Source organism: Wolffia australiana, chromosome 10 (assembly GCF_029677425.1).
Source record: "Wolffia australiana isolate 7733 chromosome 10, ASM2967742v1".
NCBI lineage: Eukaryota > Viridiplantae > Streptophyta > Magnoliopsida > Alismatales > Araceae > Wolffia > Wolffia australiana.
In genome coordinates, this window is record NC_135844.1 from 5,398,781 (window position 1) to 5,470,504 (window position 71,724).

The 71,724-nt window shown below is 39.4% G+C and overlaps 5 protein-coding genes and 1 long non-coding RNA gene across 8 annotated transcripts; 3 read left to right on the forward strand and 3 right to left on the reverse strand.

Moving 5' to 3' along the window:
• Window positions 1–11,095: 11,095 nt before the first annotated feature.
• Window positions 11,096–40,507, forward strand: LOC144708365 (DNA topoisomerase, type IA, core). Of its 2 annotated transcripts, none has more exons than XM_078581628.1 (22): window positions 11,096–11,330; window positions 11,395–11,520; window positions 11,819–12,786; window positions 13,699–14,332; window positions 16,091–16,177; window positions 20,516–20,562; window positions 20,964–21,073; window positions 21,537–21,637; window positions 31,043–31,135; window positions 32,439–32,522; window positions 32,713–32,796; window positions 32,867–32,935; window positions 33,865–33,924; window positions 34,910–34,981; window positions 35,960–36,067; window positions 36,151–36,227; window positions 37,164–37,247; window positions 37,789–37,900; window positions 37,983–38,069; window positions 38,950–39,015; window positions 39,085–39,180; window positions 40,252–40,507. In XM_078581628.1, the coding sequence occupies exons 2-22, from the start codon at window positions 11,434–11,436 to the stop codon at window positions 40,375–40,377; spliced, it is 3,252 nt and encodes a 1,083-aa protein (XP_078437754.1). In that variant the 5' UTR covers window positions 11,096–11,330; window positions 11,395–11,433; the 3' UTR covers window positions 40,378–40,507. The 2 variants fall into 2 exon arrangements, with proteins under 2 accessions (XP_078437754.1, XP_078437753.1); XM_078581627.1 differs by having other exon boundaries at window positions 11,096–11,279.
• A 5,475-nt stretch (window positions 40,508–45,982) lies between these two features.
• Window positions 45,983–48,448, reverse strand: ABCI1 (non-intrinsic ABC protein 10). The gene is made up of 2 exons (XM_078582429.1): window positions 48,315–48,448; window positions 45,983–46,914 (listed from the first exon to the last, which is right to left on the reverse strand). The coding sequence occupies exon 2, from the start codon at window positions 46,850–46,852 to the stop codon at window positions 46,178–46,180; it is 675 nt and encodes a 224-aa protein (XP_078438555.1). The 5' UTR covers window positions 46,853–46,914; window positions 48,315–48,448; the 3' UTR covers window positions 45,983–46,177.
• LOC144708966 (7-dehydrocholesterol reductase-like protein) lies at window positions 46,916–48,451 on the reverse strand. The gene is made up of 2 exons (XM_078582430.1): window positions 48,315–48,451; window positions 46,916–47,473 (listed from the first exon to the last, which is right to left on the reverse strand). The coding sequence occupies exon 2, from the start codon at window positions 47,415–47,417 to the stop codon at window positions 47,043–47,045; it is 375 nt and encodes a 124-aa protein (XP_078438556.1). The 5' UTR covers window positions 47,418–47,473; window positions 48,315–48,451; the 3' UTR covers window positions 46,916–47,042.
• A 69-nt stretch (window positions 48,452–48,520) lies between these two features.
• On the forward strand, window positions 48,521–52,034 carry LOC144708964 (pentatricopeptide repeat-containing protein At2g42920, chloroplastic-like). 2 transcript variants are annotated; one of them, XM_078582427.1, is made up of 2 exons: window positions 48,521–48,741; window positions 49,183–52,034. In XM_078582427.1, exon 2 carries the CDS (start codon window positions 50,245–50,247, stop codon window positions 51,913–51,915), a length of 1,671 nt encoding a protein of 556 aa, XP_078438553.1. In that variant the 5' UTR covers window positions 48,521–48,741; window positions 49,183–50,244; the 3' UTR covers window positions 51,916–52,034. The 2 variants fall into 2 exon arrangements, with proteins under 2 accessions (XP_078438553.1, XP_078438554.1); XM_078582428.1 differs by having other exon boundaries at window positions 50,073–52,034.
• A 7,154-nt stretch (window positions 52,035–59,188) lies between these two features.
• LOC144708901 (uncharacterized) lies at window positions 59,189–60,891 on the reverse strand. Its single transcript, XR_013582885.1, has 3 exons — window positions 60,825–60,891; window positions 60,207–60,295; window positions 59,189–59,690 (listed from the first exon to the last, which is right to left on the reverse strand). It is a non-coding gene; the product is annotated as an uncharacterized LOC144708901 (long non-coding RNA).
• A 3,371-nt stretch (window positions 60,892–64,262) lies between these two features.
• On the forward strand, window positions 64,263–65,470 carry LOC144708487 (uncharacterized). The gene has a single exon (XM_078581850.1). It carries the CDS (start codon window positions 64,291–64,293, stop codon window positions 65,197–65,199), a length of 909 nt encoding a protein of 302 aa, XP_078437976.1. The 5' UTR covers window positions 64,263–64,290; the 3' UTR covers window positions 65,200–65,470.
• Window positions 65,471–71,724: the final 6,254 nt, after the last annotated feature.

Consider the following 71,724-nt stretch of genomic DNA (forward strand, 5'->3'; position numbering starts at 1 on the left):
TTTCACCAAGAATGTGTTCATGGGATCAAGGAGCATAGGGATTGGTTTCCATAAATTTATTTTAACGGAGATTTTCATTAGGATAACAGAGGGAAGTCTTAAATATTAAAGTTCAAGAGATATGAAACACAATGTTTTCAGCAAATTATTAATTACTACATTAACCTAATTTTAGTTCAAAATGAAAAAAATCCATGAGGAGCTTGTAATAGATTTCAGCAGCTATTGTTATGCTATGGCTCAGTGTAAGGCCCCAAAGTATGCAACATTCCTGCAAAGAGGCCTGCATACTAACTGTGGTGACATGTCCATGTGATGGACTCACGGTTTTTAGACAAAGTCCTTAAGTGCAGTACTACAACACGCACTATGGGTGGTGATGCCTAATCGTGATCTTTTAGGCCATCGCCCTTATGGTGCGCGTGCCCGCCAACGCTTAAAATTTTTAACTACCTCTTGAATAGTTGGCTAAAAGCATTATGTGTTTCATATCTCATAGACCAAGCGCACCATTAATTATGGATGAAAACATTATAATCTTTTACGCCAAGCGCTACGCTTGTGTACAGGACACGCAGGTTGGGCAGCAGCGCCGCGGTTGTGTGCGGAGTCGTGCGGACGTACTTTGCAGAGAGTGTGTGCAGGGTGTAGGGCAGAAGACATTCCAAAATGAGACTAAGGCATTGGCGCACAGGACCACAGTGAGCGCTAAGACGGTGCCGATGGCGCCCGGGCATACGGTGTACGATAAGTATAAGCACGGGTGCTGGTGGCGCATGGAGCGTCAAGGCTGGGATGGGTGGCGGATGGCCGAGTGCCATGCCCACAGGTGTGCGGCGTCTGACTGGGGGTGTGTCTCTAGTGGCAAGGCCGGCGGGTGTGCGGAGCAGTGGGCCTCAAGGCAGAAGACTGACACTACCGAGGTGCTTGGTGCCTCATCTCGTTACTTCGGTATATTCCCTCATCTTCCCCATGTAATGTCCATGACTACAATGTAACCTAATTACAATATGAATGCAATGACACTAATCCTGTACGGGGTTGTGTCCCCACCTTCTCCTTAAACCCCTTCTATGCAATCTCAAGCTATTGTGAAGACTCCCGCTGCAAGAAAGCAAGGCAACTCAGTGTTATGCTTCCAGAACTGAGGCTGACACACGTTAGATTCGAGCATTGTTCTTAGCTCAGGATTTGACTGTGTGGCACTCAATGATAAGTCCAAATTTAGATTTTCTTTTTATCTGAACTTGGCCAAACATTTTATGTAATTTTATTTTAAATACTTTACATTAAATAAATGGGAATTCAGGTTTAGATCCACATGGAGGCAGTAGGCTTGTTGGACTAAAGACAAATGATGATTTCATGTGATTGAAATGTGACAGAACATACATATGTTCACTCATTGGTCCATGACATTTATCTTCATCCTAATCATCATCATCCGTTTATGTTTCATCATAGTCATGATTTCCTCATCAGTCTTGTTACATTATTCATCTGCGATAAAAAATGAACTGATGATGGGCATACGAATGATGAAAGGATTAAATAATGTAAGATCTCCCACCCGATGCCTTCTTAACACTCCCTTCCAAAGCCTTCCTCACCTCTTCAGGTTGTCACCATCATTATCCCTCACTGCCAGTTGTTTGCCTCATGCCGCCTCACCAAGCTCTTTGTCGGTGTCGTCCCTCACTGCATGCTGCAACCTTTTGAATGAGGTACTAATCTCTTCTTGAAATTCACTTCTAAACCTGGCTACATTCGTTGGCATGAAGTAGTTTGTCTTCAATTTACTTCTCTCTCTTTCTTCCAACTCATACCACCGTCTTTTAATGATTTTTAGATAGCTACATTCATATATATGTCAAACAAACATTATTTATGTATATAGAGGAGCTTTAACAATTACCTTCATCATTTGAGCATTGGATGACCAAAAGCTATAGATGTTCAATTCAAGTGAATGCATTGATTGAATGTAAAATATTCACTTCTAATCCTTTCTGCATATGATGTCATGAAGGAGTTTGCCTTCGATTATGTTCTCTTTTTCCTCTAACTCAACCCACATAAATTATCTGAAACTCATCATTGTCATTTTATTTTTTTGGTTTTGTTCTCGTTATGATTATTTTTTAGAGTCAATTTTACGTAATTTTTCCCTTCAGCCATTAGAGTTTCTATCCATGAAACTCTTGTTATGCATATATAGTCACATCCAACCTGTCATTATGTTTGACTTAAACCTAATCCTTCTTCATCGCATCTCCTTGTCATAGACTAGATAATTGTCCTCAATTGGATTATATTCCCTTCAATCTTAAATTCATTTCATTTTTTTTAAAATGCATACATGAGAAAATTCACTTTTTGAAATAGAGTAAATTTTATAGAATATGTTGGCCCATCATGATGATATGAGCAAATGCATCAGTTAGTTGATGTAGTAAATGATCATATTGCTACCTGTGAAGGGCATAATAAAAATAAAAGGACGCCACATAGACAAATATTTGAGTACTTCACACTAGTGGGCAATTCAGAGTACATATGTGGTATATGTTGTGGCATAAACTCTGCAAACAAATTGTTCTTTTAATGAACTAAAGATAGAGCACAAATGTTTTTTGGCCGTATCTGCATGAAATTCATCATAAGCTACACAATGAATTCAAAGACATAGTGAGTTTAAAATGAAATTTTGCAAACCTATTTGCCAACTTGATAGTGACAAGATATTAATACATTGGCTTCACTCTAGAGAGTGATAACGATGAGATTCTATGGCTTTTCATCTGTAATTTACTGCCGTGGTCATTCATTGACTCGAAGGGATTTGACAAGCTTAGCAATTCAGAGAGCAAGCATGTAATGTGGGCAATTAAATAGATTGGAAGAGAGAGTACACTCAATTAAAGGTTTCCCTAGTGAATAGATTCAAAGATGTATACGGTGTGTCCATCACGTCAAACACTTAAACTATGCAGAACGATTATGCCCTTTAGACGTAACCACCCATTAGATTGATGTTGATTGAAAGCTTAAAAAACAGTTCCTTGCCCTACGTCATCTTGAAGATAACAAAAAATGTGAATATAATGAGTCAGCTCATTACCAAGGTTGCAGAAGATTTCAAGCTTTAATCCAAGGTGTGATAAAATCTTATTATTAATATTAATAAATATTAAAACTATGAATATCTCAATTTCCGCTAACATGAAGGTCTCTATTATTACCTACAAAAATGTTGCAAACTAACATGCAAGTCCATGTTGGCAACTAGATTGGAGCTTGTAAATATGATACTTGCCGTTGAACAACATGTGCCTTATATCTTGAACTTGATTGCGCAATCAGACCTTACAAGCATCTGTGTGACTCAAATGGACAACGAGCAGTTCATGTTTGACAAAGAGAGAGACACCATTAACACCCATATTGAGTTCATGTACTTCTAAAAGGTATCACCACTTCACCATAGAAGAAGGCAATGTGCGCATAGATATCCAAGAATCTTACAATGTCAGACACCAACAAATTCAAGATGGAGTGACTGACTAGTTGGAACTTGATGTACACTATGTTGCATGGTGCCATAGAGAAGAGGGAGTTTCTTGACCAAATGGCACATGGAATCATATATATGAGTCCAAATAATTACACCATTGAGCTATAGGAGTAGGCCTTGTTGGAGAATGTTTGCAGCATATGACAACCATTTCTCAAGGCAACATATTATATAAGTATTTCAAATATTGTTGCTACCACCATGGTTATTGCCATAATCAATAGTATACTGACACAAGTTGATGATGTTTTGGACCAGTTCAACATGGACTGGTAACCATCATACTCCTTCAAGGACTCTAAGGATGATCAAGAAGGCCAAGGCAAGCATCAAACCCATATCGAAAGCATAATCCATTCATGAGCTTGAGGCAGATATCTCTTGGCCTTGTACTAGGGATTGAAGATTAGGCTTTAAGGGCATTTTAGTACAATGCTTTAATGTATGTTTTGATGAATGTTCAAAGTAATGCATGTCTCAATAAGGGTTGTGATCAAAGCACAATAGGTCCTCAGTCAAATACTTGTTCACCATATGGTTAAACTAAGTAGCCTTTTAATATAACTAAGAACAATCTTAGTTATATTAAAATGCTACTTAGTTTGACCATACGGTGAACAAGTCAAATCATGTATTTAGGACTTGTATTTTCTATGACATGAAGATAAACATATTTTCTAACACTGTTCAAATATTTGTCTAAATTTGACTCATTCGATTTGTCTAATAACTTATTTAAATTACTAATTACTACCTTAGAGTATTTAAGGCTCAATATACTGATGATTTAATGAAAATTAGTCACACAAAGATATTAGTATCAAATGTCGATATCGTGATTTTTTAAACATACCTAAAAGTTTCAGATTATTTTGAATCTGAAATCCTTGGCATAACTGCTAGTTTTTACTCTTAACACTTGAAAAATATTTTGAACTTATGGAAAAATAGTAAATATAAAAATTCAAAATTAAAATGATTATTGCGTTATATTGTGTAACCATAATTGATAAATATGATTGTTGGACTGTTCCAAATTACTATTAGGCCCTTATGGATTTCTTAGTCCATAAATACAATTTTGAGCCTTAATTTCAAACTCCCTTCTCCTTGCCCTTTGAAAATCGTAATCCAAAAGATAGAGAGATCTTTCAATCCCAGGAGCATTTTCAAGCAGATTTTTAGCATTCTTTGAAAAGATCATTTATTGTTAACATATATCCAAGTCCACAGAACTTAGAATCATGGTTTTTGGTGCAGTTCAAGGTTCAAAGGAAATAAGGCTGGCCTTCAAAATTCTCACATCCTCGACCTTGTGATAATTTTACAATATTTTAGCATAATATTTATAATGATTTTGAGTTTTGGTTCAACAATAGTTGCTAATATCCATATAAAACCAAAGAACTTACAATCACATCATTGGTTTGAGATTTGAAAGAATTTTACAAGGGTTTTTAGTTGGGCACAAAGGAACCGAGTGGTAAAATAAGAACGTGGGAAGTTTGATCTCTAGAGATTTATCTGAGTTGACAGTTGAGGAAAAATTGTGAAAAATTGGGTTAAAAATATTTCTAGGTAAAATCATCACATTTGTTGCAGGAATGAAAAAGATATTTGAGTTTAAGCACCAAAGGTCAAAATGTAAATCAAAGAACTTCGTCCAAAGAAAACATGGAGGAGAAGATGACTTGAAGAAAGAATGACCACAAATAGGGAGGTATTACTATAGGAAAGTCATAGTTACATTCATGAATTTTTATCTCTGAATTAATAAATTTCGGATCCAAAAATATTCATGTTGAAATGCATGAATTTGGTCCTTGTCTTGAATATTATTTAAGGAGTTTTCATACTAAGTGTTGCCGAGGAGAAGATATTGTTCATAAATATATTGTTCTTGCTAGATCTTTTTGGCCCGTCAGGTTAAGGCTTTGGGGGACAAGTTGAAGTAGATCAAGCAACGTCATCCCATGGAAGCCTTTGGATGTTTAGGATGACAAATTTTCATCTACTTTTTCTTTTTATTGGTATCTTTGTTCAGCCCTATTTCCAGGTATTTTACTTGGGGGCCATTCAGACAAACATAGTTAGGGCACATCATCGCCTCGGGACAGACACCCCTAAACAACATTACAGATTAGCCTAAGCTATCTAAAAATAATAATCGTATCTCCCATTTCCTCCATCTTATTTCTTAGGTAGAAAAATCCAAGGTTAATTAAAAATAAACAAATAATATAGATGGATAACCTAATTCAACCCCCGCTCGCTTTGGTTATCTCGTACTTAGTTAAACTAACAGGGGACATCAAGAACCCTTTGCAATGACGGATGGACAACAATGTGTGATCTTATCCACATCTAGCAAAGTTGGAAATGGAGTACCTCTTTGTGCCAACAACAAGTGCACAAATGGAATGGTTCTTCTCATTAGTCTATAACATTGTGCCATATAAAGCTATTGTGTACGTTCCACAATTGGATGTGATCCTCAACCTCATCTAGTGAGAAAATGATATTTATTTGTCCGAGAATATGGGCAAATTCTTCCAAAGCTATTGATCGTACTTATCTAATGTACGACATTATTTTAATTTTCATCTAACTCTACTTCTCTTGGTCTTATAACATCCTTTTATGAACAAGGTCTACGCATTGAGCTTCCATAAGCAGTCCTCCAATCAAGACATCCTTTCTAAGTCAACCTTGCGATTTCATTTTTTGGGTTTAAGATGTGTTTTCAGTTGTAACATTTTCATCACTTTATGAACAAAAATGGGTCATTTGAAGAGTCTAATTTTTAATGTCGACAACATTTATCCCGTGGCCCATGAGAGTCATCCTTGTCATTAACATTCATCATGTTCATTGATCGTTGTAATTGTTGGGGTCTTGCCATCGTCAATCCTTGTAATCCCTGTCATTTGCAGTCATCATCCCCATGATTGGCCGTCGTCTTCCATTGTCCCTATCATTGGTTGTCAGCATCCCTATCATACAAGGTAATCATCCTTGTCGTCGTTGGTTGTAATTCCAATTGTTGATGATCATCGCCCCTGTCATTGGCGTTCATCATCCCCATCATTGATGATCATCTTTTACATCATTGACAGTTATCATTCCACTATCAACAGTCATTGCCCCTATTGTTGGCCATTGTCGTCTCTATCATCATTAGTTGATTATCTCGTTGTCAACAATCATTGTTCCTTGTCATCATTAGCGCTCATTGTGCCTACCATCAATAGTCATCATCCCTGTTAGGAAATTTCATCCCCATCATTGGCGAATGTCATCCTTGTTGTCAGCATTCATTATCCCCATTGTCAGTGATCATTATCCTTATCATTGGCGACCATCATCCTTATTGGCAGAAATCATCGTTCACATTGTTGGTTGTTGTTGTCCTCATCATTGACAATTGTCATCCCAGTCATCAGCAATTGTTGTCCTTGTCGGTGGCGGTCGTTGTCCTCTTCGTCGATGATGGTTGTCCTTGTCATCATCTGTGTCATAGATGGTTGTCATCTCATCACTGATGATCCTTATCCTCATTGTGGATGGTCATTACCTGCACCATGGGTGACTGTTGGCCTTCTCCTTCATGGTTTTTAGCTATATCTTTGGTCATTGTCATCTGTTTCGTTGATAATCGTCATCCCCTTAAGCAATAGTAGTCAGCCATGGATGCCACATGCATCATTTATGGTCAGTGACATCCTTCGTCTCCATCATTGATGGTTGTCTTTTGGATCATTGACCATCATCATCCCCATTATCTCTATGTACGAAGGTACTTTTATATCTATTTATTTTCAAAATATTTATTCATCATTATAAACATCATGAGTCATCTCCATCATTCGTACCATCATTTTCTTCATTAGTCATTTGTGACAAATGATTGATGACCAAACTCAATTTGTTCAGTCATTGATCCATCGCTCTACATGATGGCAAATGGTGAATTTGAATGAAAGAGATGATGGTGTGTCATCCATTCAACAAGCCTAGGAGGCATAAATCAATCTCTCTATCTTAATTTAAGAGAAAGGGAGAGAGATGATGATATTTGAATGGAAGGAACATGGAAATGCAGAAATCACATTAGATTGACCTAGAAGTTGGAACTTATGTGGTTTTTCTACACATCCTATGGTAACAAAAGTAGATAGGAAATGATAGCTTAGGCACGACCTAGATACAAAAAATACAAAGATCCCAAAGATTGAGATGTGGATGCGTATAGGAGAAGACATAGAGGGCAAAAATAATTGAGGCGAGGTGAATATAAGACACCAAAGGGTACTATATAAAGATACATCTATTGATATTATTGTCATTTATCTCCTCTCTAGGTCCAAATTTTATGCCCATACCGGACATTCTACAACACAATGAGAAGATGGAACATAAAGAAAACACTTTATTGATAACATCAAGAGGTTCAGAAGCTTGGATCTTGGATAGCCTTATCCTAATGTAAAACCTCTCATAGGGCTCATCTAAGATGAGGAGAGATATTGGATTTTCATTCCTTAAATAGCTCCTCTCTTCTCCTTTGAATTATCTTTAAGGCAGTCCACACTTCCCTCTTGTCATGGCTCATGGATTGGAATTCTAATTTTCCTCCTTTTGGGTGGAATCTCAAAGGTCATAACCCGGGGATATTTCTTCATTTAACTCCTTCAATTGCTTATGGGTATCCCCATGTGTGCATTTGTCCACCCTTAGCCCAATAATATGCAAGATCTTGTCTCTAAGGCCCAATAAATGTCTCCAACCAAATGTTTCTTTATTTAAATTCCTGAATACTAAAAAATGCTCATCAATTAAAAATCTGCTAGAATTTTTAGAATCATGGTTAAGGTTAGACATGAAATCACTAGCAAGAAGATTACGTGGGAATTATCTTTGTAAGATACTTGGACTTATTAAGAATCAAATGACATGGGTATTTATCGTTTTCATAGTAATCGTCCATATTACTTAAAAATGATATTTTGTGAAAGTGCATTAATATTCAAGATTTATTGCTAATAGCTGATGAAATTAAATGCCTTGGAACCCAATAAAACTTCAAATGTTATGTTAAGTTCATTGAAATACGCAGTGTTCATCATTATTCATGCACGATGTTTACAATCGAATCCAAGAATCAATGCACTGATTAATTAGTTATCAGGAGATCATAATGCAGTGATTATTTGTCTTTAATAATTAACCTTAAATGTTTATATTTACAGGATAATTTAGAAGTTCATTTCAACATCTTTATAGAATATCACTATCTTTTCTCACTCATACGAAGGGTATGCTTTATCTCATAACCATTAGCATGGAGGTTCTATGGAGAGATAATGGATGTCATATAGAGAAAATTTTCACTGAATTGATAGGTATGAATCCCCAAATGCTTTTATACTTAAATGTGAATTAGTTTGACTGATTTCATGTTTGATTAATTGATCCTCAAACTTGAGACACAAAGACAGACACACTATGCACGGGTGGCTGTATTATGACTATGATCTATGAGCCCAAATTATTTGGATAACTAGTGGTTTTAGGTTATGTGCAGCAACAAATCGAATATGATACTTGAATGATAATGAAGGATCATTCGAAAGGATCATTCTACATCGATATGATTGGAGACAGACTTAAGATGATGCTATCCAACTCTTGGTTACTGTAGCATGCATACCAGAAATAGGGTTCTCTAATGATCTCCTAACGCATCAGTCTACCTAGGTTGACAGATTAGTGTTTGACAATTGTACATGCCCTAAGCCATCATTGGGGTGTCACCTAAATGAATAATTAATAATATTTAGTAATTAGTGATGGAAGGGTTCCATGAAAGGTTTAGTAGAGTCTTTTCCATATAATGTAGCACATGGTGTATGTAGCATGTAACCTCACATGTTGGCGAATCAACCCATTGATTGGGTTAAATATATAATCGATCAATTTAACAACATGTATATGTATATATATATATATTGTGTGTGAATCAATAGTTTTTTATTAGACTATGCGTAAGGTGACTATATCATCATTTGTTTTTTAGTTTTAAATATTTCATTTTGGTTTGTTTTATTCCGTGGCACCTTGTTTTGGATCGTCGATCATGGCCCAGTGATACTTAAAGGTGTTTACTCATGATGATTGAGCTACAACAATACACTTTATGAAGACATCTATGGCCGTATCTCCACCATGAGAGGGCCAAAAACGTATAAAAATATCATAGAATTTCTCTTACTTGTAAGCTGAGAGAAAGAGGTAGTTTTGAGATCCTGATAGTTTTTCAATGGTAGTCTTGAGTTGAGTAAAGGCTAGAGACAGAACATAGCTGGAGAACTTCATATTGAAGGAACATAACCCCTGATCCAGTCAGCATACAAGTATCCAAGAAAGAACTATAAATGTGATTTTTTGCCATCATTTCAACATTTTCTTAATTCAGATTTACTCATTTCACACATTTAAATCTTATTCGATAACATCATCTGTGCCCAATCCCCACTGTAATCCCTTCATCCATCTATTACATTGCGCCATACTCCACCAAATCCTTTTTAAGAAAAGTTCTAGATCCATAAATCTATTTCTCATACTCCATAACTGTATCCTTCGTATCTCTCTCTCTCTTACACTTATCTCTCTACCCTCTATTCCCTCATATTTCATATGAATTTTCATAGTCACATTTTTATCTCACATCAATCGATTCATTGTTCATTCTTATTAAGATCCATGATTGTATAATCGCATTATCCATGCCTAATCCCCTCTACAATTCCATTATCCACCAAACCCATTTAACATATAGTTCTACATCCATATATCTATCTCTACTATATAACTCTATCCTCCATCTCTATCTCTCTTACACTTATCTCTATACCCTCCATTCACTCATATTTCATACGAGTAATCATACATTCTTATCTCACATCTATTCCTTCAGTGTTCATTATTAATAAAGATCCATGATTGTGTTATCACATCATCCATGCCTAATCCCCACCATAATTCCATCATCCATCCATTACATAGTGCCATAATCCACCAAATCCATTTTAAATATAGTTCTACATCCATACATCCATTATAAATATAGTTCTATGATTCATCTCTCTCTTACATTTATCTCTCTACCCTCCATGTCATCATATTTCATATGAATATTCATACTCGTATCTCACATCCACTCATTCATTGTTCGTTATAAATAAAGATCCATGATTGTATTTATATTTAAAATTTAAATCAAATGTGTAGTTCTACATCCATACATATATTTTAAATATAGTTCTATCATTCATCTCTCTCTCTCTCTCTCTTACATTTATCTCTCTATCTTCCATGACATCATATTTCATATGAATATTCATACTTGTATCTCATATCCACTCATTCATTGTTCATTATAATTAAAGATCCATGATTGTATTTATATTTAAATTTTAAATCAAATGTGTGCGCTTCAGTATTTAACGAGCAGAGCTGGGGTTTTAAAATCCTTCAACCCTAACTGACAACTTCGTCTCTCCTTCTCCTCCAAATCCATGGCGATGGCGGGAATTTGAGCTTCTCTCTACGCAGGAATGGCCGTTCGACGTTCTTCCTCGTAAGCATGCTCGCCTGCTGCAAGAGATGCCGACGCTGGTGAAGAACAGTAGTTCTTCCGCAGGTAATTTTGATCACGGAAGTGTTCGGTAGTGATGACGAGATGGAGTTCTAGGTAAATGCCTCTTGGCGTTTTTTTGTTATTTACCTTGATTAATATTGTTTTTTTCTCAATCTAGGAGGCTGCGTGGTTTTGTGGCGAGTAGAAGCGCGTTCGCATGGCTGTGCAGCTGCGTAGGATTTTTGGGATAGGTCATTTGCAGGGAAGTGCACTGTTTGGACCTTCTCGGTTGCCTCCAGGGATGGTAATTCAGTGATTTCGTTCGCGTTTGTGAATTTCTTTGAGTTTTCGTGATTTCTTTGATTTTCAGTGATAAACGAATGATTAAATATTGTAGAAGCTGAACACGAAGATTGAACAAAAATTTAAATTTTAGAATGTTACATGTTAAATGTTCTTGCTGTCTGCACGTGAACATATCTTTGCATGAACTCGAAATTTGTATAGCGTGGAATGTGAAGTGCTTTCAGTCGTATAATCCTGCTTAACTCTCTTGATTTTCGAATTTGGTTTCTCTCTCTCACATTTAGAGATTTTGGCAGTTGCATTGCAGGTCATTTCAGAGCTTGACACGGAGCAGATTAAGATTAGTGAAATCGATTCAGCAAAAGACTTCAAAAAATATGGGTAGCATTTTTGCTAGAATGGATGCTGGCTTTCTTTCCATTCATCCCAATCTGAGCATCAGATTCATGAATATCACGCGGATCAGTCAAGAACATGCGCCAGGCATGAACAGCTGTCGATTTTTTTCATCCAAGATCACAGCAAAGTCTCAAGCTAGGGTTAGCCCGAAGGTTGGTAGGCCCCACAGAGAGGTTCCCTTAATCCGGAGTTCTCTAGTGCAGTTGTTTCAAGAGCGCCAGAAGCAGTCGAAGAAGCTCTCATCTCGCCATGGCGTGGCCGCTACCACTAAGGCTGCCGAGACGACAGAGGTCGTGGTTGATGCTCCTGCTGTAAAGAAAAGGGCCACCAGGGCAAAAAAATCAATCTCAGAAAAAAGTGAAACTCAAAATTCGGAAGAGCCAGCAAGCCAGCTCAAGAAGAAAAAACAAAAGGAAACAAAGAGCAGTGATGAAGTTGGAAAGGTGAAGTCTACTGTTGAGAAAGTTAAGAAGGTAAGCCGTAAAAAATTGCAAAAAACTCCTGCAGAAGTGGATTCCGAGGTGAAGAAGACTGTGAAGAGGAAAACCAAAGAGAGCGGGGATTCTACTCCGAAGGGTGTCAGGGAAGTGAAGAATGGGGGAAATTTTCAGATGGGGAAGAGGGAGATGAAACCTCTCTACCCACCCACCGGTAAATCAGTCGTGGTTGTAGAATCTGCTACCAAGGCAAAGGTTATACAGAATTATATTGGAGATATGTTTGAAGTGATTCCTAGTTATGGGCATGTTAGGGACCTTGCCGGAAGGTCGGGATCTGTACGGCCTGATGATGACTTCAGTATGGTCTGGGAAGTTCCGTCGGCTGCATGGACCCACCTGAAGAGTATTAAGGTCGCACTTGACGGGTATGGTGGAAATTACTATTTTTTTTTTCCTTTTTAGAGATTTTTTGTTAATTTTTTTTTGAAGAGATATAGCAGAGTTCACACAAAATCAGTAATCCTCCCGTTGTGATGTATAGATATGAATGCTTAGTATACAAATGGCCTACATGACTTCCCCGTGCCCTGGCAATGGGCAATGGGCCATTAAGTACATAAATATGAACGTTTTTGCTAGCTTATTGCAATTACATTAGTTTTGCCACTATCATAACTACGAATCCCATGGCATCCACTAATTTTATCTTGTTGTATTGAAATGACATTCTTTTAATGTTATATATGATCAGAGGATCTCGACAGACAATATATAACTTCGAAATCTAATTGAAAAAATTGAAGCCTTTAAATGATCAGTTTTACCTTTTAAGGCAGAACATTTTGTCGTCTTATCCTAGGAGAAGCCTGTAAAGGATTTTCATGAGACGCCAGTTGCTCTAATGCCCATATGGTACTGCATTATACTTGTGGGTTTGCCTATCTGATCTTAGATATGTGTCATGAAAATCTCTTTATATTTATTTATGACATTTCTTGCTAGCTTTTATTTCACGATTAAAACTAAAAGTGGCATTCTATCAACTTGTATTCTCCTGTTTAAAGCAAGAATCTCCCTCCCTTCCCTCACCCAAATTAATGCTTCTTTACTTTCATACATGGTCAGATGAACTCAACTGGGCGTTAGATAAATTCGACATCTCATTGAAGAAATCAAAAGCTTTGTAACGGCTAGTTTGACATTTTTATGGGAAAATTGTCATCGTCTCCCCTTTTTATGCCTTCATGACCACGGGGGCACTGTCTTATACTCATTTCACGGCTTTGTTTTTTTTTGTAACCGCTCCTCATAATCTTTGAATCTTAAATATTTTCCAGAGTGGATAACTTAATACTTGCATCTGATCCTGATCGCGAAGGAGAAGCTATAGCGTGGCATATTATTGAGATGCTAGCACAGCAGGATGCCCTGGGTGAAAACATAAATGTCTCACGTGTGGTTTTTCATGAAATAACGGAGACATCCATCAAGAACGCCTTGAAGTCTCCCAGGGACATTGATGCAAACCTGGTAAATGCTTATCTTGCTCGGCGTGCCCTTGATTATTTGATTGGATTTAGCATATCTCCTCTACTATGGAGGAAGCTGCCCGGGTGTCAGTCAGCTGGGCGTGTTCAATCAGCCGCATTAGCTCTAATTTGTGACAGGGAAATGGAAATCGATCAGTTTAAACCCCAAGAATATTGGAGCGTGGAAGTTGAATTTGGAACCAGTGGTTCATCAATTTTTTCGCAGTTAACTCACTTTGATGCCAAAAGGCTGGACCAGTTGTCCATATCCTCAAATAATGAGGCGGATGCAATCAAGGAGGCAATACATTCATCCAAATTTACTGTTGTGGCATCGAAGACAAGCAAAATCCAGAAAAACCCTCCGATGCCATACATCACATCATCTCTTCAACAAGACGCTGCTAACAAATTACAATTTCCTGCTGCATATACTATGAAGGTAAATTGTTATCACATTTTCTTGAAATGCTTGTTGGAAATTTTCTTTTATTTTTTCACCACATGTACTTCACTCCCAATTCTTAAATCTAAGAGTTCTTACCAAAAAAAGAATAAGTGTTTAAAACTGGAAGAGGTAGGCTATATGTTTTTTGTAACATACGTCTGTAAAGGAGTCAGTCTTCTCCATTTTACACTGCCTGCCATTATGGACGACATTGGATGTCCGTTTCCGAACATTTACATGCTCTTGGAAGACCTGAGCTCCTTGTTCAGCCAACTTGCATATTAGCTTTGAGGGTAATTAATTTGCGTATCATACTCCTTATCAAACCCCATACGGAAAGGAGATAGAGTGCAGAAGTGAGAGAAAGAGAAGTAGAGAGAGGAGAGTTGACTGGCATTGGACTCTGATAGACTCCAACCAAGAATCGGAGGAAACCAGAAGGAAATGAAGGAAACAATCGAAAAATAAGCATTAAGTACTTGAAGATGTCCACAAGAAACAAATTGATCAACAATCTCGCCACTCTGGGAACATCCCTCTCCAGAGGGGTCCTTCTCCAAACTACGTTTTCCCTGCTTTAACTTCAGTTCCTGCCCTCATATATATGGCTGGAGGTGCTATGTTGCTTCAGTAGTGAAGCGACATGGGTGGTTTCATAACAAAATCCTGCCACCCTGGGAGTTAGACATTCAGTGGAGTGAACAAAACCAAGTTCTATCAATCAGAGGGTTTGCGTATTTAAGGGTATGCATATTTCGAAATAGAAATTGCATTAACATCCGTACCTATAACACTTCTCAAAAGTTGACATTTCCCAGGAAAGGTGCCGCCGCAGCATTCATAACTTGCAGTTCTTATATGTGGCCTCATCATCGTGAGCTGTTGCAAGCTAAATAACAGTTGAGGCGAGAAGAAAGAACTTGATGCCAAGGCAGATTCTTGTATTCGATAGGAACTTCTTTCTTTATTAAAGACCTTGCAATAATAGCTGGTGCAATTTCATATAGTTTTTTTTATGTACAAATGAAAAATGTTGCCATCTTTTCATGAAAAATCCACAAAGTTCGTACAAAATTGTAGTCCTTGCCCAGAAGCGGAACTGATTGAACCATTTAAGATGTCATGCTCTCAGCATCAGGATCTTGTAGTTTTGTCATTTTATCCCAAAAAACAAATTATGGTTGAGTTGACAGTGTTTCCAGTTATAGTGTTCGCTGATTTTATCAAGTTTATTTCTCCACCATAATTCCACGGATCCTGTGCGGGTAATATCCTAATTCTCTACTTAAATGGACTTGCAAAGCCAAATTATTCAATCCCCATTTCATCCAACTCGTCTATTTTTTTTTAATAATTCGTAACAATCTTCAGGTTCCTTGAGGCTAATTTATTTTCTTCCAACTCTAGAAAAAATAATTCTGCTGAGGCGTTAGGTCACTGAAAATGCCGGAATGACTGATATGACGATCTTTGTTTCTTATACTTCTTAATCTTGACATTTTAATGAATACAGTTATCTTTCTTACGTTCAATTCCATGGGAAAGTATGATAACTTTGATTTTATTCTATTATTATACATGAGCATTGTCGCCCTACAGACATTTTATATAGGTTTGTTCGCCAAAAAAGTACTCCTTTATTTCTGATAAATATATGTCATGCCTCTAGATTCTTCAAATGCCGCTGGGTCAGATGTGGTTTAGGTTCTTCAAATATAATCAATTTTACAACGGCCTTATTATCTGATGCAGCTTGCTCAAAAGCTATATGAAGGGGTCAAACTTTCAGATTCTGAGGCGACAGGCCTGATTACATACATGCGAACTGATGGCCTTCATGTAAGCGGCCTTTTGGCCCATAGTGGACTCTTCACGTTATATCCTGGATAATGTATTTTGTAGAACTTTGTTCATCTTTCCTTGGAAATATATTCTCATCTTTGCTTGGTGTTACTTTACGTAAGGCATCATTTTACTATTGGTATCGTTTATGTTAAATATCTTTGACTTCCCGTTATGTTTCTTTTAACAAGTAATTCCTTTAATATGATTTGATCATGTTTTGTAATATTATTGATACACCCTTAAATAGATGCAATTTAGGAGTAACAAAATCGAACTGTGCTCTGAATATCTCTCCCGATCACTATGGTCTCTGGCAGCTCCTTGTTTCTCGTCAAGGGGTTGAAACAGACAAAAGCCATGACTCAGTACTCTGTCTGGACCCACATCAAATACTGGCCACATTAAAATGGGTCTGGAGTCCACTTTTTAATTGATTTATTTGCCACGCGGAAAATAAATCACTTAATGATTTGGTGTTGCGTTCGCCTAATTAAGGGGATATTCCGCACGTGCAAATATTCCATTAAAGCCTATCAAAAGAAGAAAATAAATAGTATCTTCACAGCACAGCGTGCCCCTGCCCCCCAAGCATTCCTGATCGCTCTCGTGATGCTGACGGTGCTCCTCTCTCTGGGTCTGCCTGGTGGACTAGGACTGCTGGCAGTCTAGTGGTAGGGTGATATGACCCCAATGTATCTAGGTATCTTAAGTCATTCAGCCCAATAGGGGCAGTTAGGTCATTTGGATTTTATGTAATTCCTTTAAATAGGACAGCCTCCCTTGAGGAGGGTAGCCAAGAAGTATCACAAACATATGTCTGGCTCCCCGGCGATGTCCATCCCGCCGCTATCTTCCCTCCAGCGATGCCCACTCTGTCGGACCATATCTTAGGCGACGTCCACTCTGCTTGCCTTTCATCATGCGGAAGTCCATCCTGGCGTCTTCTCCTTCCCTTTCCGACTTCTCCCTGATAAGACGTGCGGGTTGGTATCAAAAGGTGAAGATAATGGACTTCAAAAATGGCGGCTCATTCGGGACTGCAGGCAAGGTTTAGTGGAGGAAGATGGCAGCCAAGGTGGGCAGAGTGAATTGTGGGACTTGGTCAGGACATAGGTTGTGGATACATAGGAAGAGTTTCAGAGAACAACAATGGACTGGAATAGAAAGTCGCTGTCTAATTCCTCTTAATAGAAAGTCTCCGGTACGAAACAATCAATTACACTTATTCCTCTTACTGAAGTACTAAGGACCGGTATTTTCGGCCTGTCTTGCTTTCTTATTCTATTTACTTCATCAACACAAATGTCTTGGCCAAAAGGTTAAGGGGTCTGGTTGGAAATCAATTACACTTATTCCTCTTACTGAAGTACTAAGCACCGGTATTTTCGGCCTGTCTTGCTGTCTTATTCTATTTACTTCATCAACACAAATGTCTTGGCCAAAAGGTTAAGGGGTTTTGTTGGAGATCTAACCGACTTTGTGAAGGCATGGAAAGTCTACTAGATCTCAGCAAGCAGTCAGCCTTCATTCCCACTAAGCTGCTGGTGGACGGCACAGTAGTTGCAGGCAAAATCCTAGTGGGATGGAAGAGAATAGGGACTAGAGGTTTCATGTGAAACGTCGATTTTGCAAAGGCATAGTATTCCCTTGACTGGGATTTTTGTGGTCTTCTATAAGGAAGAGAGACTTTCCCCTTGAATGAGTGGCATGAGTGTGGCGATGTGTTATGTCTCGTTCTTTTTCGGTCTTGATGAATGACCCCCCAGAGCGAGGGATGGATTCATCCGCGACAAGGTGTTAGTCGGATCTCCCTCTCCTCGTTTGCCGTCAGCTGTCTTGCAAGGGTTGGTGATGCAGGATGACTAGGATTGACGCGGGTAGGATAGGCTAACTCAAGTAGGGTTGGATAAAACAGTCCACAAATCAACACTTCGAACATTTAAATCCGGTGAAAATGTTGATGGTGCAGCCCCTTTCCTCGGTCGAGGGCGGGAGGACTGTCTTACAACCACCACGGTGAAAACAAAGCTTCAAATCCAATATCTCGAACAGTCACGAGAAGATCCAAACCTATTCAACTAAGTCCGACGGTGGTGGAAAAACACACGAGAAACACTGGATAGGTAATACCGACACCAAAGAGAGAAGAATGGACCTTTGGCACAAGAGAAGTGTGAAGAGGCCATGCAGAAACCTGTTGACGTGTCGTTGGCGGGAGTGAATGACGTGCGCTTCAACAGGGTGTCGGTAAACGAGGCGCGCTGATGCAGGAAGAAGGGTCTAAGGTATGTTGATGCGGAATGGGGCACTGGTAGCGGCTGCACGCAGCAACCCGTGCAGGCGGTGGTTGCATGCACTGGCGTAGCAGACGGTGGCTCCGTGCAGCGGCCGCGTGGGCGGGGGCTGCACGCCGGGCTGTGAGGGTGGGCGGCTGTCGGGGTGTAGCCAATCCTCCTCTCAGCTAGCCCATTCTGTTTAGGGTGTATGGACACATGAAGATTCTTGAAGAATTCCTCTCTGAGTTCAGTGAATATTCACATTTGTGTAACAATACTCCCTTACATTGTCTGATCTGAAAAACTTTATTCTCACGCCAAACTGGTTATGAATCATGTCACAGAATTGCATAACTATCGGTGAGGCCTTCGCTCTAGACTTCAACATATATCCTCTTAACACACGCATAGTCATCAATAAACGACAAACCACCTGTTTCCAGATAAACTAGGCACTGGGCAGCTCCCCATACATAACTGTGGATGCAATAAAAAAGAATCAAACTCCTATCACTCGAACTCTTAACATTGTTCATGCTTGGCCTATTGACAGGGCTCACAATTAAGAGCACTAACATCTACCCCATAACAGAAGGGTGGGAAAAAATGGCGTAATATTGAAAGCAGGGAGACCCATCCCCCTAGGCAGCAAATGGATCTGGTCCACAGTTCAGGTGGGCTCCTCTGAGGGGAGACATGAAATGGTGTCCTCATCCAGGAGCAGTCCACCCTCTCTTTTAACTGACGAAGTCTCCTCCCCATACACTTTGTCACAAAGAGAACAAACACCATGGTCAAGGATAAGTTGTTTAGCAGTGTCACGCTGCAATCCTCTGCAGAGATATCAAATTTACCTTAAGTCCTGGCACATGAAGAATCCCTTTGCGAACACACAGCTGACATACTCTAACATCACCGATGCTGGCCACAGCCAATACACCTCACCTTGCAGTGAGTACTGTGCAACGCTCTCATCCACCTGATCTTGGATATAGTCTCAACGAATATCCCCAAATCAGGCAAAAAATTGTGTCTCTTTCAGCTGAGATGTAGTCACACAAACTTCCTTTTGATTCTTATTCATCGGCTTCCAGCTATTGTCCTTGTTGTGATGTTTTTTCCTGCAACATACACAATACAATTCATTCTAATGGTCCTCAGACCATTGGGATAACTCCATGCTGGTGCCCTGAAGACCTGAGCCTAAAGACCCTTGGTCCTTCCAGTAATTCTTGCAATGTGCCTCTAGTATGATCCTGTGAGGGCTTGGCGTCAGTTATTTTCATGGAGAATGTTGTGGCATTGCCCTTGGAGCCTCCGGAACAAGCTTTAACCTCTTGTCCTCCTATCCCAATAGCTTAATCCAGATCAGCTATTTTCTCTCTGTGGAGAATTCAACTGCTGATGCCTTGTCCTCAGGTTGAGACTCATGAAGGAATTAAACATCCTCAGCTTCAAGGCACATTGCCTCTTCTTGCAGTTAGGATTCTCCACCAACAAGTCATTATCCATTTTCCTGCCAATTAGATTCAGCTTGCATACAAATGCCTTATCGGTTAGTTCACCCTGTCTGGGCTGGACTGCCTGTACATTCAGTTCAGATATGCGCCAGTTATATTGCTACTCAGCGCAGCTTTTGGTAGTCTCCTTCCACATAGCTCTAATTGAGGTCGCTTGGAGGAAATCGTCCACCATCTTGGACTTTTAAAGGTTTGCTGCAATGATTACCCTCTTTCTGCTGGGTTAATTTAACTGTTAGTGTCTAATGTTTTGGTGGAAAAAAGGTTGTCCCAGTTTTGTTTAGTTTCTAGCACGGTATTCCTTATTACATTGAATTCATTTAAAAGAATTATTGTCTCGTCAGCAACTTCTAATAATATTTTGATAGTTTTTTTATATGACATTATACTTGCTTTCTGGCTGGATTTGGGTCCCACGTGCTTCCTGCTGAGACTTTAAACGCTTTGATAGTCATAAATATTCCTCTGGCCCACGTCTTTAACTCTTAACTTGGATACCTTCTTTAATTGATTTCATCCGCTTAATTTTCCTGCAGATTTCTGATGAAGCTGCCAAAGATATTAATTGTCTGGTGAAAGAAAGGTAAAAAATTGACCTTTCATCCTTCCTCAACTTGGTCAGATATGACTTGATGTGATTTAACTCTATTACTCTTTGATAAGCCTTTAATTTTATTTCATCTGTATTATGAGACGTAGTTTCTTTCAAAATAAAATTAGAAGATGTAATCTCATCAAAAGATTTGATACCCGTGGACTGGGATGTGGGGTCATCATTTTTTATGGCAGATCTGTTTGCTTCCGGTGTCAAATGACCGCTACTTCTGCTTTCATCTTAAATTCACGCTGTTCATTGGTGCTTGTTCAAACGAGCGATTTTGTGTCTTAGTCTTTGATATTCTGCATTAAACTAATCGGCTGAATTGTGGCTTCTGTTTTTTTATTCTAGTATTACTTTTGTTCAACATGTTTGAAAAAATGTAGGTATGGTGAAACATATGCAGCAAAGAGTACCCGCCGCTATTTTAAGAAGGTGAAGAATGCTCAAGAGGCCCATGAAGCCATCAGACCAACTAGTATACGGAGGCTACCGTGTAAGTATTGTTTGTCTATTCTGCTTTGCGTTACTTTCACAAATGTTAGCATGAGCTGTCAATTGGTTGCTGGACAACCTGCCTCTGTGACTGTTTATTTTGATGATCAAACATACGCATCAAAATCAAGCCCTCTCAATAAATAATGTGATGTTGTTCGAAAGCTAAGAATGGGACTGCGTTTCTCTTCCTTTTTGGTTGCTTTTGGAATTTTCGTTGAACCTTGTAATGCTTGACTAAATGTCTGATTTTCTTGAGATTTCACGGTAGATGTGGTGCTATCTTTGTGGAAAACCAATGAACAAACTCATATCGTGGCTGGTCATGTTCAGTTTATGAAATCGTGTTGTCTGTCACACAACGTTGTAATTTGTAAATGTGTTTCAATGCTGATATCCGAGGCAATAATTTTGGTGGCTTCTTATCTTACAAGTTTTGTCTGCACCATTTTCATAAATAACAGCGTCCCTGGTTGGAATAATTGACGAAGACTCCCTCAAGTTGTACACTCTCATATGGAGACGGACAATGGCTTGCCAAATGGAAGCATCTACAAACGAGCTGGTCTGTTTTCATCTTCCTCTTCCAATTCGCAGAACTCCCTGATTTTTATCTTCATTTTCTGTGTGACTTGCAACTAGATAATCTAAAAGAATCCACGAATGACTTCTGTTGAATATGTTGTTTCTGTTAGCTTTCCCTTTGTACCCCTGTTTTGCTTTCTCTCTCTCACACTCTCCATATATGTACTCCTGTTATTGAACCTAGAGATGTAATGAGAATTTTTCTAGTTCTTCTCTCAAACCCATCCTCCTCGTCTGGGTTTCTTCATGGTATCAGAGTGGGGCTCTACGACCTTGCTGATCGGGCTTTGTTGATTCAACGTCTCGATTTCTCAGCGTCTGCTCGTCAGCTCGTCGTCGATTTCTCAGCTCATTGTCGGCGACCATAAGCTCGACCTAGCTCCGTTTCTCAGCGTCTGATCGTCAGCTCGTCATCGATTTCTCAGCTTGTTGTCGGCGACCTTTGCCTCGCCAGATCAATTTCTCAGCTCGTCGTCATCGGTGACCTTTGCCTCGTCGCCGTTAGCTCGTCGTCGTCATCGACAGATCGATTTCTCAGCTCGTCGTTGGCGACCATAAGCTCGACCTAGCTCCCCCACGACCTAGCTCTGCCATGACCTAGCTCGACCTAGCTTCGTCGGCGGCCCGCCACGACCTAGCTCGACCTAGCTCCGTCGGCAGCCATTTCCATTGCTCGACCTAGCTCCGCCCAAAAAAAAAAAAAAAAAAAGGAAGAAAAATCTCTTGAGCTAGGTCTGTTTCTTCATCCCAAGATCTGTGATCTTCTGGGCTTAACATCTCTTGAAGTTGATCTGCTGTCGGGATTCCTCCATCTAAAATCGGAGTATCTTATCGATGTCACCTTATGGCATCTTCTGACTCTACTATCTCCGCTGCCACTATGCCACCAGGGCTGCCTCCTCACTCATCTGAGTTGACCCCTTGGCATTATTCCCTGCCACGTATGCCATCTGAATTCTGATTCACTGGGTTGAATCTTCTTCAATGGCGTCAATATGTCCAAATTACCTTGAAAGGGAAACTCACGAAGCACCTTGTGGAAGATCCACCGTCTCCCACTGCGTCTCACTATGAGCACTGGCTCGATGTTGAAGGTGTAGTTCACCGGTGGTTGCTGGACAGTATCAGTCCAACCTATGCTGCAGAATTCCTATCCTTCAACTCCGCCAAGGAGATCTGGGACGCCGCTCAAGAATCCCACTCGAAGCGGAACAGCTTGGCCATTATCTATGACCTTGTTACTCGCTCTACGAACCTGACCCAGGGTCCACGCTCTGTTCGGGCCTATCATTTGGACCACTATATGCCCCCGACCCTCATTGGGTTGACCATGGATATGTTCTCCAGCTTCGGGTCTTCAAATTCCTCATGGGACTGAATCCCGAATACGAGTCTTTGCGCGGCCAGTTACTCCATCGGGAGAAGGTTCCTACCTTGAAGGAAGCCCTGGTGGAGGTTCAGATGGAGGAAACTCGCCTCGGCATCTTCCATTCCGAACCAACCTCGGCAATGGCTGCTCAACAGCTCGGGAGCTCTCGACATACATCCGTCCCAGCGGTGCGCCGCCGCACATGTCCTCTCCTAAGGTGTCGTCACCGAACATGAACTCCCCGTTCCAGCAATCGGCATCTCCAGGCCATGCTTCTCCTGGTAACTCCTCTATTTTCTGCAATTATTGCAAAAAGAAAGGCCATACCAAGGAGACATGTTACAAGCTCCAACGGAAGAATGCCCATCAAAGCCACTTGGTGACTCATCTTCCACATTCCTCCGGGCAGCTTATGACTCTTCCTACGTCAATTCCCGAGATACCTCAACCACCTGCTCCACCAACTGCTGAAGCCACATCTTCAAAGGTCGCCCAGCTTCGTCATGATGAAATCGATCAACTTCGCCAGCTTCTTCAATCCAAGTTAATGGACTCTACTTCCCTCGTTCATCAAGGTACACCTTTTTCTCCCACTGTACAGTGGATCTTTGATTCTGGCGCCACCGCCCATGTCTCCTCTCTCTCAGTGTTTTCTTACCTACACTCCTTCTCTTCATCCTCATCACGTCCGTACGGCATCCGGGGCTCTCCTTCTTGTGGCCGGTGTGGGAAGTGTCCAATTGTCCTCCACCCTTAGCCTTAACCATGTTCTTCATGTTCCTCGTCTTACCCTAAATCTTTTATCCCTTTATCACCTTGTCCGAGATCTTGGTCAAGCCATCCTTTTTACTCCTAATTCCTGTGTTTATCGTGATAAGGTGTCGGGGCACACGATTACACTTGCTGAAGGGCACGGTGGCCTCTACATTCTCAATTGTCCTCCACCCGCCTCTCCTTCGGTCCCTACTCTCGGCGTAGCTCTCTCCACGGCGGCGTCGCATCCTCTTTGGCTTCTTCACCGTCGCTTGCGTCATCCTTCTTTTTCTACCTTGAAACTTATGTTTCCTCGTTTATTTCATGCACGTCCTGTGGACAGATTTCTTTGTGAACCATGTCGGTTAGCTAAACACACTCGCACCACATATCCTTCCTCAGATTCGTCTTCACGTTCGACGTCTCCTTTCTCTCTCATTCACAGTAATCTATGGGGGCCTGCTCCCGTTCCGAGTGTTTCGGGTGCTCGCTATTTGGTGATTTTTGTGGATGATTTTACTCGCGTTACATGGGCATATCTTCTCAAAAATAAATCCAACCTTTCCCAAACTCTCATCTCTTTCCATGCTTTAATCCAAACTCAATTTGCTACCTCCTTCCAACGCTTCCGCTCTGATAATGCCCGTGATTACGTTAATTCCACCCTCTCCAACTTCTTCACCTCCCATGGCATTGTCCATGAAACCTCTTGTCCATACACTCCTCAACAAAATGGACTCGCGGAACGAAAATTTCGACACATTTGACACCACTCGTTCCCTTCTTCTTCACATGAATATGCCTAAATGTTTCTGGGGCGAGGCCTCTCTCACTGCCGTCCATCTCATCAACCGTCTCCCCTCTCGTGTCCTCTCTCATGTTTTCCCTATTGATGCCCTCCATCACGCCTACCCTATGGTTTCCTTGAAAACTAACCTCCTTCCCCGGATCTTTGGGCGCGCTTGCTACGTTCCTAATCGTCATCCTACTCGGGACAAGCTTGACGCTAAGGTGCTCAAATGTGTCTTTGTGGGTTACTCCTCTCATCAAAAAGGGTATAAGTGCTACCATCCTTCTACTAATCACTTCATTGTCAGCAAAGATGTCACCTTTAACAAATCCACTCCTTTTTATCCTTCTTCTTCGTCTTCCTCTCCTTCCTCTTCTCCGTGTGCTGACTCCCTGGATTTCCTTGTACCCCTTCCATCTTTCTCCTTATCTCCACTCCCTGGACCATTTTCAACTCCTTCTCCTCCTTTGGTTCCTCCCTCTAAATTTGATGGCACCACATACCATCGCCGTCTATGTCCCCTCTTGCCTGTTCCTGCCCCGACACCTCCGTCATTATCCACTCCTGATCCGATCCCCCCTCCTTCGGGTGATGATCTTCCCATTGCCCTTCGCAAAGCCACTCGCCAATGCACCTCCACTCCTTTATACCCGTTAGCCAATTATCTTTCTTCCCCTCGCCTCTCTCCATCCTACTGTGCTCTTCTTACCCGTCTCGATTCCATCGCCATTCCGAAGACTGTGGCTCAAGCATTGGCCTCCCCTGACTGGCGACGTGCTATGGACGAGGAATTAGCTGCCTTGGATAAGAATCGGACATGGGATCGGGTGTCTTTACCGTCTGGCAAGCACCTCGTTGGCCGTCGATGGGTCTACACCGTCAAATATCAGTCCGATGGCACTCTTGAGAGGTACAAGGCAAGCCTTGTGGCTAAGGGCTATACTCAACAATTCGGTGTTGATTATCTGGAGACATTTGCTCCTGTGGCTAAGATGAACACGGTTCGTCTTCTTCTCCCCCTTGCGGCTCATCACAACTGGCCTCTTCAACAATTCGACGTCAAGAACGCCTTTCTTCATGGTGATCTCCATGAGGAAGTTTATATGGCCTTGCCTCCTGGTTATGTGGCTCCCCCTTCGACTGTTCCCTTGGTGTGCCGTCTCAAGAAGGCCCTTTATGGCTTAAAGCAATCTCCTCGGGCTTGGTTTGGTCGTTTTACGCACTCTATGACCTTATTTTGCTACTCTCAGTGCAATGGTGATCATGCACTTTTCTACCGTCATTCCACGTCCGGGGGAGTCACCATCCTTCTTGTGTACGTGGATGACATCATTATTACCGGAAGTGATTTGCAGGCTGCCGCTCAATTGGCGACTTATCTTGCTGGTGAGTTTGACATTAAACATCTTGGTGTACTCCGGTACTTTCTTGGCATTGAGATCCTCTTTGACTGGGATTTTCCTTTGCCAACGGAAATATATTACTAATCTTCTTCACGAACTTGGCAAGGCGGACTCCCAACCTCTTCCTACTCCCATCGAGGTGAACCATCGGCTCTCTCTGGGGGATCACGAGGAGGCAGTTGATCAAGGACGGTATCAACGCTTGGTCGGGAAGCTGCTTTATCTCACTCATACACATCCTGACATTACTTATGCTGTTGGCGTCTTAAGTCAATTTATGCATTCTCCGAAGGCCTCTCATATGCATGCTGTCAACCGTGTACTTCGTTATCTCAAAGGTGGCCTTCGGTTAGATGTCTATACTGATGCAGATTACGCTGGCTCTCATGTTGACCGCCGCTCCACCACGGGCTACTGCACCTTCCTTGGGGGGAATATTATCACATGGCGGAGCAAGAAACAACCTGTTGTCTCTCGCTCTAGTGCTGAAGCCGAGTTTCGTGCCTTGGCACAAGGCATTTGCGAGGCATTGTGGATCACCAATCTCCTCACAGAGTTGAAGTTGTCGTGTGATCAATCTACTCAATTGTTTTGTGATAACAAGTCGGCTATCAACATCGCCCATGATCCGGTACGACATGGTCGGACTAAACATGTTGAAGTGGATCGTCACTTCATCAAAGAGAAGCTTGAGTCCGGAAAATTTTGCAATATCATATGTTCCCTCTGCCCAGCAGAAAGCTGATATATTTACCAAAGGCTTGTCTGCTCCGCGTTTCCAAGAGTTGTGTGGCAAACTGGGGATGGATGATATCCACTCACCAGTTTGAGGGGGACTGTTGAATATGTTGTTTCTGTTAGCTTTCCCTTTGTACCCCTGTTTTGCTTTCTCTCTCTCACACTCTCCATATATGTACTCCTGTTATTGAACCTAGAGATGTAATGAGAATTTTTCTAGTTCTTCTCTCAAACCCATCCTCCTCGTCTGGGTTTCTTCAACTTCTAATTGTTAACTCGACAGTCTTATCCATGATGCTATGGCCGACATAATTCTTTATCTTTGTAAACATTGGGTTCTATTGTGCTTACGATACACTTTTCCTTTAGATGTGTGTGAAGAAAGAAGATAGTCCATGTTTTAAATGGTCTTTGAACTGGTTCTTCTCTAGGGCAAACATCTCTCTATATTTCTCTGGGCATGGCTGAATCAAGCCTACGCAAGGCCATCTTAACAATATTTCTGGTGCAGAAAAAATGATTGCCTTTGCTTCAGAGTCTTGCCCACAGACTAAGTAGGCAACTCCGCTCTGGATGGCATTTGATCACTGATACGATCCAGTAAGCCCACTAGGGGCATTTTTGTCTTCATACATCCCTTTTACGTTTCCTTTATGTAGCCCTCATTGTGGGAGGGCAGGATATGAATCATAAGTTGTTGGCTTCAAGTAGCCTCTCCTCTCCCTCGGCGACGCCCACTCCGTCGAGCTCTCCGGCGACACCCACTCCGCCGTTCCCACCCTGCCGTAGTCCATTCCGGCACGCCGACGACCATCCCAGCGCCTTCCCTCTCCCTCCTCCGTCTTCTCCCCTGCACGAACCGGCTGGTTCGTATCAATCACCCTTCAGGGCAGCCAAGTGATCTCCCAATTTAAATTTGAATTCGAGAAACTACCATTCGATGAGTCCAACCAAGAGCAACCTACAAAGACATCCCCAGTTTCATATCAGCAACCCCCAATTTTTATCGGTTGCGAATCTCCCACCAGGTGTATCCAGAATAATAAACTCTGGGCCCTCACTAACTCCCTGGTCGGTAACCTTCTGCCCACTGATAGGTTCTTGGAATGCTTCGGTCGTGATGATCAGATGTAAAAGAAATTCCAAAGGAATTCTCGATTAACGATGATGCAGTTATTTACTCCGCTGTCCAACAGAGTGGGAGAAAGATGGAGCAAGGGAAGAGACATTTGCTGATGACATTCTGAGGAGACTGTCACCCTACAAGTATGGAGGATAGGTGATGGAAGGTGCCAAGATGTCGAGAGGAAGATGCAGGCACAGAGAACTATCGGGACTCTTAGGGCAACGAGAGAAGAAAAAAGGCCAAAAAAGAGTACATCCATTTCTTTGTTTAGAGGTATATACACAAGTGCCGTTACAACGGGTAGTTTGGTATCACGTGTAGGTCACGTGATATGCTTTAACAGAAGGTAATAGAGAGGGAGAGTTAGAGGGGGGGCCAGAGAGGGGAAGCAAGTATAGGGAGAGCGTGAGTCTCACAATGTGGATCTTTTTCTTCCGAGATGTTTTCCCCGACCCTTTTTTATGGGGGTTAGGTGTCCTTGGCCTGATGGAAAGGACTTGAAACAGGATGGGACCAGCATTTCTCATACAAGCAGCCTGGTAGCGTATCATCCATTTCCTCATGTGACTTTGAACGTTATTGATGGTTTAGCAGTGGTATGCATTTGCTCCAAGACAATGGTGCAAGCACATAAAGTTGTGAGATGTTCCACTATGGACGAAGATAGACATTGGTCGGCCTTGTATCTCTCCAAGCAGTGTCGTGGATCAGGGGTAGGTCCATCCCATCAGTGGTTACGAAGACATGCAACCAGCAGATTTCTTTCTGTTCCTCACTACACCTGCCTTGGTCGTCCTCTGGTCTCTTTTTTATCTCCTTAGGTCACAATCAGTGTATAAGTATTTTTAATTCAGCTGTCCCGGACCAAATTTGTTGAGGCAATCATAGCATAAACCTCTTTCCTTTTCAGAAACTTAGCTTTCAGAGAGATATACGACCTTAAATCTTGCTCATAATTTTTTTTCCCGGGTTGTTGAAGATTGGTTGGTTCACAATCAAAATTATTGTGGATTCCTGAAAGAATCAAAATTATTGTGGCCCTTTGATTTCTCCCAAGATACGCTGCTTTACTCGTTTGGACATAGCTGCGCCCCATGCTTATCACTACAGATTCAGTCACTTCTGAGCATAGTAAGCTGCACTCATTACTGCCCTCAGCCCTGGAAATTTTTCTCTAGACTTTTTGGCTTGAAGCAGGCTTCGACTCCTTAAAACAATGTATATATCATTACGTTTTCTTGAAAAATAGGCAGATATGCAGATAGCCTTTGAATTTATCTCCTTTCTTCTTCACTGTCCCGTTTGTTTTATGTCCATTCGTTGCTGTATGACATTGTCTGATAATGACTCCTGAATCTTTGACCAAGTTGAACTTTAAAGTCATTCCATTCCATTCCTTAGTCCATATGTACCGTTGTACAGCGTGCATAACTGTCTCCATCCTCACTGCATCTGATATTTTGCACTTACAGAAGTATCTCTCCATCCTCCCAGCCATCCTTGCAACATCATTACCCTGGGAGATAGGAGCGTCAACTCTACTCATTGTGGTTGCCATTGTGACAGTCTCTTTGCCAGATTCCTCATTGTTCACTCTTGTACCACTGGTCAGCAGCACCTGTTGTGGACCAGAAAATTCTGTTTCTACATGTGAGCTTTCGGGTTTCCCGATCAAAGCAAACTGTGCATTGATATACTGCACCTATTGCTAAATTCAGCTTTCACATTTATCGTAGCACTTTCACATTTATTGTTCTGATAATTCTGTGTTCTTCGAACCATATATGTAAGACATAGGGAAACTGGAGTGGGGTGGAGGCTGGGAATCAGCAGGAGCCCACTGCCCTGGGAGCCAAGAAAATATTACTAGAAATGCTCATAGAATATCTGTGTTAAATAGACCAATAGGTGTCTAGACATTTGAAACAAAGTGATGGTACCTTTGTATTGAATGTGATAACAAGATGCAAGTAACATACAAGGGACATATCCATCATACAATGTCTGCCGATCTATTGCCATTTGTCCAACCACCCTCCTCTTGCTTCTTTGGTGCATTTGACAGCCCACGCTCCTCTGAGGATATCCAAGGTCAATCCACCTGTACTTCCCAGAAGATGCTGACTCCTTTGCCTGAATTGGATCCAAGAAGAGACATAACCACTCCTGCCCTTCGCCCACCTCTTTAAACAGTTCCCCATGGGCTTGTCCCTCATATTTGGCCCGGTCCAATATTGGTCCATTTACATACAGATTCCTCCCTTTAACCCCATAAGAAGATATTTCAAACGTATTTCCGTTATGCCCTTGCTCAAATCCAAGGGTAACCCTAGGTGTAATCTCTTCCTTAGATAACCAATGGGAGGTAAGATCTCATGATAAATCAACCTAAATGGGCCTTTGATACTCTAACAATAGTATCAATAAACTGTCTCTACTAGATTGATATCGAAATCGGAATGTAACAGAAACTTGACAATGTAGTTTGCAAAAGAACAAGGATAGTGTAGATCGTGACGGCTCCTCCCTCCTTGGTGAAGCTCCTTCTCGATCACGGGCGGCTTCTCCACTCAGCAAAGCTCCTCCCTCCAGATCAGTAGCGGGTGACTTCCCCCCACGCTCAGGCCTTCCCGATGAGTAACCGTCGAGTACAACTCCAAGAAAACAATAAAAGATGCCATACCTGGTCCGCCAGTTATTATTTATAGGAGAGAGGCACCTCCTCTCCTTTTCATTGTCAACTCGACTGGTCAACAGTCCGTTGAACAGATCTTTGTTTCCTCTTTCTTTGGTTCTTCCTTGAGTAGAATCTATCAGCCTTCTCATGCTGTAGTCTAACAATACGAGCTGTCAATAGATATATACATTTATGTTTTGCGAAGGGTTTTTCTTGTTTTCATTTGCTAACAATGGCCTGCAATTCGGATATTCTGGTGATTTTCTTCTATATGAGGTAAATTTTGACGGAAATTCATATACATCTTTCCTTGAAGGCACTGATATTTATCTGAAAACATCTTTTCATTCTATATATATACTAACCCCAAAGATTGGGAATGGCACTCTGATTTCTTGGAGTTTTACCGAATTTATCATTAGATTGTTTACCACGTGGCATCTTATATTTTTTACGCTGCGAATCATCCTCTTCCAGGTATTTCAGAATCTCAAATCTCTGTCGGTAATAATGGTCATATTATTTTCAGATTCAAGTTGACATCGGAAATGCTATTAGAGATACCTTGCTGCGGTCATCTGCCTCAAAAGTTGCATTTCTGGGGTACCAAGCTGTTTATCAGGTTTCTCATGTCCAAATCCTTAACAAATTATATGGTTCTGATGAAAAGTTATTTTTTTGAAAGATGATTGAAAGAGGCCTTATTTTTCTGATGAAAAGTTATATTTCTAGATTACTGCTCTTTGGCCTTGTTGTCATTCGATTATATTGGTTTGTAAATGTCTGGTTATCTTTAGGCCAGAAGACTTCTGCATTGCATTTCTCAACGATATAATCACCTTTCTTGTTGTGCTAAGTCAACTTTATACTCTTGAGCTTATCAGTGCAGATATTGAGCTCTCTCGGTGGATAGACATTCAATCATTATTTTTCTAGGAAGAAATTATTGGACTTAGATACTATAGCTGGTTTGAGAACCACATGAAATAGTTAGAATAGCCTTATGTAACAGGGAGAGAAGAAGTGAGAGCATCGACAAGTTAACCTATTGTACACAATTTTACGTAGAACATCAACTTTCGAAAGCGTTTCTTAAAAAAGTCAAATATCGAAAGCCATAGAGCTATCTTTGTGATCTTTATGGAAGTAAACGGGAAAAAGGTTATGAGGGAATGCATAAATCGGAGTTAGTTGAGCCTTAAATTACACCCTTCCATTGATTTTATAAGCAAAGGATAATGTTTATAACAATTGAGTTGTAATGAAGCGGGGCTAATAAAAGCACAAAAATGTTTTTTATTCTTTCGTACTGTTTAAAATTTTCATTTTTCCCTGGGGACCAATGTATCACACCTATATCATTGCAAGGTTTGTGTTATCAAATTGGTGTAGTTATTCGTGATTAAGTGTCAATAGGTCTCCTCAGGAAGTTATTAGCTTGAAAATTTTAAATTTATGTATGCCAAAGATAACCTTTATACTTTATTTTTAACGTGTTCTCTCTTTTATGCAATAGTGTGCTGGATAATTGAATAAAAGTGGTAGTAGATGATCTCTAAATGAAGTTCTCTGCTTACGAACGTCAATTAAACATGGTTAAATCATGTTTTATATTATCATGAACTCATTTCCTTCTTGCCGCTTTGAATGATGTCTCATTATCGTGGCTGATGGATATTTCCTGTAGCTTAAGTATACGGCTTGTATTTTTACGCAATTTTCGTCAACCCATGGACAGGTTGCTGCTTTAGTCTAATGCATCTGTATACACTTTACCGCTTTTGAGTCTGATTCGCCAGTCTATTGTTTGAGTTATTGAGAAATTTGTTCCCTTTTTTGGGAAAATATAGTCCTTTTCAAGCGTTCTGCTTTTTACTTGCTTGTTGAATTGGTGTCGGCCATTGAATTTATCATGATGATTTTAGGACAGTGAATTGGGTTTCAATGGAGGTGACGGAAATCAGGACCCTGAGCGTGAAGAAAGTTGTAAGGGTCTTGCAGCGCTCAAGGTAATTATTTTTTCCATTTGTTTTGGTCTTCTTGGTAGACCATGCTCGCCAACAAAATCATTATTAGGTCGTTTTCTTCATATTCCTTAGATTATATGCATTGTCACAGTGATTGGAAAATATCATTGACGCGGTGGGTGGAAAGTTCTTATGCTGATGACAGGCTTTGACTTGTTAAAACTGATTTCAGGTGGATGATCCAGTTGAGATATTGAAGGTGGAACTTCAAGAACACCATACCAAACCTCCTGCACGGTACTCTGAAGGTTCACTGGTAAGTACGTTAGTGCCTGTTTGGGATTTTTTTTTTTTTGATACCGAGTATGTCTATTTTCCATTTGAAGGTCAAAAAGCTGGAAGAACTTGGTATTGGAAGGCCTTCCACATATGCCCCGATCATAAAAGTATTGCAGGTAGACACTTCTTTTTTGAGTTTTCATATGACAAACGTATAAAAATCGTTGCTCAAGGATGTAAGGCTGCATAAATACCTAACATAAATCGTTGCTTGAGAAAAATTGCGCGTTACCCAGACCCTTCAATGCGATCCTGAATAATTTGCAATATCTTGTTGGACAAGATCGCCTCCTTGATGCAGAATTTCATGAGTAATCATAATTTTAGCGTATCCATCCTGGTGCTTTTTTTGCCAGGGTTTTCTCGAGTTGATATTTGTACAGGTTCTTTCAATGGAGAAAATTATGGTTGATTCAAAGATCCCACGTATGGATAAGCTACGGTCACCTGAAAACTATGAGATCTCTGGGAAGAACTCCCTGATGATCAAAGCAGATATGAGAGCGAGAAGTACCCAGCAACAGAATTCGTGTCTTGCGATGACATTTTTTAAGAAATGTCATATTAATGCCTGCATCGTCATTTTGTTTTATAGATAAGCGTCATAAATTTCAGTTAATGATTGTAATACCTATCCTCGTTCTCGATTTTACTCACTTAGAGACTGGTACCCATTGATGCATAATCTTATTTTCGCTTCTGTTTAAACTTTTTGTCTTTCTTTGGCATCTTAATCGTCACGAAATGTGGTGCTCTTGTGTCTCTAACCTCCTTGTAAATCCATCTCGATCCCTCATATAGTTCATTCACATCCTCTACAAATGGATGATATTTGCAATAATTTGAGTACATTTTCTGGTGCATCTTTGCCTACCAATCTAGGGTTGCCTACCATTCTAGGGTTTTAACTTTCAATGCCGTAATCATGTGTTTTCAGTCGTAATCATTTAAAAATGTTAAATCTCTTTCAATGCCGCTTTGATTTTATTTTTCTCAGCTTTCTTGAAATTTCAATCCTAAAGTCTATTTCTTTTTTCTCTTCCAGGACAGAAACTATGTAATGATGAAGAACCGCTCTTTAATTCCTGAATTTCGAGGTCGCATGGTATGTGGTCTCTGGCGTCTTATTTTAACTCATGTTTTGTAATTTTCCTGATTATTGACGATTCATCCAGATCGTTGAATTCCTGATTTACGAAAACTTGGGCTCTAAGTTACACTAAGTAAGATGATCTGGTTTACAAACAGTGCCTGATTCATGGAAACCGATTTAAAAATTCAGTCTTGTTTTTCCCAATAGATGAGTTTGAGCTTGCATCTGGAAAAAATATGGCCATAACCTTGGAGGTTAACAACTTTAATATGAGCATATGGTGGTAATTTTGTTTGGTCAACTGATGGTAGCTTTTTGAATTGTGTGCCCCTTTGCATATTAAGGAATTGCTACAGACATACATTCCTGTGTACCGAATGGAGACAGTGATCGAATCCCGATTGGGTATTTATCTTTGATCAATAAAGGGTAGATCAAAATAGGATAGAGGGGGAACCTGTTTGTCAGTTACCTGAAAAATAGGATTGACTCGAAGTCTGATAGGATCCTAGGGGGTAGTTTAGTCATGTTAGCCCTCAGGGGCATTTCAGTCATTTAGTGATTGCTGTATTTCCTTTAAACAGAGATGCCCTCCCTTCAGGAGGCCAGCCAAGAAGAAGTTGATTGAAGTGAGGTCTTCTTGTCTCTCCTTTCCTCGTCTAGGTCTGGCCTTCCCCACTCCCTCTACGATCTCCGTTCTCGAGATCAACTCTACCTCACCGCGTCTCCAGGCGGCTTGTCCTCGGCCGATCCCTACCCCTTCTGCTCGGCCTCCTCTCCGATCCTTCCCGTTTCATCTCTCTACCCCGGGAATTTCTACCTTATCTCGTCCTCTACCGTCCCACCGATACGAGCCTAGATCCGGGATCGTATCATTTGTCAGTACAGATCGAAATTTTTCTCTTCTCATCTAAATGAATATATTAATTAAAAAAGATTATTTCATTTTTTTGTCAACTAGTTTAGGGGATCAATTTTCCTGCCCCTTGGACTGCAGGTTTCTGCATTTCTGTCGCACCATTTCTCCGAGGTAGCAGACTACAGTTTCACTGCTGATATGGAGAATGAGGTAAGTCCGTTTTTTCCTTTTTTTTGTATTTCAATGTTCTGTATCAATTCTTTGGCTAAATGCTTTCACTCTTTTGTCCAAAAGTGGAAGACGTTCTATGCGTGTGATCTTATATGAAAAAATCGACCTTGGTGGAGAAAAATATATTGAAGAGATGGAAGTAACGAAGATAGGGGAGCTGGGCGGTGGGAGGAGCCCACCGCCTGAGAGTCAGGCAGATGGTCATAAAACCAGAGGTTTACGTTGGAAACGATTGAACTAGGCTTTGCTGTCCCTGATGACGATGGTGTGAGGATAATGACGAGTCATCATTTACCTCGTCATCGACACCAAGATGGCAATGGCTAGATTGTTATCATCGTCATCATCTTAGCTCTCATATCTCTTTTCTCCACTTATTTCTTTGTTGCTAGTCACGGCTCTCTCTCTTCATCTCCCTTTCACACTCTCTCTCCCTCACCCTCCCGTGTATCCAGTCCCTTTCTCTCTTGTTCTGCCCTCTCTCCCTCTTAGTTTTTTGTTGACTCGTGATCTTAACTCATCTTCTCATCATCATCATCCAGTTTATGCTAGAAAAGGGTCACTTGTTTAGGCTGCGTCGCTAGGCCAAATATCAGGCTTTTGTCTTTGGGTCTCATGAAGGCAATGTTACAAATGAAGAAAGATACAGGGTAAAAATAAAATAGGTACATGTTTTTTTTAAGAGAAAATTAAGTAATTAATTAAGATAACAGAAACTCCTTACGGCTGTCTGTTTCCTAACCCCTTGTGTAGGGATTGGAATCGTTATGATTATTATTTTTCTTAATCAATATTTTTCTTTCATCTATAATCTCTACAAAAGACAAGGTTTCTAAACCTTCTTTCCAAGTTAACAGCATTGCCAATTATCGCGTTAATACTGCATCAAGCATGTAGTTTTGTGATTCCTTTGTGGATTTTTTCGTGTGCCTGGACACATAATTTCCATTTCAACAGCTTGACAACGTTTCTGCTGGCACGACTGATTGGAAGGGGCTTCTGAAGGACTATTGGTCTAGATTTAGCAAGTTCTGCCAGCTTGCTAGTAATGTCAATATTCGGCAGGTATCTCTTTAACAAATCTAATTTCCTCTTATCTTACATATCTTTCATCTTACTCGTGTAAAGCAAAATCTGATGTTCTTTAGGTTGAGAAAATGTTGGAGGATACGCTCGGGCATATTTTGTTTGCTTCTCTTCCGGACAAGAGTCGCACATGCCCCAGGTGCTCTTAATTTGTATGTTATTTTATGTCGTACCGCATTTTTTTGGAAAATTATTATAAATGGAATTTCATTTTGGGGAAACCTTTCAAAACTGGCTTTTTATTTGTTGTACCATTTGGTTCTCCTTCTGCTTTCTTTATGTGGTAAATCTGCCGAATCAACGAGTTTTTAAACCTAAGATGATTTCAGAAACCAATACTTTCAGATTCGTCTGTCAGTAGCTGGCGTGTTCAGTACTTTCTCTGTCGGTGCCACTTGCAGAAACCGTAGCTGACACAACAGGAAGATCAATCAGCTTTTACACTTTACTGGGAATGGTTCCTACGAAATATGTAGTTTTACAATTTGGGACGCTCATTTTGAGCGGTTTTTACTGGGACTATTAAACCTGACAAATTAGCCTCATTAGGGCATGTACACAATTATAAAAAGTACAGGTTAAAAATGAAAAAAAACAAAAACAACCAATTACACCTGTTTCTTGACAATGTATTATGAGATAGCTCATGCGGCCTCATGCGCAGCACACAGTTTCATGCACATGACTGTTACTTAAAACGGCTGTGTTTAGGATACAGTTCTTATTAGAACCTATCATACCAGCAAGAGGAGAAGACGCCAAGTCGCATGTAACGCAGAGCGTGCACGTGGGGATTCAAATATGTGAAAGGCGGGCACAGAGTCTATGGATTGTCGTTCCTTGAAAACTTACCAATAATAGCAACATCTCTGTTCAATCCTGATTCAGTTTAGGATGGTTGGGTTCGGGCCTGATTAATAACCAATTTTACTTACAGTTTACTACTAGCCAATTTTTGTTGATAGATAGGACTTGGTCATTTGCTCACGTTCATAGTCAAAATCGTCAGTTTTTTTCGACATTCTGTTTTGACATTTAACATTAATTTTATTCACAACCTGTATTATAAATGCAGTTGTTCAGATGGGATGTTGGTTCTAAAAGTCAGTAGATTTGGTGCCGGCTATTTCATTGGTTGTAATCAACACCCACGATGCAGGTAAGTGTTGCTTTTTTTTTACCTCATTTATTCTCTCCTCTTAGATTTTTATTTAAACCTATCTCTTATAGATCCCCAGATGAGCATTGTTTTAACATAGAGATAAACATAGAGATAGAGACAGAGATAGAGATAGAGATAAAGATAGAAATAGAGATAGAGATAGAGATAGAGATAGGGATAGGGAAACAGTTTGACATAGAGACAGAGATAGAGATAAGGATAGAGATAGAGATAAAGAGAGAGATAAAAAAACAGAGTTCTTTCATTCGTTTTGAAAAGTAATTTTTCTGTGAGCTGTGATCATTGGTGTGACAGCAGCTCAGTTATTAATTTTAGTTAACTGGTTCAAATACCAGTTACAAGATAGGATGGCATGGACCATGAGAACATGTAAAACTAATAGAGCACGTGTAGAAATAAGAACCGTAAAGACTTTCATATGGGTCAGTTTTGCCCGTGGCCCTTTTACAGGGAAATATGACAGAACAACTTAAAAGAACATTACGACTAACTTTTTCTTTCATCCATCTTTTCACAGGTTCATTGCCGGATCCGTGTTCAGCGAAGATGACGAGGCTGTTCCATCAGAAAAACCAGAGATGTGCTTCCAGCCGAAACTGTTAGGCCTTAGCCCGAGCTCAAACGAAAAGGTTTTTTTTGGAAGCACTATCCATTCCAATTTTTGATGTCCTACAGGCTTATTGCTTGCCTTCTGAGGGTTATTTTTTATAGATTTTCTTGAAAAATGGGCCGTATGGATTCTATGTCCAGCTTGGGGAAGACAGAAAAGGTTGCCCGCCAAAGAGGGCTTCTATTGAGGTTAGTTCATTAGTGTCTCAGAAATCGGTATTTGCGCCTTTTTATGCTTTATATCATGTTCTTTTATTCTTCAAAAAAAATCATGTTCTTTTATGAAATAGCTTAAAATGTTTTCGTTTTTTGTAAAATCCCTTATGAGATCCGATTAGAAACAGATCATCATAACGCCGGGCACCGCGTTGACAGACCCTATAAAAAAGTCTTGTTTCTTTCTTGGAAAAATATTGGCCGTTCTTTCTTTCTGCAGTTGACTCAGGATGAGTGGAGATTGAGTTGAAACACAGTCCTCTTTCTGAGTTAGTGTGATCCACTGATCATATTAATTTTTTTAAAAATTAGTCCTATATTCTGGCGCATTTCCAAATAATATTACCTGAACTAAGTAATCCCAAGTTTCGTGCTGTTTGTATTTTTTCTTTATGCATAGTCCTACTGGAAGGACCCAGGTCTATCTGGAATAACCGAAAACCCAAATCCTTAAACCCTAAACTAGAAAAATATGATCTTTCATAAAAGAACAATAAATATATGGTATAATTTCTTCCGGCTATTTTTCAAAAAAAAATTTGATCTTTATTGTTCAAAAAAAATAAAAAATTTCTTCCGGCTATAGAAGGTAATGTTGCTTCGTTTGCATGATACAGTTTTGTAAACTGTCTCCCTATCATCCCTTAATCGACTGCAAACCAAATATTTAATTACTCAAAAGCTGTCTCCCTAGTTTTCCATAGTATAGACTTACCTTGTTATTTTATCTCAAGAAAACAAAAAAATGACTTATTGTCATCTTCGCAGCACAGTTTTTTCATATATCAGTACTAAATCAATGATCAATATCTGGATAATCAAATATCTCACCATTTTGGTTGTTTTCATATAGGCAAAAGATGTGGATACGATAACCATGGACAATGCAATGGAGTTACTGCAATATCCTCTGACGCTGGTGTGTATTTTCTTTTTTCTATTTACCATATCTCTAATTTCTCTAATTCTATGAAATATGTTTATCCAGGGTGAGCATCCTGACGACAAACAACCCGTCGTGCTAAAACACTCAAAACTTGGGTTTTCGATTCGGCACCGAAGAACCATTGCTCCAGTTCCCAAGGTGTGTGGGATTTCATCTTCAACCTCTTTCAGGGGTATTTCAGTCCATTATAGTTAGGGTTTCCCTTTATAGTTAGGTTTATCATCTCTGAAGAAAATAAATGATTTGAATATTCTTCGTCATTTTTATTTTGCATTCTTTGGAAAATATGTTTTCTTGCATGAATGCCCGTATTATTTCCAAGTTTATATGCACATTGATGATGTTTTCATCTCTGAAGAAACAAATGATTTGAATATTCGCCATTTTTATTTTGCATTCTTTGGAAACTATGTTTTCTTGCATGAATGCCCGTATTATTTCCAAGTTTATATGCACATTGATGATGTTTTCATCTCTGAAGAAACAAATGATTTGAATATTCCTCGCCATTTTTATTTTGCATTCTTTGGAAAATATGTTTTCTTGCATGAACGCCCGTATTATTCCAAGTTTATGTGCACATTGATGATGTTTTCATCTCTGAAGAAACAAATGATTTGAATATTCCTCGCCATTTTTATTTTGCATTCTTTGGAAAATACGTTTACTTGCATGAATGTCCGTCTTATTTGTAAGTTTATATGCGTATTGATTATGTTTTCATCTCTGAAGAAACAAATGATTTGAATATTCCTCGCCATTTTTATTTTGCATTCTTTGGAAAATACGTTTACTTGCATGAATGTCCGTCTTATTTGTAAGTTTATATGCGTATTGATTATGTTTTCATCTCTGAAGAAACAAATGATTTGAATATTCCTCGCCATTTTTACTTTGCATTCTTTGGAAAAAAATACTTTTTCTTACATGAACCTCCCTCTTATTTGTATGACTATATGCACTTTGGTTATGTTTTAGTTGCGTCTTGCTTATTTTTGTACATTTTTTTCTCTTAGAACCTGAACCCTCGAATATCTCTATTATTCTACTTTATTGTACTTATTTCTTAAATCAAGAAACTGTCTGCTTGAGTTCTACCTTTGTATTTTTTAAAAATTTTTTTGCAAACATGGACCCCAAAAGCTTTGAAGTTTAAAATAAAAGTCTGTTTTCGTGATTATTATTTTATTATTTTTACTCTTTGGTCAGAATGTGAACCCTAAGAAGATCACTCTTGAAGTTGCTTTGAAACTGTTGAGAAGCAAGAACGCGAAGCAATGCGGCCGGCCGAAGAACAAGCCGAAGGTAAAAGAAACTGAAGATATGCTCTGGTGAGTTGAGCACATCTGCTAGATTAAAATTTCAATTGTCTCCTTTTTCCCTGTAGAAATCAGGTTTTTCCTCTGTTGTATTATATGATTACTTGTAAACAGACATTTTTTATAAAATTTTGATTAATGCTCTCTATTTTTTCAATTAAATCAATATTTTTCATTTCTGATTAAATTGCAACATCTTTCAACTCTCCCACTACAAGATAATTATTCTTGATATTTTTGTAATATGATTTCATTGCTAATCATTTTTCTTTATTTTTTATATTTCATGGCTTTGTCTTGAACTACTTTTCGTCCACTATCACAATATTAATTTTCAACCACTATCCTTGATGAAGTAAAAAGTTAGGATGAGAAAAAAGGGAAAAAAAAGTTTCTAGAATAATCTGTGTTTTTATGGAGAAATGAGTTTTGCATTTGATGTATATTGGAGAAGGCTTTGAACCTTTGTTGTAAATCAAACTTAGCAAAATTAACTAAATTAGGACAAGCCAAAAATTAATGGACCAAATTAATGTAGTATTTATGTGTTTTTTTCTCACAGTAGCTATCTTTGTTTCTGGTTAGGCAGAATAACATTGATGAGAATGAGAGAGAGAATTGTTTAAGTTCAAATCAATGTCCAATTCTTTATTGACCTGTTATTCGTACCCTTGAGAGACTGCCATTTTTGTTTGCTTAGCATACTCTTTTGACCAAAATAAAAAATTCTAATTTTGGAAAAAATACATCAAGTGTTTAATGATGATATGTAATAATAGAGAAATTCATTTGTTTTAAATGGATTTTTAATATAGTAGAAAACTATCTTAAGGGGGATTAGATAGCCTCTTACATGGTTCAATTCCACAATAGATTTTTTAATTATGGTTTGTAGTCAGTGATCTAAAGACGAGTGGGGCATATAAAAGGAATGTTAAATTAGTGATTTAAAACCAGAAATTGTATGCATGTTGACCACCAAATTATTCATGAATAAATATTATTTTGAAAAACTGATAATTAACTTTAACATGATGACAATTAAGATTCTTTATTTATAAATTAATCATTGCAGTACATTAATAACAATCATTATAATCTAAATAATAGATTAATTATCCATATTTTAGATTAATTATGAAGATCGTGTCAGGAGAATTCAAATCATGTTTCAAGTGGAATAATGGGGATATACTGTCATCATTACAACAGCAAGTACCTCCCTCCAAATAACTCCATCTCTTCTAGATCCCACGTGTTGACCTGATGGAAATCACTCTAGGGCCAACGGCTAATATTACATTGGATAAAACTGTTTGTAAATTGATGATGGCGAGATAAATAATGATCCTAAAATAAATCCATAAAATTTAAAAATTACAGCCAGAGATCAAGTCAAAATTGTTTCAATTTTTGATAACTTCTTTCGAATAGAATTGATTACACTCCCACAAGTACATCTCATTAGATTACCTGCCGACTGTTTGAGAATTTATTTCATGGATTCAATGCTTTACAAATTGAGGATTAGATGATACATGTAATTTATTCGTATATGAAAATTTTCAATCAAACAAAATCCAAACGAGCACATGAAAGTTAAATTTATTTAAAGAGATATCTGAGAATTATTGTATCCTTTACAATTTAAATTTATTTAAAAAACAAAATTTATATAGTAATGGCAACCAAAGTTTATTCAATTATTATTAAAAAAATTAAGATGAAATTTTGTAATATAAAATTCAATATTACATTGGTTCAATAAAAATTATTTTTCACATTTTTATATACCTTTGATCGAAAATCAAAAAATTTTGACAGAAAAATATAACATTTATCCACTCTTGAATATTTTTTGAATCCTACATTTCATGTTTAGTTCTAAGCTCTTCTTTAGTACTTACCAAAGCAATCTCTCTACTCTTTTAATTTGGGAGGGATATTTAATCCCATATGGAAATTGATATATGAAATATAAAATTCAAGATAATCCCAAAATTTAAAGTTTCTGAAATTTCACACTTCTATTATTTATATACTTATTTCTCAGATTCTTGATATTAAAGAATCCTAAGTCAAGTTTAAAACTTAAAATTGATTTCAAATGTGTCTCTATGGCCAGATGTTATTGACCAAATTAATAAGTTTTGTGATGAGCACACCCACCATCTATCATTTTATCTCTATTTTTTACTTTAACAATAAGGTACTAAGAAAAAAATGGTACTAGTCATGCTTGTACGAGTGCTCATACGATTTGAGAAACCTAAAACATCTTGTGAATGGACGACTATGTTTTGATTATTACGAGTCTCTAATTAGAGGATTCAAATAAGTATTATCTTGGATATAGCAACATGTAAACGATGGTGATTGTGTCGTCAAGATGAGATTGTCCACCCTTGGTACAGGAGGATACTGACTTGAATACAAAGATGCATTAAATGCCTAGCCAGGTAGTGGCGATATTAGAGAAGGCACTCTCCATTGATCCCCATAATGCATCAGTACTAACTAGAATGCAAAATTAGGGTTTGACAGTAATTATACCCTAAGTCCTTTGGGAGTCTTATGATGATAAATCATTATACGCCTATGTTTAACAGTGACATCAAATGTTCCATGAGAGTATTCGATCACCACTCTTCTAGAGCTCGAGGTGCAGCATGGCACCCCACGGGCCAGTAACTGAACCTACTGGTTGGGTTGAAATGATCATTAATTAAAAAATCTATATGTCAATATAGTTAATTAATAAGGTTGGCCAATACATTTAATTGGGCCCTTAAAGTTAATAACTAGATTGAGTGAGACTTAATGGTTAAAGAAATTCAGGAGAAAATCCAGCATTAGATCGATTGTATGGATACATTTAAAGGCCAGACACATAAATCTCTTGAATAAATTTTAGCTAGTAGGAAGTCAAGAGTGGAACTGTTTCCACATAAGGTGATAAAATAATCATTGAGGTTTTAGTTCGATCATGTTTGGTTTATCTAGTGGGTGTATATGCTAATAGTTTAGCTTTAAATCAACAATAAAAATAAACTTAAAGTCCTGTAAGGGATCATATATTTAACTTGTTGATATTTTTGGCTTGAAATTTCATTCTACCTCTTATTCTGTCAAGTAATCATAAAATATGACAATGTATGTGTTGTTTCGCGACATATAATTATGCAATCATGAAATTTTCAATAATTAATATTTTTATCAAATACTGATATGTCACCGCAATTACACTCAGTAAAAATATGTTTATTCCTAAAAAATATAATTTTGACTTCGCCCAGTGATTAGATTAAAAACCTCTTTGACCTTTATATGGTAATAAAAATCTCCCATGAAATTCCAATTTAAACAGGCCAAAAATTCAATTTTGAAATTATTTTTATCCCTTATCATATTAATTTAAAAGGCATCTTGATTTTATTAACATATTAATTCAAATATATGGTAATAAAATTTTTTATCCCTTATCATTTTTATTCAAATATCTTGATTTCCATGTATAACTTGAGGAATTCAAATTGATATTGTATCTCATTTTTTGAAATGTGATGAAAAGTTTATATCTTTAGTACAAATTGAAATCAAATGATGGAATGAATATAATAATTTTTTTGGAAGTTTTCAAAAAAGTATATAAATATTTCCCAAAAATAAGATAATAACTAGTAGCTTACTATATACATTAAATATGATGATGTGGGAATATTTTACATTAAATTATAACCGTCTTAAAAATACTATTTTTTATAAGATTTGATTAAGTTTTAAACATGGATTTCGTTTACATTCAAGGGATACATGTTTGTTCTGGGATGATATTGGCACGTTTCGGAATAGCTAAAAAAGGGATATGTTTATGTTAAAACAAGGTTTTCAAATGTGATTTGTTTCTGGGTCACAGACCATTCAGGTAGAATGGTCTAAACAGCTGATCCACTCGAAGCCGCCCACATAAGGTAGGCCTGCTTATGATATGATGCAAAGCCCATTGATTGGCGCCAATGATCTGGAAATGTTGGTTTCTGGTGTTGACTCTGAAATTTTGGCTAGCTGCTGTTTCATATATTTCAAAACACTCCTGGATAGATTATTAAAAATTAATTCATGACCCATAAACTCCTGAGGCTTGAAATGATGCTGGAGATCATCTAGGATAGATTACATCCGGACTGTCATACTTGGTGCAGAATATTAATACCCATTGATTTGTTGACTTCAAATGTAAATCAAAACCTACCTAGATGACATCCAAGTGATGACGAGTTGGATGCAGTGAGATAACCAAGTGGTGCTGGGGCAACCTAAGGAGTGATCAGAGCCACAGGAGATCGTGTGTAGTGGCACCTTGTGATATGGGAACTTCATTTTTCCAATATGTACTTACGGGATTGTCGTATAATACATTATTCTTTACTTTGGGATTCATGTCAAAATAATCTTTGAATCCGAGAAAATTAGGTAATCCATAATCCTTATGCATGAAAATACTAAATTCCGTTGTTATACCCTGACTCTATTATGGATTTATGACCACATTCTCCATAGGGCCCTCATATCTCTTCCTTCTTCGAGCTTGGGTTATGGAAGAAGGAACTGAAAAGCAGATATCAGCAACAACCGGTTATATTATGGGACAGCTTATGATTTTTATATCAATCTATTATGCGCCTCTGCATTTAGCATTGGGTAAACCTCATACAATGACTGTCCTAGTTCTACCATATATTTTGTTTCATTTCTTCTGGAACAATAACAAGAACTTTTTGGATTATAGATCTACTACTAGAAATTCAATGATATTATTAACTTTAACTTAAAAGTTAATACTACAAAAATTAGATTTTATATTAGTAACTTTAAATTATTATTCTCCATGCTAAATTTGACAATGACTTTGCCTTTGATATCTACCAGTTGACTAAACCGGACTGAGACCATATCTACTTCAGAACAAGCCAGTATTTACTGGTGAACTTACGAAACTTTAGGTACAGGTTAAGGCCTCGGGACAAATAAAGCCTAAAGCCTCCATCCAAACTGAAAGAAGAGATACATGAATTAAGATAGGAGACCATGTTCTGACTTGATTTGAAATATTTGATCAATCAATACTGATTGGGTACCTCTTTTACCATTCGTCTTGTTAGGCTAATAGAAAATCATTTTGACAGTAGAATACTCTGGTTTGTTTTAGAATTATACTGATAACAGGATTAATATGAATGTTGAAGCTGGACCCAATAATTATCCCAAAAAATCCGCAAGTGAAGACCCAGCCGGTTGAGTGGTAATTTTTCTTCACGCTTCTTGATCTGAACGTTGCTCCTTCAACCCTTCACTCTTGGAGTACAAAAATGGACCCAAAGGAGATTTTGAATGAGCGAATCACTCCACTAATTGTTATTAGGAACACAATCCAAGGGTGAATTATAACAATGATGGGGGATTTCATTTATATATTCAAAATTGTGGATGGATAGAGGGAAATTTTGAACTACCCTCAAAATTGCAGACCGAACCTCCTTCTGGATCGTTAGATATCATCGTTTCAATTTTGAGAAATCAAAGCCATCTGATTTTCTCTCTCATGAAGAATCCAACTATCATGAAGAGAAGATACAGGATTGCAATGATATAAAAGAATCCAACGAACTCGGAATGACATCAAAAGAGTTAACTACAAAAAACCTACAAGGGATGACGATCATGAGCTCGATCTACCATTGGAAACAACCACCATGAAGATCGTAATTAAGATGATGCATGTGTGCATGTCTGCAACTCACAAGACGAGAGATAGATCAGCGGATGAGGTCTAGGAACGTCTTTCGCCTGGGGAACCTTGGAGGAAGCCTGAGGCACATCTCGTCTTCGATCTTGATCGGCAAGTGCGTGGCAACAAAGACGATCCCCCCCTTCTTCCGATGCTCGGCGATGACGTGCTCAAGCAGCCGCACTCCTTCGTCATCCAGCGCCACGGACGGCTCGTCCAGCAGCCAGATTGGGCGATCGATGGCGAGGAGCCTCGCCAGCTGCAGCCGCTTCCTCTGCCCCATCGAAAGCATCCGCGGCTTCTCGTTGGCGAGGCGACCGAGCCCCATCATCGTCAACGCCTCCATCGCCTTCCCTTCCTTCCCTTCAAGGACCTCGAACCAAGCCACATTCTCCAATACAGTTAGCTTGTCCTTGATCGCGTCCTTGAGGGAGAGCCAGTTGAGGAGGAGACGGTACTGCTGGTACACGCCGGGGGACGTGATGTCGTGGCCATTCCAAAGGATCTCGCCAGCAGACGGTCGGGAGAAGCCCGCGAGCATCCGCAGAAACGTCGTCTTCCCTGACCCGTTCGCGCCGGTGAGAACCAGAGCAGACCCGTCGTGGACCGAGACGTTGATGTCACGGAGCACCGTCTGCGCGTTTCGCATGCAGGAGACCTTGTTCAGCAGGATCCGCGCCGGGGGCGGGGATCGCAGCGGCATCTCCGCAGCAAGATGACTGGTGAATATCAAGCGACAGTCGTCATCGGTATCAACTCCGGTAGCTGGCAAGAGGAAGAACAACCGACGAACATCAAATTCTAAATTAGTTCAACAATTTAGAGGTGTCCAGTAGTATTCGAACACTAAAAACTAGGATTATGATGATCATGGTGGCTGGTGATGATGATCATTAGCCAGGGCCGACTTTGGGGATGTCGTAGTGCTCGCTAAGATTGGCGAGATACTGATTGAAATCTTCGATGCGGTCACGGTGGGATTTGTTGGCAGTCTTGGCGAGCTTCTTGATATCTATGTTATCCCTCTGCTCGATGTATCGTTTCTCTGCCCGGGTGAGGCTGTCCACATACGAAGGCCCTCGCTGCGCGTCTGTGGATTGTGGGTCAGTCGACGACTCGGCGAGATTGGTCATGGCGAGAGAGTCCTCGTATTGGTCGTGCTTTGGCTTGTTCTTCTTCTTCTTCTTCTTCAGTCCACCGCTTTGAACATCGAGAGCTTTCCCCTTCAGCTTCAGCTTCCCCGAGACGACGTTCTCGTAGGCCGACATGCTCGAGGGCGAGGACTGCCGCCGGTGGGAATCGAAGGACTCAGATTGCTCAAGAACTACGGAGAGAAATCAATCGATCGATCATTTGAACAATGCAGGAGGGCAGTAAAGATCGATGTATTGATCAACAGGTCTAAAAGTCAGGATTGTTTACATTTATACAATTGGCAGGACAGAAAAAGTTGACTTCTTGATCAATTAGTGAAATTGGAAGGATTGTAATGATCGATCGATTGATTTATCCTGTCGCCAGGACAGTAAAGATTGATTGGAGGATCCTTCCGATTGATCAGATTAGCAGGACAATATGGTTCAATCGATTGATACATAAATCAAATCGGTAGAACAGCGAAGATCTGTTTCAACCGATCAACTAAGACAGAGCAAATCAATCAAAACTTTATTTTATTGGCAGGACAGTAAATAATGATCCATTGTTTAAAAAATAGTATCCAAGGAACAGTAAAGATTGATTAGGAGATCAAGTAATCTGTTCGCGCGGACGATGAAGATCGACCGTAAACATCGCTCGATCGGTAAATCAATCGAGTCTACCCGGACAATAGAGATTGGCTGATATATAAATTAACATCAGTCAATTTATAACCATCGATCAATCAATTACTTTTCCGGCAGGACGATTAATCTGTATGGTCCCGTAGATCAATCAATCGGTAGATATTTAGTGTCCGGAAGAAAGGTTACTTTAATAGATACCGATAGATCAGACGATCGTCAATCGATTGAATCTGCGGGACTATGAAGATCGATTGATCTTTACAACAATTGACGAGGGTTTCGGCAATCCCGAACAGATTACAACAAAAAAAGGTAACGGAAAGAAAATCGAAATACAAAGAAGAGAAAATACAAATTACAACGAGAAAAGCGCCATACCACCGATCACGAAGAACTGCAGAATCTACCGCCGGCGACCGAAGAATCTGAGAGAAGGGCGGGATAGGGCACAGCAGACAAATATTTTAAGCTTATTCTGAAGAAATAACTTATATAATAAGAAAGTATACCCGTTTAATGAAAGGGGTTGAATCACCAAATGTACTTTCGAAATATCACCGTATGTCACAAATTTTTGAAAATTATCACGGTGTGTCACGAGGCTTGGCCGCCGGTGACGTGGACGATGACATAGGTGCCACGGGTGAAGCCCAGCCTTGTCATCGGCCACGTCATCGTCCACGTCACCGGAAGCGAAGTAGGGGCTCCGATTCTGGCGTTTTTGGCGATTTTGGCTGGATCTTGGCGATTTGGGTGGATCAAGAAGACGAAGAAGATTTCCGGACGATTTGGGTGGATCTCTGCGGTAAGATTTCGCCGTTTTTTTTTTTGTCTTGGATTTCTTTCTGCGATTGATCGCTGAGAAATGAAGAATCGGGGATGTTAAATGCGATTGGATTTCTACTTCTTCTTTTCTTCCTCTTCTCCTTCTTCTTCTTTTCTTCCTCTTCTTCTCCTTCTTCTTCTTCTTCTTCTTCTTTTTCTTCTTCTCCCGATCAAAATCTTCCGATCAAAATCCTCATAACAATCTTTTGATCGCAATCTTCTTTTTCTTCTGTTCACGGTGCTCACCAAAGAAAGGGTTTCGATCGAAAAAATCGCGATCGAAATCCCCATTCTCAGATTCACGATGAAGAATCGGGGATTTAACAAAATAAAGTACAAAATAAAGTATGAAGATATGAAGATAGATAAGTACAAAATAAAATAAAGTATGATAACACATGCACTTCATTTTATTTTGCAGTTATTGATCAAATATATGTATAGTGCACAGACGTGGGCAGGACGGTTAGTTCATCCATGGACGAAAAAATCATGCTGTCTGGGAGTTCGGACGAATGATGGGACGTAGAACCATTACTATTTATAAATGGGATAATTTTTTCGTCCATGGATGAAATAACCGTCCTGTCCAGGGCCCCGGACAGGACGATCCCTGCATCCCGTGAGAGTCAAGTAAGAGCCTGCGAGCTCCAGCTGTTCTACGCCCGTGCGGTGCCACATGTCAAATTCTCAGTGGCCTAATTCTGACGCACGGGTGGCGTAAGCACTGCTTCGCCGCAGACGTCTCATGGAACTAGAATGTCTTGGACGGGACAGTTTTCAGAAGAACGGGACGCGGACAAAAATATTTGGGACCGGGCAATGTAGATGAAGCTCTAAAAATTGGGACGTAGGACGGGACGATCTTACTCCTGTCCTGTCCATATAGTTCCCGATCGTCCGGGACGTGGACGATGGACGGGACAAGACGAAGTTTGTCCCGTCCTACATCCCAATTTTTAGAGTTTTGTCTAAATTGTCCCGTCCCATTTTATTCGTCCACATCCCATCCCGTCTGAACCGTCTCGTCCAAGAAATCTCACCCCGTCCGATGTCCCGGGACGAAGTGGGCGTGCGTCAGCATTAGACCACTCAGAAATTGACACATGGCGCGACACGTACGTAAGGCCAGCTGGACCTGCCAGGCGCATACTATACTCCCACAGGACGCAAAAACCGCCTCGTCTCCTGTCCAAGGCCCCCGACGGGACGGTTTTTGAGTCCATGGACAAAGCAATCGTCCCGTCCGGGGAAGGGCGGACGATTACATGTGGATGATTGAGATTAGACTGACTGATATTACATGTGCAGATTGAGATTAGGCTGATGGAGGATTCTTTACTAAAAATCTTTCTGTGTGTGAAGATTGAGATTAGACTGATTAAGAGACATACTGATTCCTCAAGATTGAGAATTAAATATTTATTATACAAGTCACACTATCTTCCCGAGTTGAACAAGCGCTGGAAGCAAAAATCTTCAGATGTTTTCGTTGGGGGTGAAGATCCCCTACACCCTCAATCTCCCTCCCCCGCCAGACCATCTCCCCCATCTCCATCAATGCTCAAACCTCAGAGAAGCTCGCCAAGTGCACGCCGCCATGGCCAAGTCCGGCCAAGCTTCAGACCCCCTCTCCGCTGCCAAGCTGCTCGAGTTCTACGCCCTCTCCATGCCCAACAGCCCCTCCTGCGCGGAGAAGCTCGCCCTCTCCCTAAACTGGCCCATCTCCTCCGCTACCTTCGCCTTCAACACCGCCATGAGAGCCCACCTCCGCAGTGAAGATCCTCTCAAGTGTACCCATCTCTTCCTTTGTCTTCTTCACTACCCAGAATTCTCCCCTGACTCGTTCACTCTCACAATTGCCCTCAAGGCTGCTACCCTTCTCCCTTCTCCTCTGCCCTTCGGCCGCCAGCTCCACTCCCAGATCGTCCGTCGCCGCCTCGCCGCCACCGCCCACGTCTCCAACAAGCTCGTCCACTTCTACTCTGTCGCCGGCGACATGGGTTCGGCCCAGAAGGTGTTCGACGAAATTCTTAGCTCCGATGCATCACAATTGGCCGCCGCCCACGTCTCCAACAAGCTCGTCCACTTCAACTGTGTCGCCGGCCACATGGGTTCTGCCCAGAAGGTGTTCGACGAAAGTCCTAGCCCAGATGCAGCGCAATTGGCCGTCGCCCAGAACAGCCTTCTGAGGGGGTATGCCGCCGCCGGGGACGGCGCCGGCCTCCGGCGCGCTTTCACCGAGACATTGGCGCCGGACGTCGTCGCCTGGAACACGGTGATCGGGTTCCTGGCCGGCGCTGGCGAGCACGTGGCAGCGGTGGCGGCGTTCCGGGAGATGCAGCTCAGCGGTGTAGCGCCGGACCGGGTTAGCTTGATCGCCACTCTCGCCGCCGCCGGCCACCTGGCGGCGCTCGGCCTCGGGCGGTGGGTGCACGCCTACGCCCTCCGGCGGGGAATTGAGCTTGACAGCAACCTCGTCTCCGCCGTGATCGCCATGTATGCGAGGTGCGGTTGCGTGGAGGATGCCGCCGCCGTCTTCGCCGCCACGCCGCCGCAGGTCCGGCGCAAGGCCGACGTCTGGAATGCGATGATCACAGCACTGGTCGGTGGCGGGTTCTCCGACGAGGCGCTCCGGCTGTTTACCGCCATGGAGGCCGCCCGAGTGCGGCCGGATGCAATCACCTTCGCCGGAGTGCTCTCTGCCTGTGGCCATGGCGGCCTGGTGGAGCGGGGCGAGGAGTTGTTCGACAGGATGGGAGAATTCTATGGCGTGGAGCCGGACATCGGGCACTATGGCGTGATGATCGATCTCTGGTGCCGAGCAGGGCAATTGGAGAAGGCTGAGGAGATGATCAGGAGGATGCCGGTGGCGCCGGACGCGGCGGTGTGGAGGACGGTGCTGTGGGCGTGTCGTCGCCATGGGACGAGGTTCCTTGAGCTGGGCATGGAGGCAGGGAAGAGGCTGCTGGAGTTGGAGCCAGAGGAGCACGCCGGGTACGTGCTCTTTTCTAATCTCATGGCGATGGCGGGGAGGTGGAGGGAGGTGACTGCAGTGAGGAAGGAGATGAAGAGGAGGAAGATGAGGAAGGTACCTGGGTGCAGCTCCATTGAGCTGGATGGTACTGTGCATGAATTTATTGCTGGCGATTGATAAATGATTATAGAGAGATAAAATTCAGTGGGAAACAATGGGAGAGCATGTGTGATATATGACAGATAAAGTGACAATGATGAAGGAAAGACTGGACAGTGAATTGACTTCAAGCACAATTCTTCTTGACTTTCAGGATGGTTTGTATTGAATGCACCAAAACCATACCAAACTCAGGATAGTCAGATTTTTCTCATCAATTTAAAAACAGGTGTCTTAATTGCATGTGAGACCAAAAATGTAGGGAACCACAGGGTAGTTAATAGGTAAAGAGGAAAATAATAGAGTGATAGCATATGAAGGTGATGTGATACTGAGATCACAATATGAGAAACACAACATTTACAAAAACTCTAGTCTTGCAATGATTTGCACAAAATTGAATATTTCTGGTTCATTCTACTTGATCCAAATTTTACGGACGAAATTTCTCCAAATCAAATTTGAGAATTTTATCATAATTTACTAATATTTATGTTGTCACAATCTATTGTCCATTACCCATAAGGTAGAATCTTCTCTTTTTCTCATCATAGAGTCAAATTTTATTATTATTTTTTAAACTGAGAAACAATCATAAATTTATATTCAACGTCAAAATGGAAGCTGCATAAGAAGAAGGGAAAGCTTTGTGGTTAAGGGATTGCATGTTAGGTATGGACGAATTCCTCCACTTTGTGACAGCCAGTGTTATTATACAAATAATCAAATCTACCACACAAAATAGAAGCATATTTGAGTAATATATAAATAATAACATGTTCTATATTCATAACAGAAGTTGGTTTTTTCGATAGGGAGATATCCAGAAAGAGATAGAGGTATCTATTCAGGAGAGGGAGGGAACCCCTAGACGTGGTTGTTCTGTTCTTTTTGTGCAAATTGTTTGTTCTGTTCGGTTTTCCGAACAGAACAAAAATGAATTCAAACAGAACATCGCACAGACCCGTACGTGGTTCTTTTGTTCACTTTGTTTGAATTTTGTTCGAGTTTTGTGTGAATGTGTGAATTTGTGCGGAGGAGCGAATTTTGTTCGTTTTTTTTTTAAAACAGAACAAAGAACAAAGCCCTGTGCGGTTTTTTTGTGAGAGTTTTTCGTTCGTTTCAAACAAACAACCATGTCTTGTACATAAACAAAGATGTTCTCAGCTAGCAGCGTGCATGGCAGCTCCAACTGATGCATTTCTCATTTGGGAAACTCAAGGGAAAGCCTTGGCCTCTTGCACAAGAGGGTGGGGAGTTATCAAATTCAACATTCAAAATTTATTTAGTGGCCAAATTTTATTTTTTATTCCATATGGGATTGAGCCCAAGCTAATCCGAGGAAGATAAGACGGAAGGATCACAACCCAATGAGCAGCAACCTTAGTAAACAAGACAAGAGGTAAGAGCAGACTTTCAGGCCAACCCAGCCTGAATCTTGCATCACAATGGGCCATTTTTAAAACCCACATTATAAACTCAGCCATCTGATCTTTACGAATAATATCGGACGTCGAGATTAAAAATCCAAACATCTCATTTGTTTTTCTTCTTCTCAGGTGGTGATTGGTCAGTGGCAGTTAACACAGATGGTGGGATCCATGTATTTCAAGGAGTAGATTGGGTTTTGGCTGTTGACATAGATGATGGTCCATTGATTGTTATATTTGATTGAAGATGAAAAATAATAAAAAAAGAAAGAACCCTTTCAGGCTTGGCTGGTATTTTACAAAGTGACAGCTCTATGATGACTTGGAAATCTCAAGAAGGTGATGGAGGATCATCAGGGAACCAGGATTTATTTTAGCATGGACAATGTGACTTGGAGTAGCACACAGACGTTAATGTGCAGCAATCGACGCCCTTTTTCCCTTATAATTGTGATAACAAGGTGATTCTGGTATGGTTATCTTCCTCTAGATTACTTTTATTCTTTATTTCTAGTTAAGAAAGGTTTTTAATTATATCAATTTAACTTGAATGAATGTTAGAACTAAAGATTTTTAACATTGCATCATTGAAGCATTTCATTAAATACCTCTTGTTACTTGTAATTCTGAGATTTCTTTCTTAATTTATCACCATTTTATTTTTAAAACACCATAATAACTCATCAAACCATTTAATCTTCCCACACACATGCCCTCTTCGACTTATCTAATCCCATTCTTCCATTATTTAATGAAAATTTTCTTTACATCCTTATCCCACACACATGCTCTTTTTCCCTTATTGTTCAGATCCTTATTCCTTCAAAAAAAATTTTGATTACTCTTCTCATCATTTCACTTCCTCTCAATTTATTTCCCACATATTCCATCTCCCAAAAAATATTACCCCTATTATTCTCTTTTTGAAGCTCTCTCCAAGGAATTGGCCAGGAAGGACACAAGGGATGCTTTGGAAGTCGACAGTTCTTGATTCTGCACTCAACGTTGTAAGTTTCTGATTTGTAATTCAATCTTCTTCTTGAACGATTCGAAAACGCCAAGGCATGGGCGAAATGTACATGCCCTAGAAGTTGGTTTTGAATGAAATTAGCACTGCATTTTGATTATGATTCAAGATCTGATTTTTGATCCTTAATTATACATCAATTTAGAACATTTCTGCTTCATTAGATTTTTAATTTAGGGTCGGATTTCATCTTTTCCCCAAATTCTTCACCTTCTCTCTCTAGGTTAATTTGTCTAGTTTCTCTCTCTAGATTTCGATTTTTATTGTTTAGAAATTTAATTTAATATATAAAACAACCTAAAAATAAAATTTGATTCGAAAATTCATCCATCTTGAAGTCCAATTTAAAAATAACTTTCTTGATTATTTAATTCCCAATTTTAATTCATAAAAATTGTTTTAAATTTTATAATAATTGGGAAATTAATAATCTGAATTAATCTGATCTTAAAATTGAAATATTTCTATCTAGAGTTTTCTGACTGAAAATTTTAAAAATCAAAATTTAGTCTTACTTGATTTTGATTAATTAAAAACATTATTAAGCATAATTAAGATTTATTAATTGCAAAATTAATTCATCTTTGAATTAATTCATTAAAATTTGATAAAAATTCTTATTTGTTGCCTCCCTGTGGTTTGACCCCTTGCTTTCTCTATATTCTATATTTAGTGATTAAGGGAAATTATAAATTTTATTGCATAAGTCTAAACGCCAAATCAATGACATATTTACACGCATTTTTAGGCTTTTCAGGTAACAATGAGGCGTTTCACCATTCTGAAGATCACATGGATACATCAGGAGGTTGGTCATGTGAATGACTCAAACACTATCATTTAAGGAATCTAATGATAGTATGGAATATGTTCTGCGTCAGGTGATATCATCATCTAATTATTTGATTTTAATATGTTTTGATTTCAAATTTTCATTGAATGATTTGATTTTTTAATTGTTAATTTAGCGTAAAAAATCCAACATAATCCAACTCTCTTTAACTCTCTCTTTCATTCTCTCTTTCTACCTATATCTCTCTTTCTCTCTATGTCTCTCTCTCCCTATCCGTCCCCCTCTCTCTCTCCCTCCCTCCCTCCCTCCCTATCTCTCTCATTCTCTCTCTCTCTTCCTCCCTCCCTCCCTATCCCTCTCGTTCTCTCTCTCTCTCTCTCCTTCCCTCCCGCCCTATCACTCTCATTCTCTGTCTCTCCCTCCCTCCATATCCCTCTCATTATCTCTATCTCCCCCCTCCCTCTCATTCTCTATCTCTCTCCCTCCCTCCCTATCCCTCTCATTCTCTCTCTCTCCCTCCCTCCCTCCCTCTCCATCTCATTCTCCTCCATGAAAACATATGGGATAAGAATATCACCTGCTCATATCTAATAAAAGATTTGATGACATATTGAATATATGTTAACGTCAAACAAATCATGCATTCCATGTCTTGTTCCACGTTCATTAATACAATGGATTCATTACAGTGCACGTGTGATGCTCAAAATGAAGTCTATGGATACATTTACAGACTTCGTGAATTATGATGACATCGTAATATGGAGATCACTATTGTTTAAGCATGTGTTCTAAATTCCTATTTGAAGGATATCCAGAAGGACATATAAGTATCCAGATAGAATTTCATAATCTAGCATCACTCAAATGATCAGTATGGCCGGTCCGATAACCATTAGTGTGGAGACACAAAGGATTGATAGTAGGTGCTCTTTAGTGGAAAGAGTTCACTAATTGATCCGTATGAATCCCTGAATGGAACTATACCAAATTGTCAATCAGATTGGTTCGCATCTTTGTTGTGTAAGTTGTCCTTAGACCTAAGACACCAAAGACGTCTTGTGGATGGATAGTTGTACTTTGACTATGATATATGAGTCTCTTATCATGGGATTCTTAACAGTCTTATTTTGGTGCAACAAGAAGTTCATGAATAGGATTGAGTGTTCAAGATGGGATCATCCACCCTTGGTATAAGAGGTGACAACTCAAGGAAGACGATGAGATGAAGTCCATGACCAAGGCGGTGAAATATTGTAGAATATTTCTACAATGATTTTTGAACGTGTCAGTACTAACTTGAATGAGTGATTATGGTTGACAGTTGACCATACCCAATGTCATCCTAGGAGCGTCAAGTGGATGAGGGACTATATGTACAGAACAACTAATGGTGAACATGTTCTATGAGTGAAGCGATACACAATCCCTTGTATCTTCTAGAGCATGAGGTGTAGCTTGGCACCCGTCATAACAATATAATACAACATATTAAAAGTCCGAAACTCGCCCTTATAAAAAATATGAGTTTTGCTTATCCACGAGTAAACGAGGTGTTCTCAATCGGCGAAGCCTTAAAGCCTGAGGCGATCTCAATCGGCGATGCCTCTAGGTGTTCTCAATCGGCGAAGCCTCTAAGGTGTTCTCAATCGTCAAAGCCTCCACTGCCTTTTGGCTGAGGTGCTCTCAATTGGCGAAGCCTCCTTGGACCGAGCTGAGGAGTTCTCAATCTGAGAAGCCTAAAACACCAAGGTGTTCTCAATCGGCGAAGCCTCTAAAGCCTAAATAGATCTCAATCGGCGATGCCTCCAGTAGTTATCAATCAGCGAAGTCTCAAAGTTGTTCTCAATCGGCGAAGCCTCCTGACCTTTTAAGAGTAGATCTCAATCGGCGATGCCTAGAATCCTGCTTTTCGAATTTGTACACATTAATACTACGTCGTCTGTTTCTTAATGGTTTAAGGCGAAAATATGAAAATAAGAAAATGTAAGAATCAATTTTGAAAAAAAATATGAATTTTAAAATTTTCAGCTAAATATATTTGAGGCATGATAAAATAATTTTTAGATTTCATAAATATTTACTTAGATATATTTTTAGAATGATATTCTGATTTTTCTAAATTTCTCAATATTTTAATGAATATTTGGAGATGAAATTCATAATCAAAATAATTTTTAGAAATATTTTTTACCTTTTTCTTCTAGAATTGAATGCCAAGATGGCAATCTGTCATAAAAATTGGAGAAGAGAGATATAGGAGGAGAGAGAACATCAGATGGCTTGGATTGCTCTAATTTAAATTATGACATTTGACAATCTGTAAGGTCTTTTGGGCTGAAATTTCGAGGGTAGTTCCATCTTTCCCTCATCCATCCATCTGCCATCTGGGATGTATAAATAGAAACCCCATAATTTTGAAAAATATATTCATATATTTTTCCCCTAATTTTTAATAACAGAGTGGTTAGTTTGTTCAAATTCTTGTTATGGTCTATTCTTGCACTCAAAGAGTGAATGATTGAAGGAGGGATGTTCAATTCAAAACACTTCAAGAAAAAAGCATCACTCGGCATGTCGGTCATTGACGATGAGGTTAGTGTGATCTTCATATGTTTTTTACTCACTGTCTTCATTCTTTTTTGCTAGGTACCTCTAGCGATAACCTAGGTTTTCACTACCCCTCACGCCTATGTTGGCACATATCTGCCTCCATCTCAATCACACTAGAAACGATAAAATTGTCATCACACTTGTTGGCATATATTGGCGGTCATCTCCATCATAATCAGAGGTGGTATATCTCTCATGTGTTCTATCCACTCACATCCATTGCCGTCAACCATCACTCCATACTCCCAAAGCAACAGATATGGTATTTAAATTAGAATTAATTACTAATTTTCTATTATAAAAGTATATTAAAATATCATAATTATTTTATAAAATTTGGCTATATTAGGTTAGATGAGATTGATGTTTTGAATTACATTTCACTACTTGGCTTTGTTAAACTAGATTTACATTTTAAATACAAAATTTTAAAAATTGACTTTAAAGATAGAATTCACACATTCATTACTTGCTCCTAATGGATTCAACCCTTGCTTGCTTTCTGCTTGTAAGCAAAAATATAAATATTGTTACATAAACCAGAAGCCTTAAATGATATCTTTTAGCAGTATTTTTTTGTTAATCATAAGGTGATATCCCCATTTTGTGAACTGATTTAATATGTTTTAACTCATTTCATTTCCATTCGGCAATTTGATTTTTCAAATCGTTAATCTTCCCCACAGCAGCCAACTCTCTTGGAGATTGCAAACTGTAAGCTCAAAAAATGGCTCTCTGAATAGCAGATTGGATGCCCATCATATATATAAAGAGTAACACCTTCCCGTGTGTATTAAAAGATTTGAATGTATGTTATATGTGCGTACATGACCATTAATAAAATAAACTTAAATTACAATATAATTTTATGACATATCTGATGTATTTTCTAAAAGAATCATTTGACCTCATGACGTCATTAACCATTTAAAAGACTAACCTATTCCCACTACAAGTATTAGACTAAAAGAATACCATGTCTTACCCATATCTTTTTTAGAGGCTGGCAATTATAATTCGATTTATATTAAGCTATAAGCAGCTCACTTCGACCCGATCTTAACAAAGTAGAAACTGTGATAAATGTTCAACAAAATGAAATTCATTTAAAAAAAACAAAAAAATATAGAAAAAGTGAAGAGTAAGGGATTAGTATTTCAATCTATCTAAAATTGAAGAGTGAACTAATTTATCTAAAATTAGTATTTCAATTTGAGTAGTGAAGTTTTCATACTCTTCATGTGTGTTCAAATGCCTATCATTTTACTAAGTTAGGAGTTCTAACTCCCATCCATTTTGGGTTTGAACATATTTACTAAGGAATTATCAGCACACTGTTGTGTGTTGAAATCTGAACTTGTTCTCTCCCTTAATAGAAGCTATTGAAATATTCAATTGGTGCTAAATTTCCATTTTAACAAACACAAACAGAGAAATGGATGAATTCAATTCGAGGGTTATGAGTTTCCACTACATAATCTTCAGAGGTTATGCATCATATCATAATAAAACTCATTCGTGGAGAAAAGATCAACCAGGACCGACCTTTGGTATGTCGTAGTGCTCGCTGAGGTTGGCCAAGTACTGATTAAACTGATGAACTCGATCTCGATGGGACTTGCACGCCTCTTTCGCAAGCCTCTTCATTTCAATCTTCTCTCTGTGATCCAAATACCTTCGCTCCGCCTGAGTGAATTGATCTAGATAAAATGGCTGACGATTGTTCCCACCATCCAATCCTCTAGTGTCATCAATCTTGGAGTTTCCATAGTCTTGATGTTCTTCAGAGTTCTTCTTCTTCTTCGTCTTCTTCTTCGTCTTCTTCTTCTTCGTGTTGATGTCATTGGATTTGACATTGAGGGGTTTGCCTTTGAGCCACAGCTTTCCCACAACCACGGTCTCATAATTCGACATCTTCCTTGATACCCACCTGGCATAACATCAGATAAATTGATTATGAGCATGATCAAGAGCAATGGCTTGTGAAAAGGAGAAAGAGAGAGAGGAAGGAAGAGAGAGAGAAAGACCAATGTAATGAGGGGAGAGAATGGAGATGAAGGGCAACCAAAACAACTAATAGATAAAGAGAGGGAGGAGCTGTTGAAATTCAGGGTAGGAGAGTTGAGAGATGAGGAGAAGAGAAAGAGGGTGAAAGAGGTCTGCAAAAATGCAAGGAGAAGCTGAGAGAGCGAAGAAAGGAATAGATGAAATGAAGAGAGATAGATAAAGAATGAGGTAGATAAATAGAGAGATAGATAGTGAGATAAAAGATGGATAGATAGCTAGGTTGATAAATAAAGAGATAAAGAGAGGGAGAGGGAAATGGAGGAGAGTAAAAAAGAGAGAAATGGGAAGATGGAGAGAAACGTCAACTGAAACATGAGACTATAAGTTAAAGAAGTTGCAGAAAGGTATTTGGGAAGAGAATTTGTTCTAAAAATTTAACTTGAATGGTAGAGGAAGGTCCGGCAAGACAAAGATATTGCCATTGGGATCTTGACGTTCCTCCGCTAGATCCTTGCAGGCGACCACCAACTGGCGCCATAAGAAATGAGAAAAGAGGAGGCAAACTAATATACATCAGAAGAATCATTCAAACGACTGAAAAAACATTAACTCTTGTATAACGTGGTATTGTTGTTCATTCTTTGATTCAAATAATCATCCCATCATAAATGAAAATGGAAATATAAACATTACAAACATGACGCAGAAAAATTATGATTTGACATCAACCCTCATTTAGAATCAGCCAAAACAATGTCTCCTTTCCTAATCGATAATTTCCCTTGAGATCCTACGGATCTTCGAGATGTGTGGCGTCAACAAGATCAACAAGAATCAGAAAGGCTGATCAGATAATTAAAGCATTGAGATTCTCCTCAATATTAGCACATTAATATCTGATTTAGCAGGAACAAGAAGGGACGTAAAACCTACAAATCCAATCAACCGATACACTTCCACGCTTGAAATCGAAAAAATAAGAACCGTTTAACAACGCAGTTCATCGCATTACGTGACTTCCCGCAATCACAATCCAGCAGAGTACTAGAAAAATTACCTGTAGCCGAAAATCAAGGAAGAACCGATCGATCAACCTCACGCGATTGAAGATTCATCGCCCGCTGACACGGACGTTTATATAGTGGCGCCAACGAAGTTTCTAGAGGCTCCTCCGCGAAGAACACTGCTCCAATGAGAGATTGACACGTGTCCTGCTTAGCTTCAGTTTTCTAACGGTTTGATATAATGTGTTTTTTATTAGACGATTTTGTTTTAAAATGCCATGTTTTTATTCACACTATCATGGAAAATTGGAGAAAATATATAATTATATTTATAATATCATGTTTGATTCGACAGCCACCCCTACGAGTAGCGAGTGGCGAGAGTGACATTCTCTAAGCATGATAGGGAGCGGTGGAGACTGGAGAGTATAGTGCAGGGACACGGACGGGACGGTTTTTTGTGCCATGATGAAAAAATCGTCCCGTCCACAAGACTGGACGAACGGACGCGACGGTTTTCCTATCATCGGACGAAAAAACCATCCCGTCCTGAGGTCTCGGATGATGGGTGGTAAGGGAAGGACGAAAATCTGTCGGATTCGCTTCCGACAGTTGAGATCTTGCCACGGAGAACCGTCCCGTCCTGAGGTCTCGGACGATGGACGGTAAGGGAAGGATGAAAATCTGTCGGATTCGCTTCCGACAGTTGAGATCTTGCCACGGAGAACCGTCCCGTCCTGAGGTCTCGGACGATGGACGGTAAGGGAAGGATGAAAATCTGTCGGATTCACTTCCGACAGTTGAGATCTTGCCACGGAAAACCGTCCCGTCCTGAGGTCTCAGACGATGGACGGTAAGGGAAGGACGAAAATCTGTCGGATTCACTTCCGACAGTTGAGATCTTGCCACGGAAAACCGTCCCGTGAGAGAACAAGAATGAGAAGTGAGAGGGAGCCGGCGACCGTGCACAAGAGGGGTTGGAGGAGGGGGAGGGGCATTGAAAAAAAGTTAATTTTTTTTCGTCCAGGACGAGAGACGCGATGATTTTTTTCAGGATGGGACAAATCTGGCCAACTCGGGACGCGAACAAACTATTTCATCCACGAACGAATTCCCCCTGGACGAGACAGTTCGGACGATTCTGAAATGTACGGACGCCGAACGGGAAGATATTCATCCCGTCCTGTCCATCGTCCATGTCCCGGACGATTCGGAACTATAGTGGAGAGAGACTCTAGGCAGGACTGATGGTGACTCATTTCTTTTACTCCAGGCCTAGATGAATTTTAGAGACTCTGCTGATGGTGACGTCTATGTCGATGCTTGTTGACGATGACACTGTTATCATGATTTAATTGTTCACCAGTCTACATCGTCATCCGAACGTGCCAATCCCTAGGTCGAGGAATAGAATTTTGGGCCATTAGGCTTTACTGGGTCACTTTTTTTTTTGCTAACTAGTCTAGGGTCTCATCCTTTCCTATCGATGTCGATGCTTGTTGACGACGACACTGTCATCATGATTTAATTGTTAGCCAGTCTACATCGTCATCCGGACGTGCCGATCCCTAAGTCGAGGAATAGAATTTTGGGCCATTAGGCTATATTGGGCCAAAGTTTTTTTACTATGAGTCCGGGCCTCATCCTTTCTTTTATCTTCGACGATGGTCTTTGACAATGTTTACGCCGACATCAAAGTGAATGATGACAAATTTTAGGGACTTCATAGATGGAGGTCATATGTATCGATGCTTGTTGACGATGACACTAGTGTCGTGATTTGATTGTCTATCCATTGACGTCGTTATGACGTGTTGTCGTCTGTACTTGCCAATCCCTACCAAGGGAATAGAATTTTGGGCCCTTGGGCTGAAGTTTCTCCTAGTGGCCCACATTCCACAAAAAACCCACATGTTCTAATTTTCTTTTATTATTCTCCCTGAGTTGAAATTCTGTATAAGTGGTCCTTAATGGGCCCTAATGGGCCCAAAAAATCATCCACAAATAAAAAATAAAATTGTCTTTTAGTTTTGTCTAGTGCTAGATTCTGAGCCATTTCCAACGTGGCACAAAGACCTAAAAATAAATTACTTTGGCGCCATTGAATTTTTTCCCTATACATATATAGTGGGCTAGGGATGGTCACGCGGTTCGGCACAGAAATTAGTCCCACGCTCAAAGCCGCCTTATAGCAACGCAAAAAAGGCGAGGGAAATGAGAGAGAGAGAGGCGCAAAACGAGAGAGCGAGCCAGAGAGAATTGAAGAAAGAACCCCCCCAACATTGCGTAAACGAGATTTTGAATGAGCAAATCACTCTGCTAATCGTAATTAGGAGAAAAATCGCAATCACGCACGGCACGTAAATGGACCATCCCGTATTGGCCCTTTCCAAGTCTCCACAGAAAAAAATAAATCGTCTGTGTCTATCCCGACGTGTCGCTCTCCGCTTACTAACCCTTTCCTCGACGGTGCTACCTCTTTATCTCTCTCTAATTTTTGGGTAGTTTGGGTGTGGTTAAGAATATATTTCTCTCTCTCTGTCTATAGTTCTTTCTCTCTCTAAATTTTGGGTAGTTTGGGTATGTATGATTTAGAATATATCTCTCTCTATCTGTCTATTTCTTTCTCTCTCTAATATTTGGGTAGTTTGGGTGCGATTAAGAATATATTTCTCTCTTTCTCTGTCTATAGTTCCTTCTCTCTCTAAATTTTGGGCAGTTTGGGTATGTATGATGTAGAATATATCTCTCTCTCTGTCTATTTCTTTCTCTCTCTAATATTTGGGTAGTTTGGGTGTGATTAAGAATATATTTCTCTCTTTCTCGCTGTCTATAGTTCCTTCTCTCTCTAAATTTTGGGTAGTTTTGGTATGTATGATTTAGAATATATCTCTCCCTCTATCTGTCTATTTCTTTCTCTCTCTAATTTTTGGGTAGTTTGGGTATGTTTGATTTAGAATATATCTCTCTCTGTCTGTTTGTCTATTTATTTCTCTCTCTAATTTTTGGGTAGTTTAAGTATATGATTGATTAAGAATATATTTCTCTCTCTCTCTCTGTCTACTTCTTTCTCTCTCTCTAATTTTTGGGTAGTCTGGGTATGTTTGATTTAGAATATATATCTCTGTGTCCATTTCTTTCTCTCTCTAATTTTTGGGTAGTTTGGGTATGTTTGATTTAGAATATCTCTCTTTCTCTCTCTGTCTGTCTATTTCTTTCTCTCTCTACAAATTTTGGGTAGTTTGGGTATTTTTGGTTTAGAATCTCTCTCTCTCTCTCTATCTGTCTATTTCCTTCTCTCTCTAGTTGTAGGGTAGTTTGGGTATGTTTGATTTAGAATATCTCTCTCCCTCTGTCTATCTATTTCTTTCTCTCTCTAATTTTTTTGGTAATTTAGATCAGAAAGGGCCAATATCGACGTGTTAACGATGACGTGTCGCTCTCTGATTGGCCGATTGCTCCGTTTCTCGCTCTATATAAATACCTGCAGAGAAGAAAAGCTTCCATGGAAGAAACGGCATGGTGGAGGTAGTGCAGCTTCTTCCTCCGCTCGAAGGAGATGAATCGGAGGAGATCGAGGCCAGATCGACGTTCTGGCACAGCCCTTCGGCTACGGGATCGATCTTCCACCGTCTCGATCGAAGAGGTACGCGATCTCGCGATAGAACGAGTTTTCTTTCGCGATTCTCGGATTCCGACTCAGAGATCGATCAATTGCGCGATCGGATCGCCGCCAACCTCGATCTCTCCGATCGGCAGGATTTGGGGGGTTTTCGCGAGGTAGACCGCGCGGATCTCGATCTCGATGAATTGGGATTTGTTTGCACCTGCGGGGAGCCCTCCTGTTGGGACTGTATACCCGTGGAAGGAGAAGGCAGGGATCAAAATTTGGATTTTGACTGGGAAGAAATCGTGATTGGCGGCAATAATAATGCCACTGAGGTCGAGATCGAACGAGAAGAATCGAGGAGTGTCGAGTGGGAGGTGCTGTTGGCCATGAATGACGCCTTGGAAAGGAATTCTTCGTTTGGGCAAGAAGATCATGATGATGGGTTTGTTCATGCTCCAGAGTATGAAGTCTTGTTTGGGCAATTTTCTGAGAATTTGATCATCAGGGGAGCTCCACCTGCTGCTAGATCTGTGGTCAAGATGCTTCCTTCGGTTGTTCTAACGATGCAAGAGAAGGATATTAAAGAGAATTTTGTGTGTGCGGTGTGCAAAGAGGAGATGGGTATGGGAGAGGAGATGAAGGAATTGCCATGTTTGCATTGTTATCATGAAGAATGTATATTGCAGTGGCTGAGGATAAGAAACACATGTCCAGTTTGTCGCCATGAGCTGCCCACAGATGATCCAGAGTATGAAAAGCAGCGAGCTCGGTTGGGTTTAGAGAATGAAGTTCCTTCTCACTGGCACAATTCCATGTGAGTTATTGCCAACTTTTGTGTGAAATGATGGTTTTTTTCCAAATTTTGAGGAAAACTTAGTCGAGCGAGCAGTTCTAAGAGGTATACTGGGTTCCTGTTGATTTGGTTTCTGGTTTTTTTTTCTTGGAGGGGATTTTGTTAGCATGAAGATGCTGTAGAATTTGGTGTGAGGTTTGTACTGTATAACACGATACAGATTGACATTCATAGACTCGGTTTGTAGTTATGAAGGCATCTGAATATGTTGTATAATCTCTACATCTCATTTTTCTTATGGGTCTTTTAATGACTTATGCCTAACAAGATTCCAAATTGCTCTAATTTTTTTTCTGTTTCTGAAAGAACTGCCGTCCTGACTTGCATGAGATCATAGATTTCTTTCTGTTCAAATGGAAGCCAAACTTTTTTATGAGTTTAAGAGTTAATGTTTGTGGTTTTAAAAACCTTTTCAAGTAAAACTTAAGTTGATCATCTTCTGGAGTTAGAAACATTCTCTGTGTGGACGTCCCTAAACCCTAGTTACATATTTTATTATTAAGTACACGTTCAATACCTTTTCTACCACTTATTTCATCACTTGATTTTATATTAATTCTTCTATTTGAGTTATTTCTCGCACCCAAAGGTGAGTATTTTTTTGTTTTTTAAATTTCTACTCTGAGTGACCAAATGAGAACAAAGGGAATAGTATATGGGGATTGACGTGGTAAGAAAGGGTTGATCTTTGGATAAAATACTAATATTAAAAACATTGATCTCATTTTCTTAAAAAAAAATAATTAAAACATTGATCTCTTGCTAATAGCGCTAGAGCTATAGAAATCTTACATTTTCACCAACTGATGCTGGGGAAAACAATTCAATTTGATTTCTAACTTTGTTGTGTTTTCATTCAAATTTGAACATCATATGGTCCACTGGTGACGACAATATAGAATCAGTTTTATTTCGTCGTAGCTTGATTTAATCCGTCAGTAATACTCATAAGCTCAAAATTGGCTTAGAAACACACAATTTTACAAAAGCTTGAAACACGGTAAATTTATTTTCAAAATTTTGTTCTAATATGATTACGCTCTATGTTATGACTCTGAATTCACATTTACAAGTTAAAGATAAAAAAACTCCCCCCAAGTTCTTAGATGCTCTGAACAGCCATAGGAGCTTTCTTTTCCATTTTTTGACATAGTACAATGATGACAAAATCATCTTGAGAATCAGATTTTTGCGTAAATTTAATTTTCTGGGTCTTCATTTTTTTACTTGCCAAGATGGATATCAAATTGCCCTTGAAAACCAGATTTGTCAATTAGCTACTTGGGCTTTTTTTTTTCTTCAAAAAGAAATTTACTTGCGCATTTCAATTTATATACATCCCCCGATTGGTGCAGAATCGCCTTGAACTTGATAATTTTCTATAACTTAACAATGGCACTGCAATTGAATTTTGTTAGAAATTTAATCGGGGTTTTATTATATTTTTCACTTCAGTAGATGCGCAGACAGGAACGCATGCAATTGAAAAAAATTTCAGAACTTTTCTTGGCCCATTTTCATTTTTTCACCTCTATAGATGTGCCTACATAAGCCCCTGAAATTAAGATTTTCAGAAATTTAATTGTGATAGTTCTGTTTTCTTTAACTTGCCTAAATGTTTATAGATTCACCCTGCAACTGATATTTTGTGGTAATTCCATTGGCATCTCTCTATATTTATGCGAGAAAAATAAGTCACCCTGAAATTTGGTCCCACGATCTTGCACCCTAATGCCGTACCAGTTACACAATCACGCTGACCTCCTCAAGAAGGCCTCTTTTGTAGTGCCGTGTGAGATAAACACTTGGTTTTAGAGGGTCACATGCATAAGGTTCTTGGGCACCGTAATATATATTCAGCTGGGGGGTTTATGAAAAATATCATTTATTATGCGAGGGCCCGACGGGCCCCCATGCAATCATATTCTCTAGAGTAGGGATGTCTCTAGAGAATTAATGTGGATCGAAGTGGTATCATAGATAACATTTATCACACAGGACTACATAGATACCGCTAGAGGCTGGATGCGTGTAACTTGTGGCATCAGATTCAAGGAACAAACTAGTCGGAAATTTGACTCCGTGTAAGGTGATTTGATCATATTGTTTTGTTGTATTTATTTTATTCTGTCCCAATATTACAATTACCTTTTAGTTAATGCTTTTAGCTAGATTATATTTTGTCGTCATCGATCCCAACGATGGTATCAGGGACAAATTTCCTCGCATCCTGAGGTCTATGATTCTCCTTTGATGTCTAAGAGTGTCCTGAACTTGGTAGGTGAGGCTTAGTATAGAGAGACAGATGCCAGCAGTTTGGCATGTTGATGCCATTGCCCCACATCTCCTAATAAATGATAGAACATGATACCTAATAGAGCCGGTACTAGAGGTCCAGTTTCTAGTTTTAGGCATCATGCTAGGAGGAATTAAGGATGCATTGATAATGAAGAGATTCAGAAAATGATTGGACTAGGCTGAACAAATATCAGTGATCAGAAATAAACAAACAATATAGATAGTCAAAGAGCATGAATGATAGAATCAAAATTAGGGTTTTTGTTTGTCATTGGTGCTTTTGACTTTAGTCACTAAAACATTAACATGCACTCACTTAAATGAATCTAGCTAGTGATGAGTACAAACCATCTTCACAAGCAATGACAATGAAGGATTTAATATGCTTCATATAGTGATTAACAAGATGAGGGTAGATACATATAAAATACATTATATTGAGATGATAAAAATGCAAGTCGAAGAGGTAATAAGATGAAAATGACCAAGATGAATTATAGTAAATAGAAGATAGTGATGTGCACAAGAAAATGAGAGCAAACGAGATGAAGAACAAAATGATGAAGAATTAGGGAGAAATACACACACACACACATATATATATGGGACAATAGATGAAAACCTCGAAAAACCTTTTCATGGCAGCAAAAGATGACATTTGTTTCAAATTTTGATGATTAAATCAAAACAAACTTTGATATTTTGTAAGAAACTTGTTCTGCCTTTGACTTGTTCCCTAGATTAGTGTTATGAAGTCGTTCATGTGTCCAAGCTCTAGAGCTCCTTTGACTTGTTCCCTATGTAGTCTTAGTTCGGGTACATCAAGAAGTTCACGAAGACGATTGATTAGCCAAGATGGGATCATCCACAACCTTGGTATAAGAGGTGACATCTCAAGGAAGATGATGTGATGAAGTCTTTGGCTAAGGTACTGAAATATCAGGAGAAGAGTTCTCCGATGATTTCTGATTGTATCAGTACTAACTCAGATGACTGATTTGGGTTTGATAGTACACCATACCCTAAGTCATTCTAGGAGTGTCACTGGACAATGGACTATATGTTCAAGACAACTGACGGTGAACAGGTTTCATGTGTGAGTCAATACACACTCCCCTGTATCTTCTAGAGCACGAGGTGTAGCTTGGCACCTGACCTGTTGGAGACTAAATCTATTAGTTGGGTTAAATCAATCCGACATTTATGAATATATATGATGATATAGTAAATTAATTTGGAAGTCTAATGAAGGTTATTGGGCCGCAATAGTCGTTAACTAGACTGATACATGGGCTTAGACTATCGCAGGAAAATGATTTTTTTTACGTCAGAATATATACTTAAGTTTTGGGAGTTTTTTATGAAAAATACCCACTAAGTCTAAATAGGGAAGGCCCTGAATGAATTCACCCAGTTTAGATATTTCAATGGCTTCCCCTTCGTCTCCCTTCTCACACTTCCTCTCCACTCCCCATGTGATTGGGATGGCGTAACGACGACGACAAATATTGAAGGAGGCTCATCAACAAGGAGGAGATCCAACGTGCTGAGGGCTGCGTGGATACATCTAGAGGCTGCACACTTGAGCAGCTTGACTCATCTTGCTCCAGGATCCAAGAAATCACAAATGCGATCCATGCACAGGTTCTAAGTTTAATGTTTTTAATGATTCCGTTTGATTATGTTGAAGTCTTCTGTTGAAGAATATTATGATTAATTCATCCATATCAAGACATGTAAACCCCAACAATAAGTCCATTCACGATCATTCTACTGGGTGAGCTCCTAGAGTTCTCTATCTTATTTTCAATCTTGGTTTAACTTGTGTCTGTTTAATAGAATATAATTTTCATATGGTTTTATTTTGTTATCTTAATTTACATAAAGTCCTTTTATAATATTATGCACTCCAAGTCTTCAGCCTTTCGCAACTCAAATTACCTAGTCGTTTGTGCCACATTTCCATATCATACTTAGTATAATTAGCAATTAAAATTAACTTTGATTTTAAAATGTCATCTGTATAAGTTATATATATGTTCTTACCTCTTCATTAAATAAATAGGAGTTTATCAGAAGTCTCTTTGATAACACCCTAAATTCCGTATTTATTTCAAGAAATTAGCACAATTTATTATATTTAAAGAGTTTAAAATGGGGTTTTTATCATATATTGCATATTAATTAATTTTTCAAAAGAATTCTGATTTTTCCTTAATTTTTTTGTTAATTTATGAATTTTATGGAATTTATTTGAGCTTGGAATAATTATTTTAAAATGAAATCAGCAGGTTTAGAATTTAATTTTGATCTTAATTAATTTGGGTACAGATGACTAAATTTTCTAGGATTTTATTGGATTTTTTGGGAATTATTTGAGGAAGAAATGAATTTTTAAATGGGAAAAGATAGGAGTTTTTGAGACATTTCTAAAATCTGAGGGATTTTTCATATATTTTTGTTACAATTCTATCATTAAAACAGCTCTCGGCCGTGTGCGCAAGCGTAACACTACTATTCAAATAGTTACATGGTTTGATTACAATTAAACAGGATTTTTTAATGATTTTCAGGAAAAATGGAAGAGAGATAAAGCGAGTAGGGCATAAACACAAATACTTTTCAGGTGGCACCCGTTTGCACGCGCCCATTTAATCAGGGACTTTTTTACAAAATTTTGAGAAATCCTCTCTCTAAGCGGTAAGTACGCCTCCCGTGCAGCGCATACACAACTCAGGCACGCAAGGTGACGAGAAACTCTTTGATTGGCTAACGTTAATGAAAGTGCACAGGTACGTACAAAGCGCTTTGTATGAGTTTTATTTTTCTATTTTTTATTATTTCTAGCAGGGGGCACGTGGCGCGCCGAGAGCGGAGGCGCCAAATAAACTTGAAATTTCACAACCAATCAGAGAAGGACATGACATTGTGTGTAGAAAAAAAGGTTAAATTAAATAAATGAAAATTAATCCAACCACTTAGATTGGTGGATTTTCATTTATTAATAACTTATGATCCTGAACTCCGATTGAGGTGATTTTTTTATGGATTTTCTCGTCTTGACTTCCTACTTTTATCTGTATAGTTGAATCATTCAGATCAATCCTACATTGATGAATAAACATTAATTATTAACTGGGGGTAAAATTGTAATGTTTACCATGTAACCTAAGTATAAAAGCCAAATTTCGAGAGGAGGAGGTCATTTTGGAGGTGGCTCTAGCACAGCCTCAAACAGAGAAGAGCTTCATCCTACATAAACCCTATTAGGTGCTTTCTATTTCCTTGTGTTTGGATTTTAGTGTCAATTGGAGTATTTGTTAGTGTAATTTGTGACTTTGGTTGTTGATCTTGGTCTGTGTTTCTAAATCGCTTGGCTTGATCGTCATGTACAAGCCCTTACTGAGATTGAGAGGAGAGATTGTGAAATTTACCTAGCTATTCCTTTTGCACATTAAAAGAAAATATAGAAGTTTGATTTCTAGGAGATATTAGATTGCCTTTATGATCTAATATATAGTAAATTTTGTTACCAAATTTTCCAAAATAATTTAATACCAAATCTCCTTCTTATCCCCTCTAATGAACCCCTTTGATCCTTTTATTGGATCAAAGAAGTCAATCCAGAGTTCCTCACTTCTTTTATTTTTCTCATCTCTTTCTACCCCCCCTTCTAAATTCTTAACCTAATTAGGGTGATTTTGTCTTCATTGAAGCTTAAATTAACTCTAATTAGGGTTTGAATTATTCAACCAGATCACTAATTGAATTCCTTACTAGCTTCCCTTGGACAATACCCATACTTATCACTATGCATCTTAAGTTAGGGTTTTATAAATCTTATTGTATAAGCTAAAATCAACAACGACAAGGGCTTATAAAATTACAAAATTCACCCCTATTTTTGGCTTATCAATCTTCATATATCTTTGCCCTTATTCGATGGAAAGTCAACAATCAAATCATTATCATTTAATTGGTTAATACTAATTAAATTATGTTGTAGGCATTCGAAAAAATATTTTTCTTATAAGAGAGTATCATTATGGACCTTGATTTCGCTGTCCCATAATTTCTCCAATATATCACCAAGTAATAGTGTACCTTTCTCTATTTAAGAAAGCAAAATTTTGTTTATCCCCGTCATGTGCCTTGAATTACCATCAAGGTACCATACATCATTAAATTTACT

What these genes read in the sequence shown, in the direction of transcription:
- LOC144708365 (XM_078581628.1), top strand. Translation starts at nt 11,434, where the DNA reads ATGGCTGTGCAGCTGCGTAGGATTTTTGGGATAGGTCATTTGCAGGGA. An exon ending in GTAATGTCAATATTCGGCAG is followed by an intron (nt 36,068 to 36,150) that starts GTATCTCTTTAA and finishes GATGTTCTTTAG; the next exon opens with GTTGAGAAAATGTTGGAGGA. An exon ending in CAAAGAGGGCTTCTATTGAG is followed by an intron (nt 38,070 to 38,949) that starts GTTAGTTCATTA and finishes GTTTTCATATAG; the next exon opens with GCAAAAGATGTGGATACGAT.
- ABCI1 (XM_078582429.1), bottom strand. Translation starts at nt 46,852, where the DNA reads ATGCCGCTGCGATCCCCGCCCCCGGCGCGGATCCTGCTGAACAAGGTC.
- LOC144708966 (XM_078582430.1), bottom strand. Translation starts at nt 47,417, where the DNA reads ATGTCGGCCTACGAGAACGTCGTCTCGGGGAAGCTGAAGCTGAAGGGG.
- LOC144708964 (XM_078582427.1), top strand. Translation starts at nt 50,245, where the DNA reads ATGTTTTCGTTGGGGGTGAAGATCCCCTACACCCTCAATCTCCCTCCC.
- LOC144708487 (XM_078581850.1), top strand. Translation starts at nt 64,291, where the DNA reads ATGGTGGAGGTAGTGCAGCTTCTTCCTCCGCTCGAAGGAGATGAATCG.